The sequence below is a fragment of the Heloderma suspectum genome, chromosome W (assembly GCF_057233095.1).
Source record: "Heloderma suspectum isolate Gila_16-S chromosome W, 16-S_ref, whole genome shotgun sequence".
In the NCBI taxonomy this organism is placed as follows: Eukaryota; Metazoa; Chordata; class Lepidosauria; order Squamata; family Helodermatidae; genus Heloderma; species Heloderma suspectum.
In genome coordinates this window covers 48,975,255-49,043,217 of record NC_139475.1, presented here as the reverse complement: position 1 = coordinate 49,043,217, position 67,963 = coordinate 48,975,255, and the positions used below count along the sequence as shown (strand labels likewise).

The 67,963-nt window shown below is 54.7% G+C and overlaps 4 protein-coding genes across 6 annotated transcripts; 3 read left to right on the top strand and 1 right to left on the bottom strand.

Moving 5' to 3' along the window:
• Window positions 1-14,613: 14,613 nt before the first annotated feature.
• Window positions 14,614-24,091, bottom strand: LOC146334017 (trimeric intracellular cation channel type A-like). Of its 3 annotated transcripts, none has more exons than XM_084825369.1 (6): window positions 23,581-24,091; window positions 20,468-20,624; window positions 19,086-19,270; window positions 17,771-17,858; window positions 15,875-15,992; window positions 14,614-15,752 (listed from the first exon to the last, which is right to left on the bottom strand). In XM_084825369.1, the coding sequence occupies exons 1-6, from the start codon at window positions 23,702-23,704 to the stop codon at window positions 15,540-15,542; spliced, it is 885 nt and encodes a 294-aa protein (XP_084681495.1). In that variant the 5' UTR covers window positions 23,705-24,091; the 3' UTR covers window positions 14,614-15,539. The 3 variants fall into 3 exon arrangements, with proteins under 3 accessions (XP_084681495.1, XP_084681496.1, XP_084681494.1); XM_084825370.1 differs by lacking the exon at window positions 23,581-24,091 and adding an exon at window positions 22,477-22,920; XM_084825368.1 differs by lacking the exon at window positions 23,581-24,091 and having other exon boundaries at window positions 20,468-22,920.
• A 272-nt stretch (window positions 24,092-24,363) lies between these two features.
• On the top strand, window positions 24,364-31,083 carry LOC146334016 (small integral membrane protein 7-A). The gene is made up of 5 exons (XM_084825371.1): window positions 24,364-24,464; window positions 24,807-24,848; window positions 26,312-26,364; window positions 27,805-27,895; window positions 28,203-31,083. Exons 1-5 carry the CDS (start codon window positions 24,439-24,441, stop codon window positions 28,216-28,218), a joined length of 228 nt encoding a protein of 75 aa, XP_084681497.1. The 5' UTR covers window positions 24,364-24,438; the 3' UTR covers window positions 28,219-31,083.
• Window positions 31,084-44,464: 13,381 nt separating this feature from the next.
• Window positions 44,465-55,077, top strand: LOC146334015 (mediator of RNA polymerase II transcription subunit 26-like). Its single transcript, XM_084825339.1, has 3 exons — window positions 44,465-45,106; window positions 49,238-49,312; window positions 52,204-55,077. Exons 1-3 carry the CDS (start codon window positions 45,032-45,034, stop codon window positions 53,905-53,907), a joined length of 1,854 nt encoding a protein of 617 aa, XP_084681465.1. The 5' UTR covers window positions 44,465-45,031; the 3' UTR covers window positions 53,908-55,077.
• A 2,640-nt stretch (window positions 55,078-57,717) lies between these two features.
• On the top strand, window positions 57,718-67,719 carry LOC146334014 (solute carrier family 35 member E1-like). The gene is made up of 6 exons (XM_084825341.1): window positions 57,718-58,230; window positions 59,266-59,336; window positions 59,539-59,676; window positions 60,145-60,270; window positions 63,449-63,694; window positions 65,445-67,719. The coding sequence occupies exons 1-6, from the start codon at window positions 57,852-57,854 to the stop codon at window positions 65,667-65,669; spliced, it is 1,185 nt and encodes a 394-aa protein (XP_084681467.1). The 5' UTR covers window positions 57,718-57,851; the 3' UTR covers window positions 65,670-67,719.
• Window positions 67,720-67,963: the final 244 nt, after the last annotated feature.

The following is a 67,963-nucleotide window of genomic DNA, read 5'->3' as shown; positions in this document are numbered from 1 at the left end:
TGCTCTGACTTGGAGTCCTGCGTTGAGCAGGGGGTTGGACTAGATGGTCTTGTAGCCACCTTCCAACCCTACCTTTTGATGATTCTATAGGGATGCTCTGACTTGGAGTCCTGCGTTGAGCAGGGGGTTGGACTAGATGGTCTTGCAGGCCCCTTCCAACCCTACTTTTTGATTATTCTAAAGGGATGCCCTGACTTGGAGTCCTGCGTTGAGCAGGGGGTTGGACTAGATGGCCTTGCAGGCCACTTCCAGCCCTACTTTCAGATGATTCGATAAGGATGCTCTGACTTGGAGTCCTGCGTTGAGCACGGGGTTGGAATACATGGTCTTGCAGGTGCCTTCCAACCCTATTTTCGATCATTCTATAGGGATGCTCTGACTTGGAGTCCTTCATTGAGCAGGGGGCTGGACTAGATTGTCTTGCAGACCCCTCCCAACCCTATTTTCAATCATTCTATAGGGATGCTCTGACTCGGAGTCCTGCATTGAGCAGGGGGCTGGACTAGATGGTCTTGCAGGCCCCTTCCACCCCTATTTTAGATCATTCTATAGGGATGCTCTGACTTGGAGTCCTGCGTTGAGCAGGGGGCTGGACTAGATGGTCTTGCAGGCCCCTTCCACCCCTATTTTAGATCATTCTATAGGGATGCTCTGACTTGGAGTCCTGCGTTGAGCAGGGGGTTGGACTAGATGGTCTTGCAGGCCCCTTCCAACCCTATTTTCGATCATTCTATAGGGAAACTCTGACTTGGAGTCCTGCGTTGAGCAGGGGGTTGGACTAGATGGTCTTGCAGGCCCCTTCCAACCCTACTTTTTGATTATTCTATAGGGATGCTCTGACTTGGAGTCCTGCGTTGAGCAGGGGGTTGGACTAGATGGCCTTGCAGGCCACTTCCAGCCCTACTTTCAGATGATTCGATAAGGATGCTCTGACTTGGAGTCCTGCGTTGAGCACGGGGTTGGAATACATGGTCTTGCACGTGCCTTCCAACCCTATTTTCGATCATTCTATAGGGATGCTCTGACCTGGAGTCCTTCATTGAGCAGGGGGCTGGACTAGATTGTCTTGCAGACCCCTCCCAACCCTATTTTCAATCATTCTATAGGGATGCTCTGACTCGGAGTCCTGCATTGAGCAGGGGGCTGGACTAGATGGTCCTGCAGGCCCCTTCCAACCCTAACTTTTGATAATTCTATAGGGATGCTCTGACTTGGAGTCCTGCGTTGAGCAGGGGGCTGGACTAGATGGTCTTGCAGGCCACTTCCAACCCTACTTTCAGATGATTCGATAAGGATGCTCTGACTTGGAGTCCTGCGTTGAGTACGGGGTTGGAATACATGGTCTTGCAGGCGCCTTCCAACCCTATTTTCGATCATTCTATAGGGATGCTCTGACCTGGAGTCCTGCCTGGAGCAGGGGGCTGGACTAGATGGCCTTGCAGGCCCCCTCCAACCCTACTTTCCAATGATTCTATAGGGCTGCTCTGACTTGGAGTCCTGCGTTGAGGACGGGGTTGGAATACATGGTCTTGCAGGCGCCTTCCAACCCTATTTTCGATCATTCTATAGGGATGCTCTGACTTGGAGTCCTGCGTTGAGCAGGGGGCTGGACTAGATGGCCTTGCAGGCGCCTTCCAACTCTATTTTCGATCTTTCTATAGGGATGCTCTGACTTGGAGTCCTACGTTGAGCAGGGGGCTGGATTAGATAGTCTTGCAGGCCACTTCCAACCCTACTTTCAGATGATTCTATAGGGATGCTCTGACTTGGAGTCCTGCGTTGAGCAGGGGGTTGGACTAGATGGTCTTGCAGGTCCCTTCCAACTCTATTTTCGATGATTCTATAGGGATGCTCTGACTTGGAGTCCTGCGTTGAGCAGGGGGCTGGACTAGATGGTCTTGTAGCCGCCTTCCAACCCTACCTTTTGATGATTCTATAGGGATGCTCTGTCTTGTAGTCCTGCATTGAGCAGGGGGCTGGACTAGATGGTCTTGCAGGCCCCTTCCAACTCTATTTTCGATGATTCTAGAGGGATACTCTGACTTGGAGTCCTGCGTTGAGCAGGGGGTGCCCTGGATGGTCTTGGAGGACCCTTCCAACCCTATTTTCAATCATTCTATAGGGATGCTCTGACTTGGAGTCCTGCGTTGAGCAGGGGGCTGGACTAGATGGTCTTGCAGGCCACTTCCAACCCTACTTTCAGATGATTCGATAAGGATGCTCTGACTTGGAGTCCTGCGTTGAGCATGAGGTTGGAATACATGGTCTTGCAGGCGCCTTCCAACCCTATTTTCGATCATTCTATAGGGATGCTCTGATTTGGAGTCCTGCATTGAGCAAGGGGTTGGACTAGATGGTCTTGCAGGTTCCTTCCAACTCTATTCTCGATGTTTCTATAGGGATGCTCTGACTTGGAGTCCTACGTTGAGGAGGGGGCTGGATTAGATAGTCTTGCAGGCCACTTCCAACCCTACTTTCAGATGATTCCTTAGGGATGCTCTGACTAGGAGTCCTGCGTTGAGCAGGGGGTTGGACTAGATGGTCTTTTAGGCCCCTTCCAACCCTATTTTCGATGATTCTATAGGGAAACTCTGACTTGGAGTCCTGCGTTGAGCAGGGGGTTGGACTAGATGGTCTTGCAGGTCCCTTCCAACTCTACTTTTTGATTATTCTATAGGGATGCTCTGACTTGGAGTCCTGCGTTGAGCAGGGGGCTGGATTAGATAGTCTTGCAGGCCACTTCCAGCCCGACTTTCAGATGATTCTATAGGGATGCTCTGACTTGGACTCCTGCGTTGAGCACGGGGTTGGAATACATGGTCTTGCAGGAGCCTTCCAACCCTATTTTCCATCATTCTATAGGGATGCTCTGACCTGGAGCCCTGCCTGGAGCAGGGGGTTGGACTAGATGGCCTTGCAGACCCCTCCCAACCCTATTTTCAATCATTCTATAGGGATGCTCTGACTCGGAGTCCTGCATTGAGCAGGGGGCTGGACTAGATGGTCTTGCAGGCCCCTTCCACCCCTATTTTAGATCATTCTATAGGGATGCTCTGACTTGGAGTCCTGCGTTGAGCAGGGGGCTGGACTAGATGGTCTTGCAGCCGCCTTCCAACTCTATTTTCGCTGATTCTAGAGGGATACTCTGACTTGGAGTCCTGCGTTGAGCAGGGGGTGCACTGGATGGTCTTGCAGGACCCTTCCAACCCTATTTTCAATCATTCTATAGGGATGCTCTGACTTGGAGTCCTGCGTTGAGCAGGGCGCTGGAAGATGGTCCTGCAGGCGCCTTCCAACCCTAACTTTTGATAATTCTATAGGGATGCTCTGACTTGGAGTCCTGCGTTGAGCAGGGGGCTGGACTAGATGGTCTTGCAGGCCACTTCCAACCCTACTTTCAGATGATTCGATAAGGATGCTCTGACTTGGAGTCCTGCGTTGAGTACGGGGTTGGAATACATGGTCTTGCAGGCGCCTTCCAACCCTATTTTCGATCATTCTATAGGGATGCTCTGACCTGGAGTCCTGCCTGGAGCAGGGGGCTGGACTAGATGGCCTTGCAGGCCACTTCCAACCCTACTTTCAGATGATTCCTTAGGGATGCTCTGACTAGGAGTCCTGCGTTGAGCAGGGGGTTGGACTAGATGGTCTTTTAGGCCCCTTCCAACCCTATTTTCGATCATTCTATAGGGAAACTCTGACTTGGAGTCCTGCGTTGAGCAGGGGGCTGAACTAGATGGCCTTGCAGGCGCCTTCCAACTCTATTTTCGATCTTTCTATAGGGAAGCTCTGACTTGGAGTCCTACGTTGAGCAGGGGGCTGGATTAGATAGTCTTGCAGGCCACTTCCAACCCTACTTTCAGATGATTCTATAGGGATGCTCTGACTTGGAGTCCTGCGTTGAGCACGGGGTTGGAATACATGGTCTTGCAGGCCCCTTCCAACCCTATTTTCAATCATTCTATAGGGATGCTCTGACTTGGAGTCCTGCGTTGAGCAGGGGGCTGGAAGATGGTCCTGCAGGCGCCTTCCAACCCTAACTTTTGATAATTCTATAGGGATGCTCTGACTTGGAGTCCTGCTTTGAGCAGGGGGCTGGACTAGATGGTCTTGCAGGCCACTTCCAACCCTACTTTCAGATGATTCGATAAGGATGCTCTGACCTGGAGTCCTGCCTGGAGCAGGGGGCTGGACTAGATGGCCTTGCAGGCCCCCTCCAACCCTACTTTCCAATGATTCTATAGGGCTGCTCTGACTTGGAGTCCTGCGTTGAGCACGGGGTTGGAATACATGGTCTTGCAGGCGCCTTCCAACCCTATTTTCAATCATTCTATAGGGATGCTCTGACTTGGAGTCCAGCGTTGAGCAGGGGGCTGGACTAGATGGCCTTGCAGGCGCCTTCCAACTCTATTTTCGATCTTTCTATAGGGATGCTCTGACTTGGAGTCCTGCCTTGAGCAGGGGGCTGGACTAGATGGTCTTGCCGGACAGTCCAACCCTATTTTCAATATTTCTATAGGGATGCTCTGACTTGGGAGTCCTGCGTTGAGCAGGGCGTTGGACTAGATGGTCTTGCAGGCCCCTTCCAACTCTTATTTTCGAGGATTCTATATGGATGCACTGGCTTGGAGTCTTGCGTTGAGCAGGGTGGCTGGACTAGATGGTCTTGCGGGTCCCTTCCCACCCTACTTTCAGATGATTCTATAGGGATGCTCTGACGTGGGAGTCCTGCGTTGAGCAGGGGGCCGGACTAGATGGTCTTGTAGGCCCCTCCCAACCCTATTTTTCAATGATTGTATAGGAATGCGCTGACTTGGAGTCCTGCGTTGAGCAGGGGGCTGGACTAGATGGTCTTGCAGGACCCTTCCAACCCTACTTTCTGACCATGCCATAGGGATGCTCTGCCTTGGGAGTCCTGTGTTTAGCAGGGGGTTGGTCTAGGTGGTCTTGCAGGTCCCTTCCAACCCTACTTTCTGATGATGCTATAGGGGTGCCTTGACTTGGGAGTCCTGTGTTGAGCAGGGGGCTGGACTAGATGGTCTTGCCGGCCCCTCCCAACCCTACTTTTCGAGGATTCTGTAGTGCTGCTTTGACTTGGAGTCCTGCGTTGAGCAGGGGGCTGGACTAGATGGCCTTGCAGGCCCCTTCCAACCTTATTTTCGATCTTTCTCTAGGGATGCTCTGACTTGGAGTCCTGCGTTGAGCAGGGGGCTGAACTAGATGGCCTTGCAGGCCCCCTCCAACCCTACTTTCCAATGATTCTATAGGGCTGCTCTGACTTGGAGTCCTGCGTTGAGGACGGGGTTGGAATACATGGTCTTGCAGGCGCCTTCCAACCCTATTTTCAATCATTCTATAGGGATGCTCTGACTTGGAGTCCTGCGTTGAGCAGGGGGCTGAACTAGATGGCCTTGCAGGCGCCTTCCAACTCTATTTTCGATCTTTCTATAGGGAAGCTCTGACTTGGAGTCCTACGTTGAGCAGGGGGCTGGATTAGATAGTCTTGCAGGCCACTTCCAACCCTATTTTCGATCATTCTATAGGGAAACTATGACTTGGAGTCCTGCGTTGAGCAGGGGGTTGGACTAGATGGTCTTGTAGGCCCCTTCCAACCCTATTTTCAATCATTCTATAGGGATGCTCTGACTTGGAGTCCTGCGTTGAGCAGGGGGCTGGAAGATGGTCCTGCAGGCGCCTTCCAACCCTAACTTTTGATAATTCTATAGGGATGCTCTGACTTGGAGTCCTGCGTTGAGCAGGGGGCTGGACTAGATGGTCTTGCAGGCCACTTCCAACCCTACTTTCAGATGATTCGATAAGGATGCTCTGACTTGGAGTCCTGCGTTGAGTACGGGGTTGGAATACATGGTCTCACAGGCGCCTTCCAACCCTATTTTCGATCATTCTATAGGGATGCTCTGACTTGGAGTCCTACGTTGAGCAGGGGGCTGGATTAGATAGTCTTGCAGGCCACTTCCAACCCTATTTTCGATCATTCTATAGGGAAACTCTGACTTGGAGTCCTGCGTTGAGCAGGGGGTTGGACTAGATGGTCTTGTAGGCCCCTTCCAACCCTACTTTTTGATTATTCTATAGGGATGCTCTGACTTGGAGTCCTGCGTTGAGCAGGGGGCTGGATTAGATAGTCTTGCAGGCCACTTCCAACCCTACTTTCAGATGATTCTATAGGGATGCTCTGACTTGGAGTCCTGCGTTGAGCAGGGGGCTGGACTAGATGGTCTTGCAGGCGCCTTCCAACCCTATTTTCGATCATTCTATAGGGATGCTCTGACTTGGAGTCCTGCCTGGAGCAGGGGGTTGGACTAGATGGCCTTGCAGGCCCCCCCAACCCTACTTTCCAATGATTCTATAGGGCTGCTCTGACTTGGAGTCCTGCGTTGACCACGGGGTTGGAATACATGGTCTTGCAGGCTCCTTCCAACCCTATTTTCAATCATTCTATAGAGATGCTTTGACTTGGAGTCCTGCGTTGAGCAGGGGGCTGGAAGATGGTCCTGCCGGCCACTTCCAACCCTAACTTTTGATAATTCTATAGGGATGCTCTGACTTGGAGTCCTGCGTTAAGCACGGGGTTGGAATACATGGTCTTGCAGGCCCCTTCCAACCCTATTTTCAATCATTCTATAGAGATGCTCTGACTTGGAGTCCTTCGATAAGGATTCTCTGACTTGGAGTCCTGCGTTGAGCACGGGGTTGGAATACATGGTCTTGCAGGCGCCTTCCAACCCTATTTTCGATCATTCTATAGGGATGCTCTGACTTGGAGTCCTACGTTGAGGAGGGGGCTGGATTAGACAGTATTTCAGGCCACTTCCAACCCTACTTTCAGATGATTCCTTAGGGACGCTCTGACTTGGAGTCCTGCGTTGAGCAGGGGGTTGGACTAGATGGTCTTGCAGGCCCCTTCCAACCCTATTTTCGATCATTCTATAGGGAAACTCTGACTTGGAGTCCTGCGTTGAGCAGGGGGTTGGACTAGATGGTCTTGCAGGCCCCTTCCAACCCTACTTTTTGATTATTCTATAGGGATGCTCTGACTTGGAGTCCTGCGTTGAGCAGGGGGTTGGACTAGATGGCCTTGCAGGCCACTTCCAGCCCTACTTTCAGATGATTCGATAAGGATGCTCTGACTTGGAGTCCTGCGTTGAGCACGGGGTTGGAATACATGGTCTTGCAGGTGCCTTCCAACCCTATTTTCAATCATTCTATAGGGATGCTCTGACCTGGAGTCCTTCATTGAGCAGGGGGCTGGACTAGATTGTCTTGCAGACCCCTCCCAACCCTATTTTCAATCATTCTATAGGGATGCTCTGACTCGGAGTCCTGCATTGAGCAGGGGGCTGGACTAGGTGGTCTTTCAGGCGCCTTCCACCCCTATTTTAGATCATTCTATAGGGATGCTCTGACTTGGAGTCCTGCGTTGAGCAGGGGGCTGGACTAGATGGTCTTGCAGCCGCCTTCCAACTCTATTTTCGCTGATTCTAGAGGGATACTCTGACTTGGAGTACTGCGTTGAGCAGGGGGTGCACTGGATGGTCTTGCAGGACCCTTCCAACCCTATTTTCAATCATTCTATAGGGATGCTCTGACTTGCAGTCCTGCGTTGAGCAGGGGGCTGGAAGATGGTCCTGCAGGCGCCTTCCAACCCTAACTTTTGATAATTCTATAGGGATGCTCTGACTTGGAGTCCTGCGTTGAGCAGGGGGCTGGACTAGATGGTCTTGCAGGCCACTTCCAACCCTACTTTCATATGATTCGATAAGGATGCTCTGACTTGGAGTCCTGCGTTGAGTACGGGGTTGGAATACATGGTCTTGCAGGCGCCTTCCAACCCTATTTTCGATCATTCTATAGGGATGCTCTGACCTGGAGTCCTGCCTGGAGGAGGGGGCTGGACTAGATGGCCTTGCAGGCCCCCTCCAACCCTACTTTCCAATGATTCTATAGGGCTGCTCTGACTTGGAGTCCTGCGTTGAGGACGGGGTTGGAATACATGGTCTTGCAGGCGCCTTCCAACCCTATTTTCAATCATTCTATAGGGATGCTCTGACTTGGAGTCCTGCGTTGAGCAGGGGGCTGGAAGATGGTCCTGCAGGCGCCTTCCAACCCTAACTTTTGATAATTCTATAGGGATGCTCTGACTTGGAGTCCTGCGTTGAGCAGGGGGCTGGACTAGATGGTCTTGCAGGCCACTTCCAACCCTACTTTCAGATGATTCGATAAGGATGCTCTGACTTGGAGTCCTGCGTTGAGTACGGGGTTGGAATACATGGTCTTGCAGGCGCCTTCCAACCCTATTTTCGATCATTCTATAGGGATGCTCTGACCTGGAGTCCTGCCTGGAGCTGGGGGCTGGACTAGATGGCCTTGCATGCCCCCTCCAACCCTACTTTCCAATGATTCTATAGGGCTGCTCTGACTTGGAGTCCTGCGTTGAGGACGGGGTTGGAATACATGGTCTTGCAGGCGCCTTCCAACCCTATTTTCAATCATTCTATAGGGATGCTCTGACTTGGAGTCCTGCGTTGAGCAGGGGGCTGGACTAGATGGCCTTGCAGGCGCCTTCCAACTCTATTTTCGATCTTTCTATAGGGATGCTCTGACTTGGAGTCCTACGTTGAGCAGGGGGCTGGATTAGATAGTCTTGCAGGCCACTTCCAACCCGACTTTCAGATGATTCTATAGGGATGCTCTGACTTGGAGTCCTGCGTTGAGCAGGGGGTTGGACTAGATGGTCTTGCAGGTCCCTTCCAACTCTATTTTCGATGATTCTATAGGGATGCTCTGACTTGGAGTCCTGCGTTGAGCAGGGGGTTGGACTAGATGGTCTTGTAGCCACCTTCCAACCCTACCTTTTGATGATTCTATAGGGATGCTCTGACTTGGAGTCCTGCGTTGAGCAGGGGGTTGGACTAGATGGTCTTGCAGGCCCCTTCCAACCCTACTTTTTGATTATTCTAAAGGGATGCCCTGACTTGGAGTCCTGCGTTGAGCAGGGGGTTGGACTAGATGGCCTTGCAGGCCACTTCCAGCCCTACTTTCAGATGATTCGATAAGGATGCTCTGACTTGGAGTCCTGCGTTGAGCACGGGGTTGGAATACATGGTCTTGCAGGTGCCTTCCAACCCTATTTTCGATCATTCTATAGGGATGCTCTGACTTGGAGTCCTTCATTGAGCAGGGGGCTGGACTAGATTGTCTTGCAGACCCCTCCCAACCCTATTTTCAATCATTCTATAGGGATGCTCTGACTCGGAGTCCTGCATTGAGCAGGGGGCTGGACTAGATGGTCTTGCAGGCCCCTTCCACCCCTATTTTAGATCATTCTATAGGGATGCTCTGACTTGGAGTCCTGCGTTGAGCAGGGGGCTGGACTAGATGGTCTTGCAGGCCCCTTCCACCCCTATTTTAGATCATTCTATAGGGATGCTCTGACTTGGAGTCCTGCGTTGAGCAGGGGGTTGGACTAGATGGTCTTGCAGGCCCCTTCCAACCCTATTTTCGATCATTCTATAGGGAAACTCTGACTTGGAGTCCTGCGTTGAGCAGGGGGTTGGACTAGATGGTCTTGCAGGCCCCTTCCAACCCTACTTTTTGATTATTCTATAGGGATGCTCTGACTTGGAGTCCTGCGTTGAGCAGGGGGTTGGACTAGATGGCCTTGCAGGCCACTTCCAGCCCTACTTTCAGATGATTCGATAAGGATGCTCTGACTTGGAGTCCTGCGTTGAGCACGGGGTTGGAATACATGGTCTTGCACGTGCCTTCCAACCCTATTTTCGATCATTCTATAGGGATGCTCTGACCTGGAGTCCTTCATTGAGCAGGGGGCTGGACTAGATTGTCTTGCAGACCCCTCCCAACCCTATTTTCAATCATTCTATAGGGATGCTCTGACTCGGAGTCCTGCATTGAGCAGGGGGCTGGACTAGATGGTCCTGCAGGCCCCTTCCAACCCTAACTTTTGATAATTCTATAGGGATGCTCTGACTTGGAGTCCTGCGTTGAGCAGGGGGCTGGACTAGATGGTCTTGCAGGCCACTTCCAACCCTACTTTCAGATGATTCGATAAGGATGCTCTGACTTGGAGTCCTGCGTTGAGTACGGGGTTGGAATACATGGTCTTGCAGGCGCCTTCCAACCCTATTTTCGATCATTCTATAGGGATGCTCTGACCTGGAGTCCTGCCTGGAGCAGGGGGCTGGACTAGATGGCCTTGCAGGCCCCCTCCAACCCTACTTTCCAATGATTCTATAGGGCTGCTCTGACTTGGAGTCCTGCGTTGAGGACGGGGTTGGAATACATGGTCTTGCAGGCGCCTTCCAACCCTATTTTCGATCATTCTATAGGGATGCTCTGACTTGGAGTCCTGCGTTGAGCAGGGGGCTGGACTAGATGGCCTTGCAGGCGCCTTCCAACTCTATTTTCGATCTTTCTATAGGGATGCTCTGACTTGGAGTCCTACGTTGAGCAGGGGGCTGGATTAGATAGTCTTGCAGGCCACTTCCAACCCTACTTTCAGATGATTCTATAGGGATGCTCTGACTTGGAGTCCTGCGTTGAGCAGGGGGTTGGACTAGATGGTCTTGCAGGTCCCTTCCAACTCTATTTTCGATGATTCTATAGGGATGCTCTGACTTGGAGTCCTGCGTTGAGCAGGGGGCTGGACTAGATGGTCTTGTAGCCGCCTTCCAACCCTACCTTTTGATGATTCTATAGGGATGCTCTGTCTTGTAGTCCTGCATTGAGCAGGGGGCTGGACTAGATGGTCTTGCAGGCCCCTTCCAACTCTATTTTCGATGATTCTAGAGGGATACTCTGACTTGGAGTCCTGCGTTGAGCAGGGGGTGCCCTGGATGGTCTTGGAGGACCCTTCCAACCCTATTTTCAATCATTCTATAGGGATGCTCTGACTTGGAGTCCTGCGTTGAGCAGGGGGCTGGACTAGATGGTCTTGCAGGCCACTTCCAACCCTACTTTCAGATGATTCGATAAGGATGCTCTGACTTGGAGTCCTGCGTTGAGCATGAGGTTGGAATACATGGTCTTGCAGGCGCCTTCCAACCCTATTTTCGATCATTCTATAGGGATGCTCTGATTTGGAGTCCTGCATTGAGCAAGGGGTTGGACTAGATGGTCTTGCAGGTTCCTTCCAACTCTATTCTCGATGTTTCTATAGGGATGCTCTGACTTGGAGTCCTACGTTGAGGAGGGGGCTGGATTAGATAGTCTTGCAGGCCACTTCCAACCCTACTTTCAGATGATTCCTTAGGGATGCTCTGACTAGGAGTCCTGCGTTGAGCAGGGGGTTGGACTAGATGGTCTTTTAGGCCCCTTCCAACCCTATTTTCGATGATTCTATAGGGAAACTCTGACTTGGAGTCCTGCGTTGAGCAGGGGGTTGGACTAGATGGTCTTGCAGGCCCCTTCCAACTCTACTTTTTGATTATTCTATAGGGATGCTCTGACTTGGAGTCCTGCGTTGAGCAGGGGGCTGGATTAGATAGTCTTGCAGGCCACTTCCAGCCCGACTTTCAGATGATTCTATAGGGATGCTCTGACTTGGACTCCTGCGTTGAGCACGGGGTTGGAATACATGGTCTTGCAGGAGCCTTCCAACCCTATTTTCCATCATTCTATAGGGATGCTCTGACCTGGAGCCCTGCCTGGAGCAGGGGGTTGGACTAGATGGCCTTGCAGACCCCTCCCAACCCTATTTTCAATCATTCTATAGGGATGCTCTGACTCGGAGTCCTGCATTGAGCAGGGGGCTGGACTAGATGGTCTTGCAGGCCCCTTCCACCCCTATTTTAGATCATTCTATAGGGATGCTCTGACTTGGAGTCCTGCGTTGAGCAGGGGGCTGGACTAGATGGTCTTGCAGCCGCCTTCCAACTCTATTTTCGCTGATTCTAGAGGGATACTCTGACTTGGAGTCCTGCGTTGAGCAGGGGGTGCACTGGATGGTCTTGCAGGACCCTTCCAACCCTATTTTCAATCATTCTATAGGGATGCTCTGACTTGGAGTCCTGCGTTGAGCAGGGCGCTGGAAGATGGTCCTGCAGGCGCCTTCCAACCCTAACTTTTGATAATTCTATAGGGATGCTCTGACTTGGAGTCCTGCGTTGAGCAGGGGGCTGGACTAGATGGTCTTGCAGGCCACTTCCAACCCTACTTTCAGATGATTCGATAAGGATGCTCTGACTTGGAGTCCTGCGTTGAGTACGGGGTTGGAATACATGGTCTTGCAGGCGCCTTCCAACCCTATTTTCGATCATTCTATAGGGATGCTCTGACCTGGAGTCCTGCCTGGAGCAGGGGGCTGGACTAGATGGCCTTGCAGGCCACTTCCAACCCTACTTTCAGATGATTCCTTAGGGATGCTCTGACTAGGAGTCCTGCGTTGAGCAGGGGGTTGGACTAGATGGTCTTTTAGGCCCCTTCCAACCCTATTTTCGATCATTCTATAGGGAAACTCTGACTTGGAGTCCTGCGTTGAGCAGGGGGCTGAACTAGATGGCCTTGCAGGCGCCTTCCAACTCTATTTTCGATCTTTCTATAGGGAAGCTCTGACTTGGAGTCCTACGTTGAGCAGGGGGCTGGATTAGATAGTCTTGCAGGCCACTTCCAACCCTACTTTCAGATGATTCTATAGGGATGCTCTGACTTGGAGTCCTGCGTTGAGCACGGGGTTGGAATACATGGTCTTGCAGGCCCCTTCCAACCCTATTTTCAATCATTCTATAGGGATGCTCTGACTTGGAGTCCTGCGTTGAGCAGGGGGCTGGAAGATGGTCCTGCAGGCGCCTTCCAACCCTAACTTTTGATAATTCTATAGGGATGCTCTGACTTGGAGTCCTGCTTTGAGCAGGGGGCTGGACTAGATGGTCTTGCAGGCCACTTCCAACCCTACTTTCAGATGATTCGATAAGGATGCTCTGACCTGGAGTCCTGCCTGGAGCAGGGGGCTGGACTAGATGGCCTTGCAGGCCCCCTCCAACCCTACTTTCCAATGATTCTATAGGGCTGCTCTGACTTGGAGTCCTGCGTTGAGCACGGGGTTGGAATACATGGTCTTGCAGGCGCCTTCCAACCCTATTTTCAATCATTCTATAGGGATGCTCTGACTTGGAGTCCAGCGTTGAGCAGGGGGCTGGACTAGATGGCCTTGCAGGCGCCTTCCAACTCTATTTTCGATCTTTCTATAGGGATGCTCTGACTTGGAGTCCTGCCTTGAGCAGGGGGCTGGACTAGATGGTCTTGCCGGACAGTCCAACCCTATTTTCAATATTTCTATAGGGATGCTCTGACTTGGGAGTCCTGCGTTGAGCAGGGCGTTGGACTAGATGGTCTTGCAGGCCCCTTCCAACTCTTATTTTCGAGGATTCTATATGGATGCACTGGCTTGGAGTCTTGCGTTGAGCAGGGTGGCTGGACTAGATGGTCTTGCGGGTCCCTTCCCACCCTACTTTCAGATGATTCTATAGGGATGCTCTGACGTGGGAGTCCTGCGTTGAGCAGGGGGCCGGACTAGATGGTCTTGTAGGCCCCTCCCAACCCTATTTTTCAATGATTGTATAGGAATGCGCTGACTTGGAGTCCTGCGTTGAGCAGGGGGCTGGACTAGATGGTCTTGCAGGACCCTTCCAACCCTACTTTCTGACCATGCCATAGGGATGCTCTGCCTTGGGAGTCCTGTGTTTAGCAGGGGGTTGGTCTAGGTGGTCTTGCAGGTCCCTTCCAACCCTACTTTCTGATGATGCTATAGGGGTGCCTTGACTTGGGAGTCCTGTGTTGAGCAGGGGGCTGGACTAGATGGTCTTGCCGGCCCCTCCCAACCCTACTTTTCGAGGATTCTGTAGTGCTGCTTTGACTTGGAGTCCTGCGTTGAGCAGGGGGCTGGACTAGATGGCCTTGCAGGCCCCTTCCAACCTTATTTTCGATCTTTCTCTAGGGATGCTCTGACTTGGAGTCCTGCGTTGAGCAGGGGGCTGGACTAGATGGTCTTGCAGGACCCTTCCAACCTTATTTTCGATCTTTCTCTAGGGATGCTCTGACTTGGAGTCCTGCGTTGAGCACGGGGCTGGACTAGGTGGTCTTGCAGGCCCCTTCCAACTCTATTTTCAATGTTTCTAGAGGGATACTCTGACTTGGAGTCCTGCGTTGAGCAGGGGGCTGGACTGGATGGTCTTGCAGGCCCCTTCCAACCCGACTGTTCTAGGATTCTGTGAAAGAAACCATTTGCCAATTCATTTGCACCATGCAACAGAGCATCCCAAATCAACAGGGACTTAACTGCCCCGCCCTTTTCTCCCCCCGGGGGGGGGGGGGTTGCAGGAGGTGGGCATGGGAGAGTTAACCCTTCTCTCCCTCCCAGCTGTAGACCCTCTTGAAAACAGCCCCCTGGGGGCAATTAAGCTGAGAAAACAGCCTTCCCTTGACACCATGGGAGAACTTTGCTGCGCACGAGGCCCCTCCACTCTGGGGCGCCAACCGTAGAGACTCACAGGCACTGCTTGCATCTTTTGTGTGTGCCCCCCCCCCCGCCCCCGCGAGGCATTTGGGAGCGTGCACAAACCAGGCGTGGGACGCTCCACGCGTGTCACTCCACAGGCTCTTTCGTTCAAGGGTAGCTGGATCCACACACTCCTGGCTCCTTCTGCACTTTGCCCTGGTGAGGCGTGGCTAGCCTGTTTGGGGAGGAGCGGGGGAAGGGACCCCTAAAGCCTCACAGGGTTGGAAGGGGCCTACAAGGCCATTGAGTCCACCCCCTGCTCTTTCCTCTCCTGCCGATGGCTGCCCAGCAGAAGAGGGCCCGTCTCTCTCTCCACCGGGGAAGCTCACATGCGCCTCTTCTCTCGGGGGCAAGGGGGGCACTCTGCACGTGCTCAGAGGCGCTCCGCTTACTAGGGGGCTGCGTTTGCTTGGGGTTCCAAGCAGGTCTTCCAAATAAGCGCTCCTCACCCCCCCCATGCCCCCCGGCGCCCCAGGCGGGAGCGGGCCAGATCCCGGGGGGCTGGCGCGCACCCCATGCCTGCTCCACCTCCTCCATCGACGGGGCAACTAGGGAGAGCGGGCTACAGGGCCAGGGAACCTGGGCTGGCCAGCAGGGCAAAGCAGGCGTCAGCGCTGCACCGCAAAGGGGGGGGGGGAGGAATTTTATTCATTAATTAAATTTTTAAGCGCCCATCTGGCCGGTCACCCAGCCACTCTGGGCGATGTGCAACAGTGCCGTTGAAAACAGTCAAATTATACACTGTTCAAAAGCACCTGAGCACACCCCAAATGCCTGCCTGAACAGCCAAGCTTGCAACGCGTGGCGGGAGCTCCTCGCAGAGGGGGCACGGCGGAGTTCCCCAGGGAGGGAGTTCCACAGAGTGGGGGCCACCACGGAGAAGGCCCTCTCCCTCCGTCTCCCCAGCCCAGCTGTCCTGGCTGATGGGGCAGAGAGGCGGCCATCCCAGGAGGCCGATGTGGAGTGGCCGGTCTGGCATTGCCGGAGAAACGGGCCGGGGGTCTCACTCGGCCTTCTTGGCCCGCCGCTTGCGGGCGCCTTCGTTCAGCTCCTCCCTGGACTTGGCCGGCAGCTGGGGCAGCAAGGGAGGGGGTGGCTCGTGGGGCGGCTGCTGGTGGTCGTGGCCGGCAGGGGGGGCGCCGAAGAGGATCAGGCAGGCGGCACCTTCAAGCGGCGCGAACGGAGAGCCGTGCGAGTGCGTCGCTGTCAGGAAGACCTGCTGGGCGGGCGAGAGAGCACCGTCAGGGACCCCACCAGAGGCAGTGGCCCACCCCCCAGGAGCCCGAAGCGACCCTGGCCCTCGAGCCACGGGGACAGCCACAGCCCGGAGGCGCTCACCTTACAGGTGATCATGAAGAGCGTGAAGGAGAAGATGAGGGCGGCCTTGGAGACGGGCAGCCAGTGCGCCTGCTGGAGGGTGAAGAGCAGCGCCCCGTACAGGCTGGCTTTGGAGGGGCTGTGGGGGGAGCAGAGCTGTCACCAGAGCTGTCATCTCCCCCCCACCCCCCAGAATCCCCTGGGCAGAGCGAGTCTTTCCCCAGCAACAATATCGTCTCCTGTTGTAACGCAGCGTATTTGGGGGCGGTGGATGGGCAGGTAAAGCTGCTCCCCGCAGAGATGGAAAGGTCGAGAACGGAGGGATGGAGAGGGCCGACGGGCATTTGGGGGCTCTTGTCGTGGCGAGCGCCTGGGCCCCCAAGCACTAGAGCGCTGGACTGGGAGCCGGGAGATCCGGGTTCAGGTCCCACTGGGCAACTTTGGGCCAGCCACAGACTGGCAGCCCAGCCTGCCTCACAGGGTTGCTCTTGCGAGGCTAAAATGGGGGGGGATCATGCCGCCTTGGGGTCCGTGCAAGAGGAAAAAAGGTGGGGCGGAAATGCAATACTGAAATACATCCCTCCAAGCCCCTGGCGGTGACTCCCACGGCCGGAACGTCGCTTACTGCAGCTCACACCCCTGGGAAGGGGCACCGAGACCCCTGGCCCCGCTCCCCGGAGGGGGAAGGGGCCGTGGCACACACTGCGCAAGGGCGAGGAGCAGGCATGAAAAAGCCCCATGGCTTTCCCAAGATGGTTCCTCATCCCCGCTCAGCTCTCCGGCAGGACTGCCGTCTCATGGAAGCGAGTTCCATGGGTTAACAGCACGTGGCGTGGAGGAGGGCTGCCTTGGGGCTGTCCTGAATCGCCTGCAGCCCTTTTAAGGGGCGAGCCCGAGGAGCTCTAGTATGGGGAGGGAGGGAGGGAGGGAGGGAGGGAGGAAAACCTCTCTCCCCCCGCACATTTTCCCCACCACGCATGCGTTCGAAAGCCCCGTCATGCCCCCTTACTCGCCTCTCTGTCTCAACTAAAACCAACACCACCCTGAACGCTTCTGCCTGTTCCTTGCGAGAGAAATGCCTTCTCTTCTTCATGACAGGCTGGAGAGAAGAGACTGGATGGCTGGCCTGATCCCCCCTCTGCATCTCTCCTCTGAAGTCAGCCCTGCTGAGGACGCTCTGACTTGGATCCCTGCACTGGATGGCCTTGCAGGCCCCTTCCAACCCTACTGTTCTAGGAGGGCAAGCAAGCGTGGCCGGAATCAAGCCTGGTGGGGGGGTGGAGGCGGCTGGGGGGCACACCGCTCCTGCCTCTTGCAAGCCTCCATCTCAAATCCCTCCTGGATCTTCTCTCACTCCCTACAACACACCTGGCTGCTCCCAGACAAGCACCAACACCCCCTGCATGGCAATGAAGCTGAGAAAAAAACCCGGCCACTGGCGCCAATCGAAATTCAGGGGTCTGGGGGGGCCTTGGGAAGTACATCTGGGGGCCCTGGGAAGTACATTTGGAGCTGGGCCGCTGTGAACCCAGGCCCAACGATTGCCCCTGTGCGTCCCCCATCTGGAGGGGGCCTCATGCTCTCCACTCTGAGCGCAACAAAGCAAGCGGGGTGCTGCTGTCGGGTTATGGGGTGCTCAGCGGTGGCTCCAGCAGCCTGGGGGTGCTGCCAGGTGGAAGGAGGGCTCCCAGCGCTACCGATCAGAAGGCATGGGGCAACCCTTCTAGCTTTCCTCCTTTCTGCGGTAAGAAGACGACGGAAGCAGCAACGGGACACACGGAAGGGTGACAAGCAGAAGATGACGGTCGTCTCCAGCCCCCGTAAAATTCCAGGAAGGGGGCAGGGCGAAGGCATGAGAACAGCCACGTCTCAAGGGCCCCGTGGCCAGGGCTGTCTTCGTCCCCCCGCCCCGCTCACAAGGTCATGTGGAGAAGCTCATTCGTTTCCGGTTTCCAGATGCCACGCAGCAGCTGCTCAAAGTTGGACATCAAGGCGACGCCGGAACCTGGGAAACGAAAGGCTGGGGGTGACCCGGTTGCACCAGCGAGGGGGACCTCCCACCTCCCCAAACACAGTCTCCGTCTTTGCGGATCCGTTCTCAGCCACGAGGAGCTGCTCTTAGAGCCCAATGAAACGGCCTTGAAATCCCGCATAGCTGAGCTGGGCACGGCCGATTTATTCACTCCAGTGTAAGTACACATGGCCCAAATTTGGATTGGACCATAGCACTGTGGGTGGGGTTGTTTAAGCTTCCTCCCCCATCTGTTTTGGTCCTGAAATCCCCCCCCACATGGGGGGGGGAGTTAGAAAAGGAAAAATCGCCTCTATTGGTGCGATGGGAGGTGCAGGGAAGGCTTAAGAATTTGCAGATGACACAAAATTGGGCGGGAGAGCTAATATCCTGGAAGACAAAAACAGAATTCAACGTGATCTGGATAGACTGGAGCACTGGGCAGAAAACAACAGAATGACATTGAATAGTGAGAAATGCCAAGTTCTGCACCTAAGAAAAGAAACCAAATGCACAGTTACAAGATGGGGGATACGTGGCTCCACAACACTACAAGCGAGAAGGATCTTGGAATTGTTGTCGATCACAAGCTGAATATCAGCCAACCATGAGATGTGGCTGCAAAAAAGGCAAATGCTATTTTGGGCTGCATTCATAGAAGCATCGCTTCCAAATCCCGGGAAGTACTAATTCCCCTTTACTCAGCACTGGTTAGGCCTCATCTGGAGTACTGTGTCCAGTTCTGGGCACCACACTTTAAGAAGGACGCAGACAAACTGAAGAGGGTTCAGAGGAGGGCAACAAAGATGATCAGGGAACTGGAAACAAAGCCCTATGGGGAGAGATTGAAAGAACTGGGCATGTTTCGCCTTGAGAAGAGAAGACTGAGGGGAGATAGGATAGCACTCTTCAAGTCCTTGAAAGGGTGTCCCAGAGAGGAAGGCCAGGATCTCTTCTCGATCACCCCAGAGTGCAGGACACGGAATCACGGACTCCAGTGACAGGAAGCCAGATTGCAGCTGAACTTCAGGAAAAACTTCCTGAATGGTAGAGCAATGCGACAATGGAACCCATTACCTAGGGTGGTGGTGGGCACAAGACAAGGCTGGACAGCCATCTGTCAGGGATGCTGTGACTTGGATTCCTGCACTGAGCAGCGGGTTGGACTGGATGGCCTTACAGGCCCCTTCCAACCCTACAATTCTCCATGACGTGGCCTACCTTTGACAAAGCCGATGGCAACCATGACGAGCCAGCCATGGTGGTAGTGGTGGTGGGCGTGGTGGACGCCGGCAGCAATCTTTCGGACCCGGACCACCTCCTTCATGGCCACGAAGACGAGCTTGATGGGCAGGAAGGTGACACACTTGTAGAAGAGGTTCAAGGGGCAGTAGAAGGTCAGGTACCTGGAGGACCAGGCAGAGCTGCGGTTGGAGGGCTCCTCGCGGCCAGAAGGGGCGGCACGCAGCGGGGTCGGGCCGCTTCCGAAGGCGGAGGGAGGGGGAGGAGGGATGCACGGACAGCTCTCCATGCACCCAGGCTGCCTCCCTCTGAATATTCAGCCCTGGGTCCAGGATCTGCCTCCACAGGAGGAAAGGGAGGCCTGCCACCCAGTTTCGGGGGCCCCCACCCCATTCAGCAGGGCTCCTGATGCCCCGTGTAGCGTTTTCAAGGGGCTGGGGAGCCAAGGGGTCGTCTCACGAAGCGGACGGGTGGGAGATCCAGAACAGACCAAAGGGAGGCCTCCTTCACCCAGCGCAGAGTTAAACTCTGGAACTCCCTGCCACAGGATGTGGTGGTGGCCGCCAATCTGGGTGGCTTTAAAAGGGGGCTGGACAAAATCATGGAGGAGAAGGCGATCCATGGCTACTGGTCCTGATGGCTATGTGCTTCCTCCAGAGCCAGAGGCGGGGAGCCTCTGCACACTGCTTGCTGGGGAACATGGGCGGGAGGGTGCTGCTGAACTGTCCTGCTCGTGGGCTTCCCACAGACAGTTGGTTGGCCGCTGCGGGAACAGAGCGCTGGACGAGACGGGCCCTGGGCCAGACCCAGCGCGGCTCTCCGTTGCTCTGAAAGAGGGGGAGAGGCCAGCTGCGTTCGGCCTGCCCACTTGCGGGGCTCTCGGACCCCTCGTGGGTCGGAGCCAGCAGAACTGCTCGCCCATTCTGATCTGGGCTTGCTGCGGGAGGGCCGGAGGGCGGCCGTTGGTTCGACCAGCCTTCCCCTTCCAGGTGCCCTCCAATGGTCTGGACTACACCTACCATCGTCCCCCAGCCAGCTGGGGACGATGGGGGCTGCAGTCCGACACATCTTCCCAAAGATGACCTTAAGAAAGAAACTGAAAGACAAAGCGGGCGCCTGGGGGTCCAGGGGCCCATGCTGGAGACCTCTCCCCCTCCCTGCGTGTCTGCTGCCCCCCAATTAACTCTCACACAGGGGAGGGGGCTGCCGGGGGCTGCCAGAGCTCTCAACCTCGCTGGGCGCTTGTGCCACAACGCAGAAAGGGCGATGTGGAGCACGGGGCCGGGCCGCTGGCCACGGCAGCAGTCCACGGTGCCGCGAGGAGCCCCTTGGGCGCTCCCCCCGGGGCGGGGAAACCTTACCAGACAGCAGTGGCCAGCAGCACGCCGGCGTGGTCACTGAAGGTGTGGACGGGGGCTTCCCCGAGGAGCAGGTCGGCCAGGACGTAGCTGCCGAAGCAATACAGCATGGCACAGACCCAGGAGGCCAAAGGGCTCTGGCGGGACAGCTCCACGGCCCCTGCGAAGAGAGGAGGAGGGGAGCAGGGAGCGGATCCGCCCCCCTCTGGGTCACAGAGCGCAAGGGGCCGCTGCCCGGAGCCCCTCCGGCCCGGCTCGCCGACGGCCGCCTGATCCAAGTGGCTCTGGGGAAGCGGAGAGGGGAAGCAGCAACCCCTTCCTCCCCACTGGCCTGCGGGCCCCATCCCCGCCGAACCCCAGTGCCCCCCCGGCCGCTGACGCCGCTTCTCTGCCTCGCTCCCTCCTCGCGTCTCCTGGCACCTTTCCTGCCAGGCCCCTCCGTGGGCCTGAACCAGCCCAAGGGCCGGACTGCATCTCAGAGGGGTTCTGGGGGCTGCAAGCCAAAGTGGGCGGGGCCAATGGGAAGGGGCGGGGCCAACGGGAGCCAACACACCAGGGCTCTCACGCGGCCAGGCAGATCCTCGGGGGCCGGATTTGAGGTTCAGCACCCCTGCTCTAGGCCCGCCTGCCTGCTCCGTCCCCCGGCTCCCCCACCCGTCCCCGCGGCACCCGATCCCTGTGGCGCCACGAGGCCATCTGATGCCAAGGGGCTATAAATGTCCCCCACTCCTCTTGGCAGGCTCGGCGCCACCACCCGGCCAGCCCTGCGCACGCCAGAGCACCTGCTCTCCTCGCGCTGCGGGTCTCAGGAGGCGACCAGTCGAGCGCCCCCCTGCCCTGTGAAAACGGGCAGCCTTGCTGCTGCCTAGAAATAAAGCGGGTGCTGCCCAGCGTTTTGCAGACTGGGGCAGCACAAGGCCGAGGGAGAGTGTGGGCGCGCGGGGACTGGAGCCCAGGTCCTTCAGTCGAGGGGAGCGCCTCCCGGCTGCCTTCCCCTCCACACGCCCGTCCCCTCCTCCTTTGTTCGAGGTTGCACCATTTCCGGCTGTGCTGGGCAGGCTCCGCCACCAAGGGCCCAAAAAGCCCCCCCTGCGTCCCCCAGAGCAGCTGCACAGCCTCGCTTCTAATTCCGGAAAGGAATCAGCAGCGGGGACGGAGTGGGGTGTGAGGACACGTAACCGGAGCTCCTGCTGCCTACGGACCGCTGGTGGGCGGACATTTCGGGGGGGCCGGCCAGAGTGGCAGAGCAGAGCCTGCACTCCTCTGGCTGGGCTTTGGACTCCCACAGAAATGAAAAGGACGACTGAAAGAGAAATGCGTCTCGCTCCAGCACAGAAGGCTGAGCAGGGGAACCCATCCGGGTCTGTTCAGGCTGCTGTCCGGATGCTGTGAGCTGTGAGGGGCCACGCCAAGGGTGGCCATGCCCCCCGTCTCCCTCTTTCGGGTTCCTCTTTTGACTTCAAACCAGGCTTGGCCCGGGCAGCCCATCAGACAGAGGACACGTTCAAAGAGAGGACCAGGCCTCCGAGAGAGAGGACTCTCCTCTGGGAAGTACGGCCCCAGGCCACCCTAGATGCTGCTGGTCTTGATTATTTTCCAGATTCTATCATTAAAACACGGTTTGCCGTGTTCCTTCTCTCATTTGACTGGAAAGCGGTGCAGAGGTGGAGTATAAATGAATCCCCCAAAGAACAACGCAGGTCTTTGGATGGGCAAAGGGGGCCCCAGTGCGGTCAGCAGAGTCTCACACACACACGGCCCCCCCATGCGCCCCCCAAACACTTTCTGCACCAGGCCCAGCCGACTCCAGCAACCCGGGCTGCAGATCCTGCTGGCTCAGCCGTTTTCCACGCAGACACGTGCGAATGTTAAAACATCGTTTCAACGTTGCATTGCTATCGATGATAACATGTTATCGGCGGTCCGGATCATTTCATTGGCTTGCTGGGAGGGGGGCGGGGAAGGCCTTTCTCCAAGCACTGTAAATTATATCCCCCCCTCCCGACACTCACACAGAAAGGCTTGTGTGGGTTCACCACTGAGAATCTAGTGCCCGGGTTTGCTTTTTTCCTCCTCCCTCCCAATGCCCTTTCCTTTTGTGTCATGTCTTTTCAAGTGTCGTTCCTGAGGTTTGGAAGCCGAGCTGGGAGCCTTTTCAGCTGAAGCGTGGGTCAAAAGCGCTCTGAATGAATGAATGAATGAAAGAATGCTCTCGTTCAGGGAGGCTCAGAGCATGTCCTCCGGCAACAGGTGTGCTCTGGACCCATGGGTCTGCGGCGGTCCTGTCCTTGAGCAAGAGCAGGCTGCCAGTGCCCGGTCCCTCCTTCCACGGACACACACGCAGGCCTCCCTTAAGCCTGGCTGGGCACCCGGCCCATCCTTTCAAGGAAAACGACACCACCAACGGAATCCGGAATCCGTCCAACTTGGGGGCTCAAGTTTCTCTGAGCCCCCTGGTGCTTGGGAAGGAAGCCATCCCCACCCTGCGCCTCTTCTTTTAGGGAGTGCCGAACTCCCCTTTTTAGGGCGGAGGCCCTGAAATCCTCTCCTGCCCCCGCCGCAACACCGGACCCCCCCCCCGAGTCCCCATCTGTGGCCCCTGGCTCGGTGGCTCGGCTCTCTCCAACGGGCAATGCCTGGGGGGACAGGCAGTCACCCTTGGGGCTCGACAGAATGCCCTGGATGGGCGGTAGTTGCTCTGGATTAACTGACCCGGGCTAACGGGTGAACGACTGTGCCCCCCCCCCCCAGGGCTTTCTCTTGCGGAGAGGAGATTTTGTCTTCTCTCTCTGCCCCCCCCTTCTCATGCCTGGCCCCACACCGCGCCCTGGGCCTGCGATGGACCTCTCTGCCCCCCTTCCCTGGCAGAATCAGGCTGCAGAGGTGAGGGCTCACCTTTGGGAGGGGAAAACTGTGCGGGTGGGGGGCTGGACGGGGGGCTGCTGTGGGGCGGAGGAACATCGCCTCTTCGAGGCGAGGGGGCTCTTGCCCGCAGATCGGGATTAAAGGGGGCGCCGGAGGGAAAGAGCCCCCCGCCCCAGCCCGCGCGAAACGCGTGGGGCAGGGATGCGGCGGGGAGAGGGGTCCCCCCCGGCGGCCGCCCGCTCCCGGCTCACCTTTCTCGTGTCGGAGGTAGAGGATGGAGGCCACGAAGTAGCCCAGGTCGAAGACGGGGAAGACGGGCAGGCGGGCGAAAGCGGCGGCCAGGTCCGCCGCGTCCAGGGCGCCCGCCAGGTCCATGATCCCGGCAGGGGGAGGAGGAAGCGGCAGCGCAGCGCCGGCTCAGCGCTGCCCCCGGCGAGGGACGGAGGGACGGACGGAGGGAGGCAGCGGCCGCCCCACGATGGAGGGACGGAGGGCCGCCCCCGCCCCCCTCCGCCGCGGCTTCCCAGGAGGCGCCCCTGAGCGCGTGCAGAGCACAATCGCCGCCCCGCCGGGAGGGGCGCCGCCTCTGCCCCGCCGCCGCGAGCGGGGGTCTCCCCTTGCCCCCATGCCTGCGCCGCCCTCGAGCCCGCCGCCCCGGGGCTGGAGGTCGCGGGAGCGAGGCCTGCTAGGGAGGCTTCCCGGGGCTGCGATCCGGACTGAGCCCCCCGCCCGGAGGGCGCGGCCGGCTTCAGCCTCGCGGGCGTCCCGGGACGGCGCCGGCTGCCGCGACCGGGCGCAAGGCACCCGGGCGCCGTCCCGCGGCAGGGAGTTCCCCGGCTCCGCGGGCAGAGGGGGCGCTGCCCGGCCCCGCCCTCTCCTTCTTCCCTCGGCCCTTCTGCACCCGCGAGGGCAGCCGAGCCCGGCAACAGGCGCGGGCGGGCCAGCGGCTTCGCCGGCTGCGACTGGGCCTGCGCGAAGCCGGGGCGCACGCGCCGAGGGCCCCTCGCGCCGAGCCCTCGCCCCCTGGCGGCCGACGGGGGGCAGCTGCCGCTTCGCCTTCCGGCCCGCGGGGGCGCTTCCGCTTGGGGCGGGAGGCCGGAAGCGGCAGGATGTTGGGGGACTTGCTGCTGTTCGGGTACGGGGGGCGGCGGCGGGCAGTGTCATCAAGGGGGGGCGCCCCGCGGCGCCCTCAGGCGGGGCCTGCAGCCGCGGCGCGCCTGCGCGCGGTGGGGGCAGCTGCACCGGTGGGATTTCGGCTTGACGCGCGCCTGCAGCGGGCGGGCGGGGCCGTTGCGCCCGCGCTTCGTGCGGCGGGCTTGGGCCCCCGCTCCCAGCATCCCCGTCCAGCATGGCCTGGACTGGGGGATGCCGGGGGAGTAGGCCAGGACCTCTGGAGGGCCCCGGCTTGGGCGGGGCGGCGGGGAAAGCGGCCACGGCCTGCCGCCGGTTCCGATCTCGCCTGTCTCCTTCCTCGCAGGACTCTGCTGGTCAACGCAGGGGCGGTGCTGAACTTCCGGCTGTGAGTGCTGCAGAAAGCGGGGCGGCTCCGCTGGGCGGCGGCGGGCCCGGGGGTGCTGGGGCGGAGCTTGTCGGGGAAGCGCCCGGGAGAACCCGCAGTTCAGGATTGGGATCATACGGTTATTGATGGATTTGTCGCGCTTCCAGCCTGCCTTTTTTCCTCCTCGAGGAACCCAAGGCGGCGTGCGCAGTCCTTCTCGCGACGGCAGCCCTGCGAGGTGGGCTGGGCTGAGGGTCCGTGACTGGCCCAAAGCCACCCAGCGAGCTTCCGCGGCCGAGTGGGCACTCGAACCCGGATCTCCCGGCTCCCGGTCCAAGACTAGCCGCACTGGCTCTGGTTATGGGGGTACAGGAAGGCTCTGGGCGCCTTCAGTGAAAAGGATGGCCAGGGCAGAAGAACGTTCGAAGAATCCTGAGGCTGGAGCAGACCAAGGGCCCATCTCGTCCAGCGTTCCCTTCACCCAGCGGCCAGCCAGCTGCCCGCAGGAAACCCACAAGCGGGACAGGGGTGCAACAGCACCTTCCCGCCCATGTTCCCCCGCAACTGGTGTACGCAGGCATACTGCCTCTGAGACCGGAGGGAGCGTAGAACCGTCAGGCCTAGTAACCGTGGATGGCTTCTAGAGATGGACCACCCTGCTGCTCCTTGGAGCAGGTCACACAGGGCAGGGTTGGCACGCTGCAGCTTCCGCTGTTACCTGCGAGCCTCTTTGGAAACATCCGAGGTGCGTCGCTGTTCCCCTGGCCCCTCCTAGGGCTCTTGCCTCTGCAGATCTTGCGCTGGCCGAGCGTGAGCACTTGAAGAAGGCCCGCACTGCAAAACTCTCGGGCGGGAGGGCGGATGGTTCTGACACCAGGCAAGGTGGTTTCGTGTGTTCGTAAGAGTGCTTGCTGGATCGGGCCAAAGAGGGCCCATCTAGTCCAGCCTCCGGTTTCCTATGGTGCTGGAGCGTGTTCCAGATGCCCCAGTAAGCCCGCAAGCTGGGCATGAAAGTGATGGCTCTCCCCCACTGTTCTCCCACAGCTGGCACGCTTGGCATCATAAGATGATCCCTGCTGGGTCAGGCTGGGGTCCCATCTAGTCCCCCCATCTTGCTTCCCAAAGTGGCCAGTCAATTGGGGAATCCTGCAAGCAAGGGCCTGAATGGAACAGCCATTTGCTGACCTTTGCTCTCCAGGACTTGGTATTCGGATGTGTAGTAGTGCCTCTGAACATGGGTGCTCCATTAAACCAGACTTTGCCACCCCCAGACCTGTTGTTCTGCAACACCATCTTCCCCAGCCATGCTGGCCAGCAGTGGGAGTTGCAGCCCAACGCATCTGGAAGGCACCAGTTTTGGGAAGGCTGCATGGCTAGTAGCCGCCCATGAATGCATCTCATTCCCTTCTGAAGTGCTCCTGCTTGCCGTCGGGTGTGATGTGCTCCTGGGGCTTTGAGCAAATCCTTGTGTCTCTGCCCTTCAGGAAGAAGAAGGAGAGTCGGGGCTTTGGTGAAGACGTGAGAGAACCGACGACAGGTAAAAGCCCAGACAATAATGGGTGTCCTTGCTGAGGTCTCTGAACTGCCCTTCTCCATCTTGACACAGGCTGTGCACCTCCAGAATGGCCACAGTCTGCTTTGGGGTCCTTCGTCGGGTTTGTGAGAGCTGTGGGGGCGCCTACGCCAAGCCTTCTTTGCAGGAATAATCCTTTAAAAAAAGCAGGGATGTTGCAACCCCATCAGAAAAGTGTGCTGCTGCTGTTCCTGACTAGCATTCCAGACCGTTTGCCTCCGCATGGGTACCGTGATTGCCTTCTTCGACTCCTGAATGACAGCCTGGGTTACTAAATCCTTAGGATTCTGATCTATCCCCAGAGGCCGTTCCTCAGCTCATTCTTATGATCGTTCTTTTGATAAGCTCTCCTCCAGGGGAAGGATCTGTGGCTCAGTGGTAGGACGCACACTTCGCATGCGGGAGGTTCCTGGTTTGATCCTTGGCGTCTCTGGGTAGGGCTGGAAAAGCTCCGTCCCGAAACCCTGGAGAGCTGCTGCCGGTCAGTGTTGTTAGTACCGGGCTAGATAGACCTGGGGTCTGACTCGGTGTAAGGACGACTTGGCATAAGGCAGCTTGCTATGCTCCATTTCCCTTCGCAGTCCCTGATCCGTTTCCTGAGCTGGGCTCCGTGCAGCTCGACATTAAGCCTTCTTGACAGTGATTGCGTCACATCTTCTCTGTGCAGCGCTTTACACCTTGCTGCCTCTCTCGCTTTCATTCTGTAAAGCTTCGTTTTGTAGGGGAATTAATCCGGATTAGGCAGCTTGCGGATCTCTGGATGTTTTGGCCCACAGCACAGCCATGGTGAGGCACGTTGGGAAAGGGAGGCCCAAACACCTGGAGGTTGCCTGCCCCTGTTCTAGAACCTCGCAAAACAACACATCCTTTCAGTGGCCGGGGGCTTGCTCCCTGGCAAGAACATCCACGTGGGACAGCTGTGTATAGTCGCCTGACAATTTAAGCATGTCTTGCGCTGTTAGAATAACTTTCTAGAATTGAACTACAAGTACAGAAAAATGTCTTAATGGTACTGCTGGTTGTGTTTTCCTTGATACACAGGACAGCCACACCACCGCGGCATATAATAAGAGAGCTTCAGCTATTGGGCGGTATAGAAATGGAACAAAACACACAATTAATTCATTAATTGTCTGTTTGAGCTTTTCCTGCCCCTGCTAGCTTGCAGGTTTCATGCTTCTAATATTTTCCAAGATGCGCGAATCGTAAAGATTCATCCCCCTTCCATCTCTCGCCTTTGCTTTTTAAAGAAAGTGTAGAGTGCCTTGTTCACCGCTTTGGTACCAGAGAAAGAATTAGTTTCGGTTTTTCTTGCCAGTGCATTGAAAAGGGTGTGGATGAAAAGGGTGGGGTGGTGATGTTGGCATATGCCATTTTATTTTCTTTCTGGCATTTTGCTCCTAGGTGATAATATCCGGGAGTTTTTGTTGAGCCTGAGGTACTTCCGGATCTTCATTGCCCTGTGGAATATCTTCATGATGTTCTGCATGATTGTGTAAGTAAGCGGGTAAGGGGCACCAACTTCACAGCCTTCCCGCTGTGTGCTTGGTTGGGGCATTGATATGATATGGAGTGCTCTTTTAGCCATTCTAGTCTCTCAACATTTACACTGAGCAAGCGAAGCAAGACTAAGCAAACATGCTCGTATTAATACAATGATCTATGAAGCAAGAGCGTCAGGTTTCATCTTGGTCATCAACTCACCTCACTCCTCCTTTTTAATAGGGGGATGTTGGTCAGCCTTATAGGTAAAACCGAGGTAAAAGGGATGGTTATTAATTTTTCTTCTATTTTTCCACTAGGCTGTTTGGATCTTAAACATCTTTGGAGTAAGGTGGCAACTACATTCAGTTGGAAATACATCTTTACTATGAAGTAAAATATATTTGCTGTGTTTTTAGTATATTGGACTCTGGCCTGTTATTTCTTCTCGGGGTATTAAAGGGAAACTTCACCATTGTCCTCTGTAGTACGTGGCTTTGCGTCCTTTTAAAAAAAAAAAAGTAATCTAATCAGCTTTCGTGCTTAAGGTTGGTACTTTTCTTTCATGGTTAGTCGGCATATACAGATGCTTTTTCTGTGGAGGGGTATCTGGGCCTTGTTGGAAGGAGCGTGTGTGGTTTTATTTAGGAAAACATGTTCTTCAATGTATTTCTGCTCTCTGGGAGAATTGTGTTTCTACACCTTCCAAGCTGGTTCCTTGGAAAAGACCTTCTGCGCACAGCTCCTTTCAAAGCTGCACTTAGCCGCTGCCCAGCGTCACGCTTGAAACGGGAGACATGCTTTGGTCTTGGATCGCTACCTTTCATTTCGCGCTACTGGATAATCCTGCTTGCACAACATGAAGCACATGTTTTTCACAGATCCACCTCCCTACACCGTTGTCCACTGTGCCATATCCCAGCTGTTCCAGAGGACCCTTCAACCTTTGAGAACAGATTTTCCGGGGGTACAGAGGCACATCAATGGGTGGGTGAAGGGGTGGGGAATCATGAAAACCGGGAAGTTGGACTTGCTATGAAATGTTCTTCGGGTCGGAAGGGAGTGGAGCAGACAGCAATCGTGGTTGTATTGTTATATGGTGGTTTTAATGTTTTATATATTATATATTTTATTGTTGTGCTCTTTGGCTTTAATTTTTGTGAACCGCCCAGAGAGCTTCGGCTGTTGGGCGGCATAGAAATGAAATAAATAAATAGATAAACATAAGCAATAGGTTAGCTCCTCTCTTCCTGAGAAAGCAGAACCAAATGGAAAAGGGCTGTGTTCTGCCCAGAGAAGAGGAACCCCTCAGTCACAGGACTAGGTTCCAGCATAGAAAAATATATAAAATATCTAACTGTCAAATCCCATAGTACAATGTTGGAACAGTGAAAAGAGAGGTAGAAAACTGGTTAGAGGGACCCCAAAGGACAAATCCAACAAATCCCTGACAAGCTATGACTGGGTAACTGCAAATGTAACCCCCGCACACTAGAACCTCCCCCCCCCCATCAATTTAAGAGTAACATTATGTATCATGAGAGGGCCTTTCTGCTCCACTCCCTGCAGAGCAGAAGGACACTTCATGGCACTTCATAGTTTTCTGTTCTTGGCCAATGGGAGAACGGACCAGACAGTGGAGGGATGTCCAAATGGAGTATCCCAGGATGTGGGACAGCAGGTTGTCACTCTCTACAGGACCTCCTGTAAGACCCCTTGTCCAAGGGAGACCTTGGCTGGTAGGTGTTTGTCAATCTTGAAATGGAGAATAACAGTGGAGGGATTGGCCCTTGTGGCCTCACTGCATATGCCTTCGAATGGCTGTGCTGCCATCCAGAGCAGTTGAGTGATGTCTAGAGGAGGAGAGCGGCGGACGAAGGCAGTGTCCCTGTCTGAAACCTGTCTGCTGATGGAGCCTCTGGAGATATTCTTGCCTTGTGTGCCTGACTCATAGGACACAGACTGAACACCTGGGCTCATCCATTCTTCTGTTCTAAATCTAGAGGGCCCTACGGCTGTTGAACGTGTGCCATGTCTTTTCCCTGGGATGAGAGGGCACAGCAGAGGTCCCCCAGTGCAATCTCGTGAGCTTTGTGAAAAATTGAGTCCACTTTAGGGATGAAGGTTGGTTCCAGCCAAAGTACCGCTCTGGGTGGAATACACTGAGCTCTTATCTGAGAGGGACCCAGGGGTTTTTCCCCCCTCTTGGCGAGGTTAAAATAACCAGGAAAATGACTGCCAGGTGAGGTCCCCAAGGGAGATGGAGTGGAGGGACTCAGAGGGAGTGCTTGAAGGACCAGGGTGAGGCCCCAGCTGGGAAATCTGAGGACAGTGGGAAGGAAAAGGAGGGAAGCCTCTCTTAGAAAGCGCTTAACCTGGTGGTGACAGTAGAGAGAGGGGTACCCACCTCGAGCAGCCACCTGCATTTTAAGTTTGTGGGCGCCACATCCAGTTCAAGACCAGACTGCAAAGAAGGCAAATAAGCCTGGAAACTGGGGGGAAGGGATGATGCGTCAGCATCAGGACCACCTCTGGAATGGGACCGAGGTCATTTGTTCTACTTTGTTGGTGGGTGATCTTTGGGATGCCTGGAGAGTTTTAAACTACCCCTTGCATCGGACAAGACGAGCTACTGCTGCTGTTCAGCCTCGGGAGCAAGGCCGGAGCCGTTCTGGGTGCGGGAGGAGGACCAGGGCTACGCGACAAAGTCTAGCCAACATGGAACTTGCCATAGAGGCAGGTGCCGAGCTCCAAGGATGTTGTGGCCAAACTCGGGCCACCACTAGGACCTGAGCTTGAGCGTGGCGTTCTTGTCAGGGGGAAGGATGCAAGACGCAGAGCAATCATCCCCAGTTCTAAAACCTTGAGAATGTTTTGGGACCCAGTACGTTTTTACTAGAAAACACATGACGACTGTCTTGCGGGGTCGCCTGAGTGCGGTAACCCTGCATGAAGTGGCTAGGTAGATACAGATTAACGTGAACCCCTGTAGATTCAGGTGAGGCACTAGGGAGACCGCTGGCGTTGGGAAAACAAAATGCTCACAGCACCCGAAATTTAAAATGGAGACGCCCTACATACAGTCAGGGCCAGAAATATTGGAACAAGGATAACTGTTTTGGCAGTTGGCCTCTGCACACCACCACATTGAAGTTGAAAGGAAACACACCCAGATGGGAGCGAAGTCAGGACTTTCAGCTGTAATTCAAGGGGTTTGACAAAAGTGGGGCACTGACCATTCAGGAAGGACAGCCAGTGGCATACACACACACCCGTCGTTGGGGGCTCATAAGTAATGGAACAAACCAACATCATTTCAAACTTAAGGATCGCCTTTAATACTTGGATGAAAATCCTTTGCAGTCAATGACTGCCTGAAGTCTGGAACCCATGGACATGACCAAATGCTGCGTTTCCTCCCTCGAGATGCTTTGCCAGGCCTTCATTGCAGCTGCCTTCATCTGCTGCTTGTTTGTGGGTCTTTCTGCCTTCAGGCTTGTCTTCAGTAAGTGAAAAGCATACTCTATTGGGTGGAGATCAGGTGACTGACTCGGCCATTGAAGAACATCCCACTTTGCCTGGAGAAACTCTTAGGTAGCTTTTGCTGTATCTGTTGGGTCATTATCCATCTGCAATATGAAGCGGCGTCCTATCAGTTTGGCAGCATTCGGCTGAATCTGAGCAGAAAGTATAGCCCTATACGCTTCAGAATTCATCCTGCTGCTTTTATCAGCAGTCAGGTCATCAATAAACACCAGTGACCCGGTTCCATTGGCAGCCATACACGCCCATGCCATAACACTGCCTCCGCCATGTTTGACAGATGATGTGGTATGCTTTGGATCATGAGCTGTTCCTTTCCTTCTCCATACTTTCCTCTTCCCATCATTTTGGTTCAAGTTAATCTTGGTTTCATCAGTCCAAAGAATCTTAGTCCAAAGTTCCAGAACTGGGCAGGCTTTTTTAGGTGTTTGCTGGCAAAGGCTAATCTGGCCTGGCTGTCCTTGAGCGTTACCAGTGGTTTGCGCCTTGTTGTGAAGCCTCTGTATTTACAGTCATAAAGTCCTCTCTTAACTGTAGATGTTGACAATGACATGCCTACCTCCTCAAGAGCGTTCTTCACCTGGCTAGATGTTGTGAAAGGGTTGCTCTTCACCATGAGCAGAATTCTGTGGTCATCCACTTTAGTCATCTTCCATGGCCTTCCAGGCCTTTTGCTGTTGCTGAGCTTGCCAGTTCATTCCTTCTTTTTCAGGATGTTCCAAACTGTTGTGTTGGCCACTCCCACTGTTTCTGCGATCTCTCTGATGGGTTTATGTTACTTCCTCAGCCTAATGATGGCCTCCTTCACTCGCATGGACACCTCTTTGGACCTCATGTTGGGAGTTCCAGTGAACAGCTACCAAATGCAAATGTAACACTCAGAACCACCTCCAGGCCTTTTATCTGCTTGATTGGTCATGGGGTATCCAGGAAACAGGCCACACCTGGCCATGCAGCTGCTTGTCAGCCATTCGTTCCATTACTTATGAGCCCCCAACGACAGGTGTGTGTGTATGCCACTGGCTGTCCTTCCTGAATGGGTAGTGCCCCACTTTTGTCAAACCCCTTGAATTACAGCTGAAAGTCCTGACTTGGCTCCCATCTGGGCATGTTTCCTTCCAGCTTCGATGTGGTGGTGTGCAGAGGCCAACTGCCAAAACAGTTATCCTTGTTCCAATATTTCTGGCCCTGACTGTATTAGCTGCTTAATATTTGCTTCCCTAGGCACATCTGAAAAATGTCTATTTCTGCTTCATTGACTACACTAAAGCCTTTGATTGTGTGGATCACAACAAACTGTGGCAAATTCTTAAAGTGATGGGAGTACCAGACCACCTTACCTGTCTCCTGAGAAACTGTAGCAGCCATATCGGGGATCAGACTAAGTAGCCTCATGCAGTCTCATGCTTCATGTTCTTGCTGAGCTCTTTCTCCCTTGAATATATTGTTGTAAGCTGACGAGACACAGGAATTCCTTATCTTGTCAAAGGTCATACAATTGTATATCTTGTTCTCTGCTGTTCTCTTCTGTTCTCTCCTTATCATGGCTACCCTATAACCCAGTTCTTGTATTATAAACAATGGTGCTAGGAGGAAAAATGTTGAGGATTGCAACCCCATGCGGGAGGGGGAGGAGGAGCCGTTTCATATGTGTCACAAAGTCTATAAAACCAATGTACTAATGTAAATCGGGGCTTCTGGCTCTTTGGAAACGATTCCAGCCTTAAGCCCGCGCGTTAAATAAAGAATCTCTTTTTCCTTCACTCCGTGGTCTCTCTGACTCTGGGTTCTGCAACATAAATGGTGCCGTGACTCGGATGTGGCAGGCTGTGAGCCAGACAGGTGGCAGTTGCCTGCTCTTGATCGCCGCACCGGGAAGACGAGCTCGGCGCATGCCTCCCTTTCTTGGCGCCACCGACCTTTTTGTCGAGTGAATGGGAGAAAGCCTGCACCGGGATCGCCCAAACGGTAGTGAGCAGCAAGAGAACCTTGGGAAGCGGAGGAAGGAACTTGAGCCCTGCCTATATCGCAGCTGCAATTGAGTTGAAACCCACATTGGAAGCCTTCAGGAGAAAGGCAAGTATATGGGAAAAAGAGGGCCCCGCCTTTAGGGAGAAAGGCCACTGGGCAGAAAAAAAGAGGGCCCCGCCTTATGAAGAAGGTCAGTGTTGGTGGTATACGTATACAAAAGAACCTACTCCTTGCGGGTAGAAGGGGGGCCTGATCACACCCCCGAGTGGGCGCCAGTACCTAGCACGCCAGTACTCAGTAGGAAGCTGAGGAAGCTGGGGAAGCCGTTTTCCGCTCTGGTAAAAAGTGGGAAAAGTGGGTGGCAGGGACATATGGATGTAGTGGAGAGATTGATGATTGTGTGAGTGGCTACTGCGGTTTCTGAAGCATACCGTTGACCGTCCGGGTGCCCAGGCCAGTAGCAAAGTGCGTGGTGTGAAAAATCCTCTTGTGTCGGCCAGTGAGACCCCTTACTCACTGACCAATTCCCATTCCCTAATTGTGTCTGTCTTCAATTTAGGAGGGAGGCTATGGGTGGTGGGGGAAGCAAACCTTGCACCCCCTTGAGATGTATGTCAAACAAAGAAGGAAAAAGGTTTTTTTAAAAAGATTCAGAATAGAGAGAGAAAACAGCAAAAAGCTCAAGGTCGAGCTGAGAGGAAAAAAAACAAGATCTGAGGCTGTTAATTAGAAAAATGTTGCAGGACAGTCTGGCTTTTAACAAAGCGTGGGAGCGTGAGAGTGTAAGGCCAAAGAAGTAGCTGTTAGCCTAGCGCGCCGAGAGAGGGGGGGCAGGAAAATTGCCCACAACGTTCTGAGTTGTGCAACATCATCACCTCGCCTAATTGAGATAAAATCCCTAAGAAATGGAAACTGAAAATGAAGACCCAGAAGATGAAGGCAAAATAGAAAATAAAGGTGAAGAATCAGCCCCCAGAGCACAGGCTAGACCCCTCTTCGAGTGAAAAGTGTACCATAAGACTGTCCCAAAGCAGAATGAAGCGGAGAGACCATGTTGAAGATCTCTGTCAAGGTAACCGTGTTTAGCTTTGAACTGTGTTAAAATTGCATAGAGCCTGTAGCTACTGACCATCAGCTATATGATTTCTGAAGAGCGTAACCATTAAGCTTTTGCCGTGGGATTCCCTGCAATGAAGAAATCTCACTGATTCGAGTGTCCAGTGTTACACTGCCTAAGTGTGTGTGCTAAAGAGACCGAGAAACCAGACAGCATGTTCCTGGCCAAGCCAAAATCACGCTACTGCCATGCTCCTGAAAGCTGCAATAAACTGTGTAAGCTGAAAGACCCAACCTGATTGAGAAGAAAAGAGGATATTGGAGCAACTGTCTTAAAAAACAATGAGATCTGTGTAGCTGGCTGGCTGACGCTGTCAGTGATGTTACAACTTTAAATTAAGACTGTTTTCCTGTTTGAGACCCCAGCGAAGAAAGCTAACCCGAGTTATTTGTTGCCCGTGCCAAAGCAAGAATTTGGTGGCCCTGTACCTCATCGTGTCCTGTTTTGAGCTTGGGATTTACAAATACAAACAAACTGAGAAGCTTGCCTTTGAAGTCCTGCAAATCACCCCACCGCCTCCCCGAAGATTAATGGCTGCCTGAAAAATGCAAGTATAAGGCGATGCCCATCACCCCCCAGCGTCCTGAGTTTCGGCACTCAGTGTTTCAGTGCTTTCGTGTACCAGGTTAGAAAAGAAAAAAAAAAAAGAGTAAGTTTTTAAAATGTCTGTGAGAGAACCTGACAGAAGTAAAATAAAATTTACAGAGGAGTTGCCCAGGTTAAAGCATCATGGCTAGAGAGCTGAGCTGTGCCGCTCTGTTTAAACAGAAGCCTTGCTAAAAAGTTAAAGGCCCTTGTCTGTCAGAAGGGGTGTAGGGCCACACTTCCCCTTTTTAAACTGATGCAAAAGTAGAGAGCCTTTGCTGGAAACATCGCATCTTCATTGCCCAGAGCCTTCTCTGTTTGCCTCCATCATTGTCTGGGCTTTTTAGAGACACTCTGCACATGAACTAAAATTTTAAATTGTCAAAGACTTGCCATGAACAGTGCTATGAAGCTTTTGATAAACTTGAACTCTCATCGCTGTGGACCGTGTGTCTGTGTTTGTAGTCAGCTCAGTGTACAGCAGGCTGAGTTTGATCTATAACTTTTAGATTTCCTTCTGCCAGAACTCATGCAGCATAGAGTTGCCGATGCAAAAATGGTGACCTAGAACTCTGCGTGTGTGGGTATGCCCGTCCCTTGATTTTAATGAGCCCTGAGCTTTCAGCCAGAAGACCAGTATGATTGCTGGATCTGCTCCATCATGCCTTACCATGCAAGAAGTGTTTTCCATTCATTGTGTTAAATTGCAGAAAAAGTTTGTTGTATATATTTTATGATTTCTTAGATATCATAAAGTATATGTGATATTTGCAGATTAGTGTTAGTTGCAACTCCAAATGATACTAAGTGTGGTTCCCAATGGATGACGAAGAGAAAAGACAAAAGCAAGTAGAAAAGAAGGAATAGAGAAAGTAGAAGACAGATAGAGAAGAGAGAAAAAGAAAAGGCAAAAGGCAAAGAAAAAACATTTGTAAAAAAGAAGCGTGGCCATAGTTGCCCCCATGGTAAATTAAAAGCAGCTGATTGTGCCTGGAGCTTATTACCTGGGGTAAAGTAGCCACAATAATGTAATAGTTCTTTAAAATGAAGAAAATGTAACTAGAAGGAGAAGAAGAGCCTATCCCAAATGTGTGTCAGTGGGACTAGTGTAAGGCAGAAAAGTTTAAGTAAGTTTAACTTGAAAAAGACAAATAAAGAGACAAGGCTGGTGCATGGAGCAGAAAGTTTTATATAAAAAGTTTGAAACATGATCTGCAATACAGGCAGATCAGCAAAGAAAAAGAAAGCAAAAGAAAGAGAAAAAATTTGTCTTCCCATACTAATAAATAAAAAGTGTTATCAAGCACTTTGGGAAGCGAAGTTGTTTACAGGAAGCTGTGCCTGAGAACCAAACACTTCTAGCCTATGCTGAAAATGCTTGCTAGTGTTGTGCTGCCTCATGGGTAACATGTATGGTATAAAACCCATTTAGCCCAATAGCTCGTGGTTCAGAGAAGCTGTCTGATCCAACCATTAAGTACGCCTGTGTGCTGTAAGTTACCCAATAAAGCCTCCTTGTAAGTACCCCCCCCCCCCGCTGGAATCCCAAAACACAAGTGGGGCTAGAGCGCCTCACCCAGTATCAAACCCTGCTGTTAGAAGCCATGAAAGCAGGTATGAAGAAGTCAGTTAATATGACCAAAGTGTCTAAAGTGCTGCAAGGTGCCACCGAGGCCCCAGAGCGTACTTGGAGCGTCTTTCAAATGCCTATCGCCAGTATACCTCCCTCAACCCAGAGGCCCAAGAAGACATGGATGAAAGAAGAAAAGAAGACCCAGCAGAGGCAGAAGATTCTTAAAAAAGAACCAGTGTGCCCAGTGTGGACAAGATGGACATTAGTGGCATGAATGCCCAAATAAAATAAATCAAATACACAAAGGAGAAAACCAAAGGGGCCAGAATGGGCAAAGAGGGAGACAGCTTGAGAGGGGCCGTGACATTGACTGTGAGGGGCCGTGACATTGACTTCATGATTGACACTGGAGTGGCATCAAGAGCAAGCAAACCTTAGCCTTAAACAAGAAGTCCAAACACTGAGCAAAGGTCTTCAAGCCCAGCGTCGCTTTGTCTTAAAAAAATAAGCCATTCCCATCACAGAAGTTCATCCTTTCCAACCAAGAGTTAAAGTATGAGTTAAAGAGGGAAAAATAACCCTTTGACTCCCAGATGGAAAGAACTCAGAACTGTCATACTTTCCACCCCCGCAGCTATGAAAGCAGCTAGAGTTAAACCCTAGATACATTGGACACGAGTCAAGAGAGCGAGAGGGGGAGAGTAGACTGTAAACAGAAATCCTGAAAATCCTTTAAAAATCATTCTGAAAAAGCAGTAAGAAGACTCAGGCTAGACCTTACTGTGGACACACCGGGAAACTGTCCCCCTGCGTACGGTCAGACCTGCAACTGGAGAATTGAAGAAGGGGACTAGACCCTACTGCAGCTTGCCAGGTGAATAGCTGCCCAGCGTACGGTCAGATCCCAAAGAAGATCAAACATGCGTATTGTAGTGTTGTAGTGTTAGTAGTGTTGCATTGTGTCTCCTTAATAAGGTGCAAAAAGGGGGGTCTGCCCCTGGAAAAAGAAGTTTGTCCCAGTGATTTGCTGATAATTACTGGCTTCACCTGGCTAACATCACGAGAGTAAAACATTTTTGTTTGCCAAGAGGTATACCTGCAAACAGGCTTATTAGCTCTTGCCTAATACCTGTCTGTAGACATCCTGGGAACATTCAAAAAGATCCCATGTTAAGAGTTTATGGTGTAAGTTTAACTTATTCCCAAAATGCTAATTGGGGCGTGGTTGCAAAGATCCTACCCCCTACAGAGTTCACTCTACGCACCCCCATCATTGCTGAAACAAATGCTACGTGTGCACAAATGCTTAATTGTCAAAAATTTTTCCAGAAAATACAAAGCTATCCCTGGCCCCCTTCCACTGTAATAAAATTCAAAACATATCTTTTAATGATGCCCACATACTTTTGCCTCATGGATGGTTTTAGACATGTAATTCCTGCACTTGGTCATTCATTCCTGCCAACTTGTCTAATAACCACCCATGTTGCCTCAGCCGCCAATTGAACTGGTGCCAATTCTTCCCCTGTAGCCTGAAAAAATCCGTCAACGGCAGCCTCGAGCACTCCAACTAACTAAAAATTGTAATAGTCATGTGCAGTTATATTCTGACTCAGAAAAATTGGCCTTAGCAATGTCACTGGTTAAGGTTCCAGGTTTAGCCTTGGCTGATGGTCTGGAAATCAACCGGTTAGCTTGCAGCTTAGCCAAAAGCATAAATGCCACCTCACGAGCATTGTCATTGTTAAATAAAGAGTTGCGTGATCTAAGAGGTGCAGTTCTAGAAAATAGAGCTGGTATAGATTACCTCTTCCTTCTTCATCATTTAAGTTGTGAGACACACCAAAAGCTCTGTTGTTTTAACTTAACTGATAATGGCAATGCTGTAGATGAACAGATCAACAAGCTGCACAATATAGTAGCTAACAAAACAATAAGACAAAACAATTAGCTCAATTAGTTAACCCCTTGGCTTCCAGATCTTAGCTGGCTTAAAAGCATTGTTCATCCTAATTCTACCAGTATTGTTCATAAAAGTTCTGTTATGTCTCTGCGTTCCTTGTCTTATGCGCTGTTTAACCAATCTGTTTTATGTCTCAGCTAGTAAAACTGCTGCCCTCTATGCTCTAATAGCCCAACAAGAGGCTAAGTAATATGTATGTCACAAAAAGCTTTGTATAGTTATCAGAAATGCTATAATTGTAATGAAATTATGCATTTAAGGGGGGAATGTAGCAGCCATATCGGGGATCAGACTAAGTAGCCTCATGCAGTCTCATGCTTCATGTTCTTGCTGAGCTCTTTCTCCCTTGAATATATTGTTGTAAGCTGACGAGACACAGGAATTCCTTATCTTGTCAAAGGTCATACAATTGTATATCTTGTTCTCTGCTGTTCTCTTCTGTTCTCTCCTTATCATGGCTACCCTATAACCCAGTTCTTGTATTATAAACAATGGTGCTAGGAGGAAAAATGTTGAGGATTGCAACCCCATGCGGGAGGGGGAGGAGGAGCCGTTTCATATGTGTCACAAAGTCTATAAAACCAATGTACTAATGTAAATCGGGGCTTCTGGCTCTTTGGAAACGATTCCAGCCTTAAGCCCGCGCGTTAAATAAAGAATCTCTTTTTCCTTCACTCCGTGGTCTCTCTGACTCTGGGTTCTGCAACAAAACCTGTACAAGGATCAAGAAGCAACAGTAAGAACCAGACATGGAACAACCGAGTGGTTCCAAATTGGGAAAGGAGTACAACAAGGCTGCATATTGTCACCCTGCTTATTTAACTTATATGCAGAGTACATCATGAGAAACGCTGGGTTGGATGAATCACAGGTCGGAATTAAGATTGCCGGGAGAATTATCAACAACCTCCGATATGCAGACGATACCACCCTAATGGCAGAAAGCGAAGAGGATCTCAAGAGCCTCTTGTTGAGGGTGAAAGAGGAGAGTGCAAAAGCTGGTTTGAAACTCAACATTAAAAAACGAAGATCATGTCATCTGGCCCCATCACTTCCTGGCATATAGAAGGGGAAGAAATGGAAGCAGTGACAGATTTTACTTTCTTGGGCTCCAAGATCACAGCAGACGGTGACTGTAGCCATGAAATTAAAAGACGCTTGCTCCTTGGGAGGAAAGCTATGGCAAACCTAGACGGCGTAGTAAGAAGCAGAGACATCACCTTGCCGACAAAGGTCCGTCTAATCAAAGCTATGGTTTTCCCAGTAGTAATGTATGGCTGTGAGAGCTGGACTATAAGGAAGGCTGAGCGCCGAAGAATTGATGCTTTCGAACTGTGGTGCTGGAGAAGACTCTTACGAGTCCCCTGGACTGCAAGGAGGTCAATCAGTCCATCCTAAAGGAAATCAACCCTGAGTGCTCATTGGAAGGACAGATACTGAAGCTGAAATATTTTGGCCACCTAACGCAAAGAGAAAACTCTCTGGAAAAGACCCTGATGCTGGGAAAGACTGAAGGCAAAAGGAGAAGGGGATGACAGAGGATGAGATGGCTAGATAGCATCACCGATGCAATGAATATGAACTTGAGCACACTCCGGGAGAGAGCGCAGGACAGGAAGGCCTGGCGTGCTCTGGTCCATGGGGTCACGAAGAGTCGGACATGACTGAACGACTGAACAACAACAAGGCACATCTGAGATATCTCTGGAGAAGGGGGACATGACTGTTTCCTTGAGATCTAGTGAAGCTAGAGAGTTCTCTTGATGGCCAGCCTCCACCATTGTCCTGAGAATTTCCATGGCTTTTAAAAGGGGAAAAATGGATTGAATGTCTGAGAACATGTCTGAGAACATTCACTGGAGGCGTTCAAGACGAGGCGGGACAGCCATCTGTCAGGGATGCTCTGACCTGGTTTCCTGCATTGAGCAGGGGGTTGGGCTCGATGGCCTTGTCGGCCCCTTCCAACCCTACTATTCCATCTTTTCCTCCTTAATGGATTTTTTTTCTGGTAAGAAAAAAGACGGAAGAAGTTGTGAGAAAATATGGAAGGTTTACAAATGGTAGATATCCACTCACCCCTATAAAATCCCGTGTTTAAGATGGAATAAAAATCCTGTTTGGCAACACCCCAGTTTAAAAGAGCGTAAGAAGCTAAAAGAGGGCTTTGCAGAAGGAACAGAGGGAGATGTTTCTGCTTGTCCTTTTGATTCTATGAAAACATATCTAATAGATGGCTCAAGGGCCATCTTCCACCAATTACCCTGCGGGAAGATTCCTGACTTTTTTGAAAAATGTTAACATTGTTTGTTGTGAATTTATTATTTTTATGTTACTTGTAAGTTGCCTTGGTTGGATTTGTATCCCAAAAGGTGGTGTGAAATATGGATATCAATTTGCCCAGGACCACTCAGTTGATCAGGCTGAGAGGTTTGGGATCTTATGAGGTGGAGAAGAACACGCACACAACCAATGTAGATGAAAGAAAAGGAGATTTATTGAAATAAAAAGAAATGAGCAAAAATAGATCCTCCCCAGAGAGTTGCATGCTCTCTGAGGCTGAAGAGGTTGCGCCCCTCTCAGGCACAAACTTAATTACAAAGAAATCTCAGAGTTTCAGGCTCTCTGAAGCTCCAGACTGAAGAGGTTACACGCCTCTTAGGTACAAACTTAATTACAAAGAAATCTCAGACTTTCAAGCCCTCTGAATCTCAAGAGGTTGCACACCTCTTAGATAAGAGCCCCAAACCAACAGTCCTCAAGAAGTTGCACCCTTCTCTGAGGCTTAAGAGGTTGCGTGCCTCTTAGGTAGAAACTGAGTTACCCAAATGTGGTGCATTAAATGATGAAGTATACAGTTAGCCCCCGTTTGTTGCTCAGCTCTAGATTGGTCCACGCCGCAAAAGGCAACAGTGATACAGTGTCCAAGCCTAAGCCTGCTGTCTTATATCCTAAACCCAAATGGTTAAGTAGGACAGAACAAAGATAACGGCCTTATCTAAGCCCCAGACAGTAAAATCCTTTCCCTGAATTTTACCCAACACATCCTCCCCACAATGCTATCAAGTACTTGGCCAGAGCACTTCATACGTGTCCCGTGGATCGAGGGTACTGTTGGCATGCGCACATGCGAACGATCCAGATGCCCCCACGCCCCACTGGCAGATTCGGGGGTTTTATACTCTTTTTCCCTCGTTGGGGCTGATGAGATCAAAGAGGGGTTCAGCATGTGCTTTGCTGATAATACATCATGTTCCCGATTCCCAAGACTGACATCTGTTGCAGCCAGCCAGGCACCTCCTTCCAACTCCCCAACGTCTCTATAATCACAAAGCGCCGTTCTTGGTATCAGAACATCTGTAGATACCCCTCTTTTATTGGCCCCTGGCCATACTAGAGCACCTCATCTGGCCCTCCTGTAATAAAGCCATTTATTCTACATTCACACCTCCCCTCCCCGATCTGGGCTGTTCACATGACATGGGACCGGTTTAGAAAGTTGACCTTTTCACATTTCATCACATTCTCAATTCCCACTCAGATATCATGGGTCACAGATTACATGTCAGGATGTTTACAATTCAGGCTTGAATTCAGGGTCAGACTTCGCATTCTGTTTCTGTTCACATTTGTAACAGTGCAAAAGGAAACAAGAGTCTACAAGATTATGTTCTACGAGCGGGGGGGAGTTATAGCGGGAAGCAATTTTCATTAACAAAAATCAAGTAAAGGTGGATTTGAGAAATGAGAGTAATACAATATTAGAAGAAAACATTTAAGGGGAATATAAGTGTATATGAGGAGACATTGAAAAGATAACGTGAAGAAAAGTAGGGGAAGTAAAATCACTCTGTGTCAGTGGCATATAAATAGTGGTCATAAATAAATGATATTAAAAGCAGCTCTCCAAAAAGATTCCCAGCCAAAGAAAAGAGTAAAACGCAGCGCTTCTTTGGAAGAGTGGGCATACTGCGCCTGCGTTCCCTTTTCCAGCTGCCGGCCAGAGGAATTGTCCCCTGGTAGAGTTTGCCTCACTTGTGGGAGAATCTTCCCCTTTAGAGGAACAACTTGCTCGTTTTTCACGGAAGTTGATGGCGGAGGTGCTGGCATCCGCTCCCACTGGGATCGTGAACAGGAGGAAGAGGAATACGTCTGGAAAACTTCTTTGTCAGGCTCATTTGTTACAGAGAGGAGCTGACTGTGGCGATTCCACAGCAAATGTTTCCTCATTCACAGCATCATAGAAGCATAGAATAGTAGAGTTGGAAGGGGCCTACAAGTCCATCCAGTCCAAACCCCTGCTCAGTGCAGGACTCCGAGTCAGAGCATCCCTATAGAATCATAGAACAGTAGGGTGGGAAGGGGCCTGGGAGACCATCCAGTCCAACCCCCTGCTCAGTGCAGGAATCCGAGTCGGAGCATCCCTATAGAATCATAGAACAGTAGGGTGGGAAGGGGTCTGGGAGACCATCCAGTCCAACCCCCTGCTCAGTGCAGGACTCCGAGTCGGAGCATCCCTATAGAATCATAGAACAGTAGGGTGGGAAGGGGCCTGGGAGACCATCCAGTCCAACCCCCTGCTCAGTGCAGGAATCTGAGTCGGAGCATCCCTATAGAATCATAGAACAGTAGGGTGGGAAGGGGCTTTGGAGACCATCCAGTCCAACCCCCTGCTCACTGCAGGACTCTGAGTCAACTCCCAGCACAGAACCATAGAACAGTAGGGTTGGAAGGGGCCTACAAGGCCACCATTGGCTATGCTGGCTAGGGCTGATGGGATTTGTCAGCCAAAACATTGGGAGGCCTGCAGGTTGCCTGTTCCGGCGAAGACCAAGGGCCCTTCTCTGCCTCCTTTATCAGCCACAGCTGGCAAGAACACCTTTCCCCTCAAGCCGAGCTTGACCTGTGTCTCGCCTCGCCGTTGAAAGCTTACAAAAAACACATGCCTTGTAAATCTATCCATCCATCCCATATTAAGCCTTCCAGTACTTTTGGGGGATTTACTGACAGGTTTTCCCCTGTCAGATATCGTTCCTAATGGACATGTGCATATATTTTAGTCCATCCTGCTTAACTGATCGAAACAGGATGCACGGAAGCCGGGAAAGCGGCTTCGGTCACTGCAGTGCTGAGAGCACGAACGCACTCTCCGCGTGCCCAGAAACACTCTTGTTCCCTCAGCAGACTCAAGTATTACCGTGGGGGACTCCCTGCAGGCTTCCCCGCTTTTAAAAATAGTTTCTGGTGGATGTGAATGGGCGTTTTCTCCTCGGCCCTGCTTTTATCCGTGAAAGAAGGGGCTGTGACATATGCCTGGCCACTTCAGGGCAGAGGCCTGGCTTTGGCCACCTCAGAAGCGCGCGTGAGGAAGAGCTGGTAAACCAGCTTTTCCACAGGCCCGTCTAATAACCTGCGGATCTATGTGTACCCCCGCCTCATCTCTCTCTCTCCCTGTCTTCACGATCGCTAGTTTGCAACCACGAAGGCCCAAACGAGCCGAGATTCGAATTACGACGACGGGGGCCATACTCCGTTCAGGAATATGAATACGTACTACAACACATATGAATCAGAGACACGTTTAAAAGCGGGGAGCAAGTAACGGAGGCCGCCCTCCGCCGGCCCGAGAGAAAGCTGGACTACAACTCCCAGCAGCCCTAGCCACGGCTGGCGGGGAGGTTGGGAATTGCGTCCCACGCCTCGCGAGGGCTGCACTGCCGCGACTGAAACTGCCGGCGGGGGAGGAGCTAGCGGCGCGCCTCCCTTTTCCCGCCTTTTTCTCCCCTCCCCGCCTCGAGCCTCTCCTCCCCGCGTCCTCCCTCCCTCGGGGAGGGCGGTGCTGCCTTGCGCAGGCGCCCGCGGCGCGGCTCCCCCCGCGCGTGCGCGCACAAACATTCCCCTCGGCTCTCCCCGCCGTTTTCCTTGGCTCGGCCCCGCGGGTGGGGAACGCGCCGCGGCGTGAGGTCACAGACGCGCCGTGCTGCGTGCGTGCGTCGGGCGTGCCCCATCATGCAGCGCGCGGGGCTGGCTCCTGCCCACAGTTGAGCTCGGCCTCTGCCGCCGCCTCGCCTCCTCCGGTAGAGCCGACCGAAGCGCAGGCGCGACCCGCGCGGGACTGGGCCGAAGGCGAGCCAGGCTCGCGCAGGCCGCGTGCCCCGTTGCTCCCTCGCCTTCCCTGCGGCGCGGCGGAACATGCGGCTCCGGTTGCCCCGCGGCGAGGCCGGCGGGTGAGGCGGCGGGTGAGGCGAGGGGGGAAGGCGGCAGGGGGAGGGGGAGGGGGAGGAGGAGGAGGAGGAGGGGGGTCCTCGTCTGCCTCCGCCGCCTCCTCTCCCTCTCGCCCCCCGCCGCGCCCGGGGCTCCTCCTCCCGCCCCCCACCCCGAGCCCCTTCCCAGGGAGGCAATGACAGCGGCTCCGGGACCGTCCCCGCAGCAGATCAGGGACCGACTGCTGCAGGCCATCGACCCCCACAGCAACGTGAGTGGGGCGAGGGCAGGGGAGGGGGCTGGCGGTGACAGCAGTCGTAGTCCAGCCACGCGGGCCAGGGACCTCGCTCTTCTGCACTGCCGGGGCGGGCGGCGCTTCCTTTCTCGTGTGGCGGCATATACTTGCATGCACTTCATCCCCCCACACACACCCCGCCTTCGCCCCCCCCAGCTGGGGCTGATGGGCGTTGCGGCCTGACCCGGGTGGGGGCTCGTGAGAGAGGGAGGCCACCCTCCCCTGCTCTAGGAAGATGCCCCGGTGTGCTGCTGTATTTGTGTACACACCACCACAGACACCGTCTCAGCCGCCCCTGACTGGGCGCCTTCGAGATGTTCTGGACTGCAGCTCCCAGTATCCCTCTGGCTGCTGGCCATGCTGGCTGATGGAAGTTGGGCCCAAACATCTGGAGACTACCAGGTGGGCAAAGGCTGCGCTGTCCGCTTACTGTGGGGTGGGGTCCAGCGCCTCACCTGCAAATGCCCCTTCATGGTTTTCTTGTCTACCTTCTCTTTCCCTTCTTCCACCTGTCTTCCCAGTGGGACAGACTTCAGGCTTGCGGAGATCTACTTCTGTTTTTGCTCTCACCACTCTGAGGCCCACCAGCAGGAGCCTGGTGCAAACTAGCAGTGGGGCTGAGGTGGGTGGGCGCATGCATAGAGTTAAAAGACCATACGCCTTTGAGCACATGCTCAGCCCAGGAATTTGTTTTCAGGAGCAGAACTGAGCTCCTGTCTTGTCACATAAAAATCTTGTCACATGAAATCCCAACTGCCCCCTGCTTTCTGCATCTCAGCAGCCTAACGTAGAAGAAAGGGAGTGCGGGAGCCCTTTTTCTCATTGCTGTTGTTAAAGAATTGGGAGTCGGAAACCTTTGCTGACCAGCTGCAGGCTACCCCAAGATCTACCAGTAGGTTGTGACCCACTTCGAGGGGGCCGCAGTGGGGCAGTTCAGCCCCTCTGCCCAAGAAATGGGCCTTACAAAAAAGGAAGCAGGAAGGATTGGCCATGATTCCTCCCTGTGGCCCCCTCCACAAAGCACCCCTTGATTCCTTCTTAGGCTTCTCCCCCGCTCTTATCTCCTTCCCTCCCCAAGAATAAGCTTCGCAGGAAATCCCCTGTCCAGTGTGAAGCCTTTTCCTTATCTAGTTCTTGGTCAGCTGTGCTGCTTTTCCCTTCTCTCTCCTGAACCTCAGAGATGGGGAAATGGGGGTGGGGAGGAGGGAAACCCCCAAATAGGCATGCCCACCCACCTTCAACAGCTTCTGCCCCTTATCTGCCTCTTGCAATGTCCACCTGCCAATCTCCCCCCCCCCCCCCCGGCCGCCACCCATCTGCACACCCAGCAAGTGCCTTCTTTTCCTCAGGCCCTTGCCAGTTATTTCCTTTTCTCTTCCTGTAGTCCCCAATATGCACCCAGTGGCCTCTCCTGTCTAACTCTGCTACACTTCCTCCCCTAGTTCTTAGGGGCAGCACCACCACCTTGGCTATATGAGTCAGAGCTGGGCAAGGCTGGTCTGGGGACAGAGGCTTTAGCATGTTGTTGGGGCCGAGGCGGGAGGGCTTGCGGTGCTTTCTGGGCCATTTCTCTTGCTCACTCGCGCTCTCCTTCAAGGGCCCACGTTTGTCTTGTAATGCTGCCACCACCCCCAAGCTCTCCCCTCCCAGTGCAGCCAGCACCTGTTCCTTGCCCTGGGGGATGCGTGTGTCCCTAACCACTTCGGGGCACTTGTTGTGGGGAAGTCCTACTTCAGGCTTCGTTCTCAGTGGGGTTGGGGATGCAAGGTTTCCCGACTCCGTATCTCCCCAGGATGCTCATGCAGCATCTCCTCTCCCCAGCACCAATACTGTTTCATTGTGGAGCGTCTGAGTGAGTCTCTTTCAGGCTTCATGAAATTACTCATCTCCTTTACTCAACTGCATCTCTTGTACTTTCTCCCAGCTGAGAGGCTTCCTACATCACAAGTCCTGTCCCCTTCCACTCCTGTACTGCCCTTCTGTGTGGTGAAATCATGTAAGGTGGTCCTGTCCCACCTTGTAGGGTGGGGGTAGGCATTTTTGAATCTAGGAAAAGGAGCCTAGATAATCTAACCGTTTGGACTTCGTCCTCATTGGTGCCAAAGAGCTTGATTCCCTGTTTTGTTGGTTCTTTTATTTATTACACTTCTAGACTGAATAACTAAAGTCTTGCGCGTGCTCTCTCCAAACCTAATTAACACCTTGAGCTCTGGGTGAGTGGGTGGCTGTCTTGCATAGATCTCTTTGCATTGCTGTGCTGGTCAGCATTAAGGATGAAGTCCAACTGCAGCACTTGCAAAGAAAATGAGCTGCAAAAGTTCCTATTCCCATGATCCAGAGTGAGGACTCTGGTTGGGCCTGCTGAGCAAAGGAAAGAGTAGGGACTGCGGGGAGGGGGTGCTTAGAACTACGCTCAGTACATCGACCCTCATGGTATTAGTTCCCAGGCGGAAAGCAACTGTGATTATGACAGCTAATGGCGGTAAAGGGATTGCAGGTTTAGGGTAGGCACTAGAAGATCCAGAACATGAGAACCGGCAGATGCATTGAACCGAGCTCGTTCAGTGCAGCAGGCCCTTGTCCTTTGGAAGTCCGCTGTTTGTAATCCTGCAAGTTATTCATTTTTCTTTGGCAGTTCTGAGCATGTTTTGGCCTTGTGAGTCCCTGCCTGGGCTTTCCCGGGATCCCTGGTGCTATAAGCAGGGGCTGCAAAGACCCATCACTGTTTTCTGGTAGCAAGGTGCTTCTAAGTACTCAGAATAAAATGGAGGCTGGGGAAGTCCAGATGGGCTATCCCCTCACCTGACTCCCAGTGTGCTGTGACCAGGGAAGTCTTTACTTTACCCTGAAGCAAGTGGTTGGCTCTGTTGGCTCTTCCAGGTTTCAGTCCAGCTTTCATCCCCTTTAGAAGTGCTGGAGTGTGCATGCCTTTCCCTCTGTTGCTTGAGCTATCCACAGCTGGGCCCTACAGACAAGGTCTACAAACGTTGCTGGCTCGGGGCACACAGATCCCCTCTGATGTTAATAGCAGTAAAGCATTTATTACTGCATTTATGTGGCCCATTTCAAGTGTTCAGAGCACACCAGAAATCCTTACGACAACTTAATGCATGAGGAGATGGGATTTGATCCTCTTCCAACCCTAGGAAGCATGGTGATGACCGAGGAACTAGCAAGCAAAGCATGTTTGAGGGATGAACTCGGCTTCCCTGTTGTCATTCCCCCCCCCCCCCCCCGCCCCCGGCATATACATATCAGGAAGATTTGGCATGGACTTTTTATTCGTGTGGCCCTGCTCATCCATTCACAGACCATTGAGAGCTTTTCCACCTGGGCTGGTATGATTTTAATACTGCCTTTTGGCAAAGTTAGGTCTGTCCAGATGCCCTCACTTTGTGTCTGTGCCCTGCAACTTTTTTCTCCAGGTGATCTGAGGTGAGGTCTTGCCATTCTAACTAAGCAGCAGCGTTTTGTTAACGGAAGTTCGGTTCTTTGTCTTTTGTCTGCCCAGCTAAAAACCTCTTTACACGCGCACGTGCGCGCGCACACACACGGCTTCCCCAGTGTAGGGTAGGGGCTGACTTTCTTTGCCTGAGCACCACGGCGATGGAAGGTTTTCCAAGGACCACAGGAGGACTTCTGAGTGGTCTGGGATCAGGTCCAGTCCTCTGGTGTGATCCTCCCAGGGAGCGTCAAAAATTGCAGGTAGCTCTGTTGGTCCACTGGAGAAGTCCAGAGCGAGCAGGTGTAAGGTGCTTGTGTGTGTGACACAAATCCAGGTCTCGGCTAAAGGCTGTGGCCAAGGTTTCCAGCCTAGCAAGAGGCAGGAGCATCCAGGCTAAGCCTGTTCTAGGTCCTCTCCCTTGAGGGGTTTTGCCACCCACGGTCTGACTTTGAGTGGGGGGGGGGGTGAAAGCACCTCCGCCTGGTGGCGGATTGGGGTCTCCTTCTCCAACCCAACTGTGAGTGTCCTGTCATGGGCTTATGGGTGCCATCTCCCAAGCATTAGAACTGCTCCCCTGCGTAACTCGGCATAATGAATGTACTTGCCCTGCTCCAGTCCCCAGCGGCACTGACATTTCCTGTCTCTGTTCCTTTTCCCTCCAGATCCATAACATGGTGGCGGTCATGGAAGTCATCTCCAGCCTGGAGAAGTACCCCATCACCAAGGAGGCACTCGAGGTGTGTTCCACAGCCAGCATCCTCTCCTTGGGAGAAAACCATGGGCACATCAGCTTAGAAGTGTTGCCACAGGTGGACAGGAGGCTGAAGGTTTGCAGGGTTGGGCGCAAGTGTGGTGCAGCCCTTCCCAGTCTGTGGTTTCTTGCTGGCCTTGCTATTGAAACCGAGCCTGGTGATGGCCAGGCCCTGGCCCCGGCTGTGCCGTGTGGCCCCGGGAGTCACCCTGCAGCAGAGAGAGGTGGGGAGCTGGCTGCTTTGGCCCTGTGTGCCTGGGGTGGGGACTCTCCATGGTTTCAGGCAGGAGTTTTCCTGGCCCTAACTGAGACGGTGCTGGGGATCAAGCCCAAGACACTCTGAATGCAAAGCAGGGGCTCTGCCACTGAGCCACAGCCCCTCCCTAGAAGATGGGGGTCCCTTGGGCTCGCCCATTAGCAGCAGCAGACTCGCCATGGTGAGCACAGATGCGGAAGCCTGCCTCCCAGGCCCTGTGGGGTACCTCTGGGGGAGCACAGTGCGGGATGCGTGCGCAGATGTAGGCCCTCGTTTTTGGGAGCTTTGCTGCAGTCACTCCCCCACCCCCCTCCAGCTCTCCAATGGCGGCAGGGCAGTGGGAGTGAATGCTCCAAATCGCGGACTTCGACAGTGTGGTTAAGATCACTCTGCTCTGAGGCAGAGCTGCGGTGGCTGCAACATCTTATGTGGAACTCTGGGCTGGGGATGGGCAACTTTTGGCCCGCTGGGTGTTTTAGCCTACAGCTCCCATCAGCCCTTGCCAGTATAGCCAATGGTGAGGGCTGATGGGATTTATGGGCCAGAATATCTGGAGGGCCATGAGTTGCCCACCCTCTGCAGGCTGGGTCTTGTCTTGTTTGCTTATTTAATTTAAATATTTATATCCTGCCTTTGATAATGCAAGGCCAGCACAGGAAGGATCCAACCAGGGAGGCTGAAGAATATTCATAGTTCTTTTCTTCCCCGAGTAGTGAAGTTGCTTCAGTGTGCTTCGTATTCTACAGTTTTAAGCCGCAATGGTGGACCATGTGAACTGCCTTGGGTTTCACGCAACAGAGAAAAGGCAGGATCTAAATGTAATAGTCGCTGTTGCTGCGTTATAATATCCCATGACACTGGACTTGCACATGCCTTGCTGCCTAAGGAGTGACGTGTCTCCTCGGTTCTCCTGACCTTTTTTCATGTAGCTCCCCGATTCTGGAGCACCCTCATGGCTCTGCAATTACGGGAGTCCTTCTGAGAGAACAGTTAGCTCCTGTTGTGGGCTGCATCGCGACACTCTGAAGCTGCTGGGAGCCTTGCTGGCTTGCCTAGACATGCTGTTACAGCCTGCTCTAAATTGGAGAATTCCAGGGAAACTGCCCATGCCCTCTGCCAGCAGTAGCCAGAGACAGGGAGGTTAACTTCACTTTTGGCTCATTCTGCCATTTCTACTCCCTGCTGAGCTGAACCTCCACAGCCCCATTTCTTCTCTGAAATGCCGCTTGCCCTTCTGAAACATCACTGGCTTGTAACTACACCGGCCCGCTTTGCTCCACTGCCGTAACTTCGGTTCCGGAGCAGTTGGCTAATCTCGCCGAGCAGGTTGCGTGGAGAGTTGAAGAGGTGCGTGCATGAGTAACTGGGGTGGATGGGGAAAAAACCAATTGGGGAACTTTCTACTGTCCTAAATCGATTGATCTGATTTAGTATGCTTATCTGACATATATTTCATCTGTCAGGGATGCTCTGACTTGGATTCCTGCCTTGAGCAGGGGGCTGGACTCGATGGTCTTGTAGGCCCCTTCCAACCCTACTGTTCTATGATTCTGTGATTCATAAACAGAACAAACAGTTTGGCATGTTCTATAGAATCGTTCAATTTTCCCCAGCGTCCAGAAGTTGTTGAACTGAAATATTTGGGGGGAAGGCAACAAAGCGCACTTGGGACACAATGCTCTGTGTGTTCAGGCTGAGAACTTCCCACATGCCCCCGCCAGCTGTGCTGGGAGCTGTAGGACTGTTTTCTTCCTGAGCAGGCAGAGGATCATGCTGTTGGTGTGGCTTTAATGTGAATCGAGTTCAAAGCTTGACTTGGAAATTACTTCTGTTTTAAAACTTGTATATATTTTAAGATGTGACCAGAGCATACATCTTCTTTATTGTTTAGATCTTTGAAAGAAAGATGGAGCACAGAAAACTGTTTAGCATTCTAATCTTAGCATGCCTGATGAACTGTGTGCATAAACATATGCGCTTTCTTGGGACAGTCACCTGGAGAAAAGTTAATTGCCGAGTTTGGCTGGAATTGTGTCAACAGCAATTGCTCTGTTTGACTTGTACCAAAGCCATTCATTATGTTGAGAGTAGGCAACCAGGGGCCATCCACATGTTTTGGACTACAGCTCCCATGATCTGGCTATTGGCCATGTTGGCTGGGGTTTATGAGATGTGTAGTCCAAAACACCCAGAGGGCACCAAGTTGCCTACCCCTGCATTATGTTATAAATTTTGTGTACATATCTAAAAGCGGACAAATAGAGCGCTAGGAAGTTTATTTGGCCAAGTTTCTGCCTCTCATCGCTCCTGCGTACATCTGCACACGTGCTCTGCTCCTTGCTCTTGGACGTCTTCTGGCACTGTTGTATTTTTCACCCTGACTGGGACTGCGGGGGGTGCGGGGAACTCAGCGGCACAAGCCTCCAGGACTGGCCGGTCCTCCTCCTGCTCTGCGAGGCCTCGGGGGGGGGGGGGGCAGGGCGCAAGAATGACCAGGGGACGCCCCTTCCACAGCCTCGACAGGCGGTGGGATGTAAAAGGTATGTCCCAACGCTGCTTTGTCAAGAATCTTATAAAATCACCTTTTCTCCCCTTTTCTTGGTTGTTGTTTGAACAACTAGGAGACTCGGCTGGGGAAGCTCATCAATGACGTGAGAAAGAACACCAAGAACGAGGAGCTGGCCAAGCGGGCCAAGAAGCTGCTGCGGACCTGGCAGAAGCTCATCGAGCCGGCCACGCCCAACGAGGCCACTGTGCGGGGGCCGCCGAGCCTGCCCGGGTCAGCCAACGGCGGGGCTCACAATTGCCGGGTGGAAGCTCCGCCGGGCGCCCCGCTCGGATCGAAGCCCGTCCAAGACGTGAAGAATCGGAGCGATGTCCAGAAGCTGCACTCTCCAAAGCCGGGGAACCGGAAGAGGAAAGGCGAGCCCAGGGACGGCCCCCCAGGCCCCCCGCTGCTGCTGCCCAAGGTCCCCAAAGACAGCTATGAAGTATTACAGAACTCCTCTCCGCCCCCCACAAACGGGATCGGGGGCAGCCTGGAGAGTTTCCCCAGCCCTCCGGACGCGAGCCTTGTCCCGGGGCCCAAAGGCAGCCGGCTGGAGCCCAGCGAGAATGACAAGCCCAGCAAGATCCCCATCAACGCGGTCAGGCCTCACACCAGCTCCCCAGGACTCTTCAAGGCGTCTGGCGCTGCCTCGTTGCTCAAGATGGCCGTGCTCCAGCAGCATGAGAAAGCGGAGGAGTCAGCTGGGGCTGCCCCCAGCCAGCCCAGGAGCCCCCGCTGCCCCTCCTTCAGCCCCAGGAGCGTCCGGCTGGAAACTTTCTCTTGGCAGCATGCCACGCACTCCCCCAAGGGTGTGACGCCCGCCCCGTCTCTGAGGCCCCCTAACTCGGAGGCGCTGGCAGCCGCACCCTTGTCACCGCTGCCTCCCCTGCCTGTTGCGCAGCTGTCTCTGCCACTGCTCCCCGCGCTGACAAAGAGGCTGGAGGCAGGCCTGGAGGCCTCCCTGCTGCACAGCCAAGAGCCCAAGGCGGCCACCGAGAGCCAGCTGCAGCTCGCTGCAGCCGAGGCCTCTCCCGGAAGCGGGGCAGAGCCCTTGGCCCCCTCAGCTGGCTTTTCCCCAGACGCCTCGAAGCCGGACAGCGACAGCGCCGCCTCGGGCTCCGACAGCAAGAAGAAGAAAAAGTACCGGCCCAAGGACTACATGGTCAACCTGGACGGGCAGGTGCTCGAAGGGGGAGTCAAGCCCGTGCGGTTAAAAAAGGAGCGGCGGCTGACCTTCGACCCCATGACGGGAGAGATCAAGCCTGTGGCGGTGGCGGGGGCAGCGCAGCGGGACTCCTTGCTGGGGGCCCTCCCCGCACTGGCTGAGCCCCACAGGACAGGCGCTGACAAGCTGCTGGAGCTCAAGCCCCCGCTGCAGAGCCCCTTCGAGCAAACGAATTGGAAGGAGCTGTCCTGCAACGAGATCATCCAGTCCTATCTGAATCGGCAGAGCAGCCTGCTCTCCTCTTCAGGGGCGCAGACTCCGGGGGCCCACTACTTCATGTCAGAGTACCTGAAGCAGGAGGAGAGCATGAGGCGCGAGGCCCGCAAGAGCCACGTGCTGGCCCCGCACAGCAGCAGGCCCTCGGACTTGCCTGGGGTGACGCGGGAAGTCACATGCGGCGACCTGGACAGGATGTGCGGCCACTGCTGGCCGGGCGTGAATGGCTGTTACGACACACAGGGTAACTGGTATGATTGGACGCAGTGCATATCGCTCGACCCGCACGGGGACGATGGGCGCCTGAACCTCCTGCCTTACGTCTGCCTAGACTGAGCACAGTTTTGCTAGGAGGCTTTTCGACACTTTGGGCAGTTTAGTTGAAGGGGCAGGTGTTTGGCCACCCTCCCCCCCCCCGGTCACGCTGAAAGAGGCTCGCCTAGAGAGGAGGGTGTGTAGGCAAGATGGACCCCTGGCCGTTTCTCCTTCCCCGTTTAACACCGAGAAAAACACATTTTATTTTTGTTTCGTTGAAGTGCTGCTACCAGCCTACTTAACAGAATTGCAACAGGAGGCGTGGCAAAGGTTTGGAGTAAAAAACCAGAGTTCCCAAACTCTCCAGCAAGCCAGCTGTTGAAAGCAAAACAGGTGTTAGTTTTCGAAAGGGTGAAAGCCGTTTCCCGGAACTTGTGGATGCCGGGATCCGAGGGCAGGCTGGTATAGGTGGGGGGAGCTGTGCAAGTGGAATGTTCCGACAGAGTAGCGGAGTCTATTTATTTGTCTTTGATTTGATTTTTTCAACCGTGATTCAAGGAGGTTGTGGCATTGAGGTGCTTCAAGATGAACTGTGCAGAACTGTAGCTAGTTCTCCTTTGCGTTGCATCTCGTCTCCAAGAGCCCCCCTGACGCAGAGAGGTGGCTTGTGTGCACTGCAGTGCTGCTGGGGTGGGGAGGGCAGGTGGGGGAGACCCCCCCAGTTCGGCTCAGCATTCCATAGACTTTCACAGGGCAGGTTGGTTTCAGTTTCAACTTAATCTAAGAAATGCTGCAAAAACTCCACGATTCTCCCGGCGGCGGCGGCGAGAGCAGCCTGAGCGTGTCCTCCCCCTTGGGCAGATTTTCGGGGTGGGGGGGGTGGGAAGGCAGGGAGAGTCGTGTTTTTTTTGTTCTGTTGAAGGAAAATCCAAACCATACCGAGGGTGCTACTAGTTTGTCGATGTCCTGTGAAGGGGGAGGCGGAAGCCCATTTGTGTGCTGGAAAATATACTTGTTCCCATTCCTCTAGATATTGTTTGCCTTATGGATATCCATCACAAAAGCGACTTGCAAAAACAGCCTTAGTGAATGTACAGTAACTAGACTTCTGTGTTTCTGGGACGCAGAAGGGAACAACTTTGCTATTGGTCCTTTCAGCGGACACATTGTGATATAAATGTGGAAATAAAAAAAATTTGCACAAAAGATGCTGCCGTTTCCCTGGTATTTGGAAGAGCGGCGCACGGAGTTGGAGCAGGGGAAGAGGATAGAATGGGGCTGCTGCTGGAAGCTCAGCTTCCTGAAGGCGGTTGGGCCACTTGGTGACCCGAGCAGTCTGAGGTCTTCCCCACCTGCCCCTGGTAGTCTGTGGGCTGTGCTTGGAAAGGAGGGGAGAGAGAGAGAAAGGCCCTTTGAAATTCCCTGAGGAAGTGTGGAAGGAACAGGGACATTCCTGTGGCGACATCCACGTATGCCAACTGAGTCGGGGGTGGGGGGAACCTTGTAGCCCTGCAGAGGGCGGACTACCCCCCCTGACCATGGGCAGTGCTGGCTGGGGCAGATGAGACTTGGAGTCCCGCCTCTAGAGGGCCACAGATTCCCACCCCAATGGGAATCCTCTTGCCTTTCTGACTCAAACTGTGTGGGTTGACCCGCTGCTTAAATCAGCTGATGGCCCGGGATGTGTTCATTATCGTGGCCAGAGTAGTCGGTGCAGCTCTAAAACAGCCTCTGGCAGGCAGGCAGGGTTTCAGCCCTGGCCAGCCTGGCCCATGGTGCTACTGTCCCACACAGCGGGAGGGCACCAGGTTGGGGAAGGCGCTCCAATGCACACTGCGGCCTTTGGGCTGCTTGTCAGGGAAAAGGGGAGCCAGCCTGTCCCAAGCTGGTCAGACCAAGCTGTCAGCCTCTGCCAAGCCGGTCTGGATCCTCAGCTGCCTGAGATAAAAACGTCTTCTTGCAGAGATGGAAGATTCTTCGGTCAGAATTTCTGCCAGCGCAGACTTGCAGCAGATGTCTTGGCTGCCCGCTCGCCCTGAGGTCTGTGAGGAGGCCTACTGCTGCTCCCTCCACAGCTGGGTATGGAATCAGCCTGTTTTCTCCAGCTTGCTGAAGGAGAAATGCAAGGGAGGGCATGCTTCTGCTATGGGAGGGCTCTCTGCCCATGCTTGGAGGCATTCCAATCATGTGAAGGGGGAGTAGCCGCAGGCCGCATTGTTTTGGTTCCTCCCCCACACCCTTTCTGCACAGAAATCAGCGAAGCTTTTCTACCTCATTTTTGCTTCCAGGCCACAAAGCACAACCTGTTGAATTTCTGCATGACAGCCAGTGTTGCCCCCTGTAGCAAGGCCAGAAAGGCAGAGGAGATGCCTTCAGCCTCAGCACACGCAGCTCTGGCTCCCAAGCGGAATACCAGGGTGATGCCCAGTTCCTACAATGCTCTTCGCTGATTTTATTTTAATATTGTTTGCTTTAGTCCATGATTGGATTCTAGTTGCTAACAGACATGGAAACTTGTAAAGTGGGAAAGCGGGATACAAATTGCTTCACGGCGCAGTCTTGTATCTGTCTAGTTAGAGGCAAGCCCAGTTAAGTTCAGTGGGGCTTACTCCCAGGTAAGGGAGCATAGGATTACAGCCTAAATCAGTGCACAGATGGCGGGGAAGGGGCGTGTTCACAAGGAAGCCAGGCTGGAAGCCTTGAGCGTGGGAGCATCATCTTTAAGTGTTGGTAGCTGGTGCTTTCTTGGCCAGCCTGGCCCAATCTGGTGCCCGCCAGGCGCCCAGCACAACACATCTGGAGGGTGCCAAGTTGGGGAAGAGACTGCGGCAGGTTAGTTGCAGAGGCGGCTAGCTGTGGAAGTCTGCTGCAGCAAAAGCAAACAAGACGTCCAGTTTTGTGTCCAGTTCTGGGCACCGCACTTTAAGAAGGATGCAGACAAGCTGGAGAGGGTTCAGAGGAGGGCAACAAAGATGATCAGGGGACTGGAAACAAAGCCCTATGAAGTGAGACTGAAAGAACTGGGCATGTTTAGCCTTGAGGAGACTGAGGGGAGTTACGATAGCGCTTTTCAAGTACTTGAAAGGTTGTCCCAGAGAGGAAGGCCAGGCTCTCTTCTCCATCATCCCAGAATGCAGGACATGGAATCATGGGCTGAAGTGACAGGAAGCCAGATTCCAGCAGAACATCAGGAAAAGCTTCCTGACTGTCAGAGCAAGATGACAATGGAACCAATTCCCTAGGGAGGTGGGGGGCTCTCTCACCCTGGAGGCCTTCAAGGCGAGGCTGGACAGCCATCTGCCAGGGATGCTCTGGCCTGGAGTCCTGCATTGAGCAGGGGGTTGGACTCGATGGCCTTGTAGGGCCCTCCCACCTCTCCTGTTCCATGATTTTAAGATCCCCGAGGCGCCAGAAAGACGGTCAGATTCTAGGGAAGACCAGAACAAATGAGCAGACGGGGGCCGCATTCCAGGGAGGGGGGGCGCCGGCCAGACCAGGGGCGCTGAGTCTCCGAGCCGGAGGGCCGCAGTCCAGTCTCCAGCCGCTCTGCCCGTGGTGGGAGAAGGCGCGGGCCGGAACACAAGAGCTCCCGCCGCGGAGGGGGGCGCGCCTGGGCAGCCGCCTGTCGGGACGCTCTGGCGGGGAGCCCTGCGCGGGCCTCACAGGCCGGCCCGGGTTCCGCGGCCCTGCGGAGCCGCACGTCGGCCTGCCGGGGGCGGCCGGTGCCCGGCGGGGAGCTGGGGCGCGAGGAGCCCGGCTGTTCCAGGCCGGCCTGCGCGGCGGCCTCGGGGAAGGCTCCGCACCGAGCCCCCGCCCTGGCGCAGCGGGCGGGGGCGGGGGGCTGCCGCGGAGGGCGGCTGGCGGCGGCGGTGCCGCGGCCGCGCGGAGGCCGCCGGGGCCCGCGCGGAGCCTTCTGGGGCGGCAGGCCCCGCCCGCCGGCTTCCGTAGCGCCCGGCTTCCGGAGCGCCCGGCTTCCGGCGGCAGTGACGCGGCGGCGAGGCCCGGCCCGGCCCTCCCGGCCCAGCATGGCGTCGCCTCAGCACCTGCGCCCTCCCGCGCCGCCTGGCCTGCCGCTGCCGCCCGGCGCGGCGCGCGGCGCGGCGCTGCGCGTGCCCGCGCTGTGCGTGGCGTGGTACGCGCTGAGCGCGGGCGGGAACGTGGTGAACAAGGTGCTGCTGGGCGCGTTCCCGCGGCCCGTGACCGTGTCGCTGTGCCACGTGCTGGGGCTGGTGGCGCTGCTGCCCCCGCTGCTGCGCGCCTGGCGCGTGCCCGCCGCCAGCCCCGCCCAGCTGCCCCCGCGCGCGTACCCGCGCCTCATCCTCCCGCTCGCCTTCGGCAAGTACCTGGCCTCCGTCTCCGCCCACGTCTCCCTCTGGCGCGTGCCCGTCTCCTACGCCCACACCGGTGAGAGGCCTCTGGGACCCCGCGGGGCGCACGCGCAGAGGCTCGCGGGAGGAGGGCGCCTCTGTGCCACGTGCAGAGTGCTGCGGGGGGGAGGGACGCGTGGCAGGAGGAGGGGGCGCCTTTGAGCCCCAGGCAGAGGGAGGGAGGAGCCTGTGGGGGGCTGGACTCGATGGCCTTGCAGGCCCCTTCCAGCCCTACTATTCTGTGAGGTGGGCACCTCTGAGCCACGTGCAGAGTGCCCGCGGAGCATTTCCGTGCCAGTTGCGGAGTCTGTGTGGAGCAAAAGAGGGCGAGGAGGAACATCCTGCTCTTCCTGTAGCCCACAAGGGGGTGACGGGGAACGTAAGAGGTGTATCGGACAAGAGTGCTTCGGTGTGACATACAGAGCATCTGCTGAGCAGAAGACATTAGGGAGGAAGTCCTCTGCCTGCTCCCCAGAGATCCGCTTTCTGTATCCCACAAAGGGCAGAAGCGATTCTTGCCAGTAGAAGGCCGGGCGGGCCTCTGTGCCACGTGCAGAGTGCATGCAGAGCAAGTGCTGCGTGGGCTCTCGGGGACGCTCTCCTTCTGTGTTCACAACGCAGGGCGGGGGGCAGCACGCTTCTTTCAGGGAGCCTCTTTCAGGGGAAGGGGGGGCGTCTCCCACCTGTCGAGGACAGTGCCCCCGGGCCACATGCAAAGTGCCTGTGGAGGGGAGGTGACAGTCAGGGGGAGAGCCAGTGTGGGGTCGCTGTGGAGCCTGTCAGCTGGGCTGTGGCGAGCCAGAGCTCCTGTTCAGGCGTGTGCCATCTGGATGACATGCGCTATTGCGATTGCTGCTAATACTGACAGGAACGGGGGGGGGGGGGCGGCGCCACCCGTCTCCCTGCGCTGGTGACCATGGGGCCTTCCTGTTGGGCGCAAGGGCAGGCGTGCGCACTTAGTCTGTTGTGTCCTGCATCTGCACCACGGATCAGTTTCCTGTTGCCCCCCGCCCGGGACTTTCCTCTGCCCCGCTGCCCTGGCCCTCACCCTCTCGCCCTCCTCTCCTTTCAGTGAAGGCAACCATGCCGATATGGGTGGTCCTGCTGTCCAGAATCATCATGAAGGAGAAGCAGACGACCAAGGTCAGCAGAGGAGGAGGAGGAAGAAGGGTTCGGTTTCTCCCGCCCTTCTTGCACACGCTGCTGCTTCTTCCGGGGCGGGGCGGCGGGAAGAGCTGCCTGAGCATGGAGGGATGAGGGTTCGGGTGCCATGAAGCGTGAGGCTTCCCCCCCCCCCCCCCCGGAAGCTGAGCCTGTGCCGTCGCACTTCCTCCCTTCCCCACAGGTGTATCTGTCCCTCATCCCCATCATCGGCGGAGTCTTGCTGGCCACGGTGACGGAGCTCTCCTTTGACACGTGGGGACTCGTCAGTGCTCTCGCGGCCACCCTCTGCTTCTCGCTCCAGAACATCTTCTCCAAAAAGGTGCCCCCTTTGCCTTGGCTCCCCTCCAGCTGCACGCCGCGCCCCGGCCGTCCATGCGACCCCGCCGCTGTTCGCAACGGGCGCGGGACGAGGGTTTGAACTCGGGCCTTTGGCCGTTCCGAGCATGCAGCCATCCCTTCGGCTCGCCTGCCCTGGTGCTTGGTGTGGACGTGATGTCTGCTGGGGGTGGGGTGGTGAGCTTCCCGAGGGGGGTCGTTTTGTCGAAAGGGAACCAGAGTGAAGCTCGGGGCGGGGGAGCGGAGCCAAAAGGAAGAGCTGCCTTCTTCCCGAGCCCCCCCCCCCCCCGAGTTCATGGCCAGACGGGGGGCCCCCGCAGGCATCTCAGGCTTCTTTCACTGGTGAATCCATCCTGTTCTGCTCTTCTCTGTGCAAGTAAGAGAAACGGGGCATTTGGGGGCACCTCCTTGGAGGTGGAGCTGCTTCTGAAACCAGTACTCCTTCTTCCAGGTGCTGAGAGATTCACGGATCCACCATCTCCGGCTGTTGAACATCCTTGGGTGCCATGCCGTGTTTTTCATGATCCCCACTTGGGTTCTGGTCGACCTCTCTTCCTTTCTTGTGGAGAATGACTTGGTAAGCCTGAGGCCAGCTCTGCCGTGGGAGGCCTTCCTTCCGCCTGTTCTACATGTCTGGAGTGGGGCTGGGTTGTGGGAGGCCCGCTTTGGCACTTATTCCGTAGCGTGGCCCAGGGTAGCCCTTTTCTGCTCTGCGGTTCTGGTTAGACCCAATCCACCCCATCCAGACTGTATCCGTTCGAGAGTTCTTAAAGAACTGGTGCTGATCTTCTTACAGAAATATGCCAGGTTTGCCTAAGACTAGCCTCTAGAGGTCTGGAGAGTGGCCATCAGAACAAAAGAAGAGCCCTGCTGGATCAGACCAAGGGTCCATCTAGTCTAGCACTCTGTTCCCACAGTGGCCAGCCAGCTGCTCACAGGAAACCCACGAGCACGACCTGTGTGCAACACAGCCATGTTCCCCAGCTCCTGGCATAGATAGACATACTGCTTCTGATACTGGAGGTAGCGTAGAGCCATCCAGACTAGTAGCCATTGAGAGCCTTCTCTTCCAGAGCATACACATCCTCCAGAGTAATGCAGGTTTATACTGTTTGGCTTATCTGTTCTGGGCAAATTGGTGGAAAGAGTTGTTAAAGATCAACTCACCAGTCATATAGAAGGACAAGTCTCGCTGAAGAAGAATCAGCATGGCTTCTGAAAAAGTAAGCAAGCCCTGTCTCACTAACCTTTTAGAGTTCTTTGAGAGTGTCAGGAAATATGTAGACAGGGGTGATCCGGTAGACATTGTTTTCTTGGACCTAGAATTGTAGGGTTGGGAGGGGCCTACAAGACCATCGAGTCCAACCCCCTGCTCAATGCAGGAGTCCAAGTTAGAGCATCCTGACTTCCGAAAGGCTTTTGACAAAGTCCCTCATGAAAGGCTTCTGAGCAAACTTAGCAGTCATGGAATAAGAGGAGGGGTCCTCTTATGGATCAGTAACTGGGTAAAGAACAGAAAGCAGAGAGCAGGAATGAATGGTAAATTCTCCCAAGGGAGGGATGTGACTAGCGGAGCCCCACAGGAATCTGTATTGGGACCAGTGCTTTTGAACTTGTTCATAAAAGATCTGCAATTAAGAGTGAGCAGGGAAGTGGGCAAGTTTGCCAATAACACCAAATTATTTAGGGTGCTTCAAACAGAAAGGGACAGTGAAGAGCTCCAGACGTCTCTCTCCAGAATAGGAGAATGGGGTTTAAAATGCCAATTGCAGTTCAGCGTCAGCACGTGAACAGTGATGCATGTTGGGGCAAAAAATCGTAACTTTCCCTATACACCGATGGGGCCTGAGCTGGCAGTGACTGACTGACCTTGTCCATTTTCTGAAACTCAGAAACACTCAGAAGCTGGGGACCTTTCAGACGTCTGCAGAGCTTGGGCTAGACTGCAGTGGCAAGAAAAAGTTTGTGAACCCTGTAAGATGGTCATGTGTTTCCATCCTAAAGTCTTATTAGATCTGAATCTAACCCCATAATCCTAGATAAAGGACAACAGATGACCTGAGTAAACTAAGGACGCATGGACATGATGCTGTTTCAACCTCTGTGCATCCACATCTGATTCAACATTCAGTATCTGTGTGCAAAAAAGTATGCGAACCTTTCGGGTCAGTCCCCGGTGGCCCCCCCTTGAGCAGGAATGACCTCAAGTAAGCGTTTCCTGAAACTGTTGGTCCCTCACATCAGTTTTGAGGGATCGGGGCCCCTTCCTCCCTACAGAACTGCTTCACCTCAGCGACATTTGAGGGCTTCCTTGCCTGAACAGCTCCCTCCAGGTCCTGCCACAACACTGGATGGGGTTTAGGTCTGGACTTTGACTGGGCCGCTCTGAAACACGGGATTTCTTCTTCCGCAGCCATTCTTTGGTAGATCTGCTTGTATGTGTAGGGTCGTTGCCTTGTGGCATGACCCGCTTTTGGTTCAGCTTCAGCTGATGGATGGATGGCCTGACATCCTCCTCAAGAATCTCCTGATACGCTGCAGAATTCATGGACGTGTCCAAGATGGCAAGCCGTCCAGGTCCGGAGGCAGCAAAGCAGGCCCGCACCATCCCATTCCCACCGCTCTGCTTGATGGCCGGGATGAGGGTCTTCCGTTCAGACTCAGTGTTTGTTTTTCGCCAACGTAACGTTTCTCATTGAGGCCAGAAAGTCCTACCTTCGACTCGTCTGTCCAGAGAACATGCTTCCAGAAGGCTTGGGGATCGTCTGTGTGATCTTTAGTGAACTTCAGACAGGCAGCGGTGTTCTCTTTAGAAAGCAGTGGTTCCCTCCTGGCTCTCCTCCCAAGAGCACCCTTCTTGTTTGGTCTTTTCCTGGTCGTTGATCACGAACACTCACGTTAGCCAAGGCGAGAGTGGCCTGCAGATCCGTGGGTGTTGCTCACGGCGCTTTTTGACTTCCTGGATGATGTGCCGGCATGTCCTTGGAGAGATTTTGGTAGGACGGCCGCTCCTGGGCAGAGGGACTGTGGTCTGGAAGCATCTCCATTTGTGGACTGCCTGTCTGACAGTGGATTGCTGGAGCCCCGAATCCTTAGAAATGGTCTTGTGACCCATTGTAGGCTGATGAGCAGCAATACCTGCTTTCCTAGGGTCCTCGGAGATGTCTTTTGAGCATGGTGTGATGTGTTTCCAGACAACCGAACGGCGAAGACCAAACTCAGCCAGCTTCTTTTATAGGGTGGGGCCTCCCAAACTCACCCCTGCAGATCCACCCCATTACTTAAACACACTACCCCCTTTAATTGAGGGGATGCAACCAGGGGTTTGCAGACTTTGGCACATACCCTGAGGCTGAAGTTTGCGTTGTTTGCCTAATTTATGCATCGTTTCCTTTCCCAACACTGGGAACTGGCTAATATCAACCCTCCTGGATATTTAGAAAAGAGCGGGTTTTGATTCACAAAGGCTGTCACGGTGCGGCTGCAGATGTTCCGCAGTTGTCGCTAGGGTTCACCAACTTTTCCTCGCCACTGTAGTATTTTCAAGGCTAGACTACTCGTTCGGACGGACAGGAAGGCAAATAAAGGCCGCTTCAGGAACGCGAACTCTCTCTCGACAGCAGGGGTGGGCTGCTTCTCTTGCCGAGTGTCGGCTCCCGTGATTCCTCACCGTTGGCTCTGCCGGCTGGGGCTGATGGAAACTGTAGGCCAAAACATCTGAAGGGCCTGCTTGCTTCCCTCTGTGCCCCCACCAGAGTTCGGTGGCTCACTGGCCCTGGACCATCCTGCTCTTGGCCATCAGCGGCTTCTGTAACTTCGCCCAGAACGTCATTGCCTTCAGCATCCTGAGCCTCATCAGCCCGCTGAGCTACTCGGTGGCCAACGCCACCAAACGCATCACGGTCATCAGCGTCTCCTTGGTCATGCTGCGCAACCCGGTCACTGCCACCAACGTGCTGGGCATGATGACGGCCATCCTGGGTGTGTTCCTGTACAACAAGGTGCGTGTACAAGCTGCCCTCCAGGTGTGGCTGTGGGAAGTGCGGGAGGTGGTTACCCATCGCCATTGCCACTGGTATTTCTCTGGAGTGTTCCCCCCCCCCCCGCCCCTCAGCCAGAAGGGCTCCCGGAGGGGCTTAGGAGAAATCAACACAACAGTAAGAAAGGGGGGAGGAGGAGGGAAAACGGGAAGTAGACAGCCAGCAGGGCTGTTGCAGCCCATCACACCTGCAGGGGCCAAACTGGGGAAAGCCTTGCTCCAACTCTGGTGGCTTGTGGGTTTCCCCGGACAAATGGGCTGGGGGGTGTAGAGGATCTCTGGCGGGGAGGGCTGAGGAGAGCCTTTCCTGGGCGTTGGGCATTCAGGCATCGCTGGGTCTGTGCTGAGCTTGCGCGGTGCAAGGCGCATTCTGTCGTGTGTCGTCCCCCACCCCCCTGAGCGCAACAGAGCAGCTGTGTTCCCGTGTGGCTTTCAGCGGTGAGGCTGGGGGCGGGGCTTGTGGCTTCCTCTGCCACGCCCTCCTCTCCTGACTTGAAAGCTGAGCCCCGTGACCTTGAGCCACGCGAGGGCCCCTCTGATCTCAAGGGAGGCATCCGTGGGAAGCCACCGGCCCCAAGAAGTCGCCTGGCCATCTCCTGCTCTCCCCGCTCCCTTTGCCAAGGATGTGCTTGTCTCATGCGCCTGTTCCACCCAGTTTTGGCCATGTGGGCCTCCTCCCGCCCTCGAAGGGCCAGCTAGGGAAGGCGGGGTGCAAGCAGCCGGACCCTGCTCACGCCCCCGACCCTCCCCCCAGGCCCGCTCGCTGCCTCGGGGGTCCCTCTCTCCCAGGACTGCCTTCTTGGAGTGGCAGCAGAGACCCTTTGAAGTGGAGATGCTGGGGCAGAACCCAAGGCCTTTGGCAGGGAAAGGAAGAGTGACGGCCGTCCCCTGTACCCAGGGTGCAGAACCCCAGGCCCGTGGGCCGTGCCCGGCTCTCTGGAGCTCCCCAGGTGGCCATGCCCCCATCCCCCCGCTGGTCTTTTGGCAGTTTCCTGGCTTTTGCGCACTGAAATGCCTCTCTGAAGGCCAAGTTGCAGGCGGGGAGGGCGTCCCAGTACAGCGTTTTTGATAGTTTGGCCCCACCCCTCCTCCTTCCCCCTCCTTCCTCCCTCCCTTCATTTCTACACTTCCCAATAGCTGAAGCTTTCTGGGCGGTTCACAAAAATCAAAACCGAAAAGTGCCGGGTAAAACCGGATAAAATACAAATACACGATATAACAATGCAACCAGAAGAAAACCTAGCAGCAGTGCAGTGCAGAAGGAATACAATGTAGGTGCCAGGCGAACCTCTCTAGGGAACTCATTCCACAGCCGGGGTGCCACAGCAGAAAAGGCCCTCCTCCTGGTAGCCCCCGCCTCACTTCCTTTGGCAGGGGCTCCTGGAGAAGGAACGGTGAAGATGATCTTAGGGGCTGGGCAGGTACATACGGGAGGAGGCCATCCTTCATCCTTGTCCTGCAGCGCTGGCAGGCCCCACCCGGCCCTCCTCTTCCGTCCTGTGGTGACCCCTTAGCGCTGCCCGTCGGAGCCAGTGCGCAGTCAGGGCTCACCTCCTCGTAGGAGCGAGGGGCAAAAGACACGATGCTGCTTCTAGGCAGCGGGAGGCCGCCCCATCCCCGTGGTACACAGGCCGAGCGTGCTTTGGCAGATCTGTGCGCCGCAGGGCCCCCTGGGGCGGAAGGGGGGCTGACACAGTGCGGTTGTTTTGCAGACCAAGCACGATGCCAGCCAGGAAGCCAAGAAGCAGCTCCTGCCCATCTCGACGGGGGATCTGGCCTGCCTGGAGCTGCACTGGAGCGCCGCGGACAAGTCTCGGAACGGACTCGCCTCCTTTGCGCACCATTACGGGGGCCAGGGCAGCGCAGGCGTGGACCCCTGCCAGCACGGCCGGCAGAACTACCCTGCCCTGTACAGTGCCAGCCGCTACGACATCTAGGGGCATGGGGGCCGTTCTTGTCCGGCCAGCATGGGCTGCTGGTATGGGCTGCCCCCCACCCGTGGCATGTCTGCCGAGACTCCCGAGGAACAGCCGGGTTGCATCAGCCCCCGTGGAGGGGAGGCGCCGGTCTTCAAAGGAGGGCCACTCAAGGGGGGGGCCCTGGGCGTGCTGAGCGGCACCTTGCCTGTGGAAATGACTGCTGCGGTGGGCTGCCTGGCCCAGCGGAAGCCCCGACTCCAGCTCAGGCCTCTGTGGCGGCCGGTTGCCCATGGCCAGTATTTTCTCTCCCCCCCCCGTCCCCCCTTTAGAGCTTTGGTTTGCACTCTCCCTTACCCTTTTTCGTTCAGCTCAGCCATGTCAAGGTGCAACCCAGAGTGGCATTTTCTCTGCCCCCCTCCATTTCCTTGGGAGGAGGAGTTGGAGGAGGGAGGAGCTTGTCACATTCCCTGGCACTTGTGAGCTGTCACATGTGCGAGTTGCGGCTTGTCTCTCGCTCGGGCTCGTAACTCTCGGTGTTGTCCGCAGCTTGGGCCTGAGCATTCACTCGTCTAAAACCCCCCAATAATCATGTCCCAGAAGGGGTTTGCTGCCAGCAAAGTGTGGCAAATCTGGATCTTAAATGCCCCCCCCCCCCATTTTAATCATGAGGACTAGAAACCTTTTTAGGGACTCCTCCCCCACAGGCAGTAAGATACTTGTGGTCGAGGGGTTCACTCGGAGTAGCGCTTCCTTCCTGCAGCAGAGTCTACTCGCAACGTTGAGACTCGGAGGAGACCTCCGAAGCCGGGCCCCCCTTTGGTTTTCTCCCCCCCCCCCCCATTTTGCAAGGAGCTTCTTTAACATCGAAAGTGCACTCCCCGCAGGGCCTCGACTTCTCCTGACCTCAAACCTGGGCCTGCTCGTTTCACGATGGGCTGGTACAGAGTGGGGCGTTTTGCCACCGCACTCTCCCGCGCACCCTTTTGGGGTGCTGGGCCAGAAACGAACTCCTGCGGTGAGCGTTTGCCCTGCGGGTTCTCCTGAGCCGCTTCCGTTGGCTTGCGGTTTGTCTTGGCGGCGGCGCTTGCCGTCCCGCACACATCGCCGCTGAGAGGGCAGGGTGCTGGGGGTGCTGGAGGTCGTTCGGAGGGGCGCCTCGCTCCGACTTGGGCTCTGGCGGCCGAGCGAGGCCTGGTGGGATGAGGGCACTCCCAGAACGGCTTGGCTGGCTGTGGAGGTAGTTCTGCCCTGACACCATGCGCAGAACCCTTGGTGTGTGCATGGTCCAGGATGAAGCGGCTGCAGAGCCCTCTGGGGAAATGTCGCGTGTCCTGCCTGCTCCGGGCTGCTTCCTCATGCCCATATGTCTTGGGGGGGGGGGGGGCTGTGAGCCGCTTCCTCATACCCATATGTCCGGGGGGCGGGCTGTGTGCGTGTAAGTTGTGGGGGGAAGCACCAGTGTGCCTGTACATACGTAACTGGGAGTCCTGCGTGTCTTGCTGTGTTCTTGGCTCGTGAGCGTGTTGTGAAACGTCTGTCACTCTCCGGAGAAGCAAAACGGACAAGAGCCGACATTGCGCAACCACGGCTGTCGGCCGTCGCTTCAACGGAGCCATTTCCTTTTGTGCGTTACCAGGCTTCTCCCCCCCCTCGTTTGAAGCCCCCAGCAAATTCCGGCGTGGAGGTGTGCGACTTCTCGGCCGCTGCGGACGTCTTGCCTACCCACGGGCTCGTCGCAGCGTGGCCAGTCGCTTCCCGCCTGGGCCTGCCGCCCTCCTCGGGAGGAGCTTTCCCAACACGGCGGCGGCGTTGGGGTTGCAGCCGGCTAGGGGGCAATGGCACGCGGCGCAACCCACAGCAGGCGTGGATGTACAGGTTACGTAGAAGTGCGGTTGCCCCTGTCCCGAGTCCGGGGAGCTTCTGTCTCAAGTTTTATTTGTGGTGTACAGGAACCGTGGGGGATTTTTTACGCCTGCGCACGCAGAGAGCGGGGCAAACGGGAGTGTGGTGTAATTACGGTTTTTAAACATTCAAAATGTAAATAAAGCTGGATTCTGCTGAGCTGAAATGGTCCTGGGGGAGTCCTTTCAAAGGCAGCGGTGCTGGTGTGGTGGCCCCCAGCTGGCTCGGTGCCTGCCCCGCCCGCCAAGGCACTGAAGCTGGGATCGCAGCCCTCTTGGGTGGGCCGAAGCACTGCATCCCGCTCTCGTGGCCCCTCCGGGGTCCTCCTGGGTGACTGGGGGGCCTCCAGTCCTCCTGTGACTCTCCCGCTTGACCCCAGCCAGAGGTCTGCACTGCAGGCAGCCGCTTCT

Bases quoted from the DNA above. Each gene is read 5' to 3' on its own strand.
- LOC146334017 (XM_084825368.1), bottom strand. From the start codon at position 20,808: ATGGGGCCCGCAGGCCAGTGGGGAGGAAGGGGTTGCTGCTTCCCCTCT. The intron at 17,859-19,085 runs GTAGGCCACGTC...TTCGTTTCCCAG, and splicing joins TGCCATCGGCTTTGTCAAAG to GTTCCGGCGTCGCCTTGATG. The intron at 15,753-15,874 runs GTGAGCGCCTCC...CCCGCCCAGCAG, and splicing joins TCTTCATGATCACCTGTAAG to GTCTTCCTGACAGCGACGCA.
- LOC146334016 (XM_084825371.1), top strand. From the start codon at position 24,439: ATGTTGGGGGACTTGCTGCTGTTCGG. The intron at 24,849-26,311 runs GTGAGTGCTGCA...TCTGCCCTTCAG, and splicing joins GCGGTGCTGAACTTCCGGCT to GAAGAAGAAGGAGAGTCGGG. The intron at 26,365-27,804 runs GTAAAAGCCCAG...TTTTGCTCCTAG, and splicing joins CGTGAGAGAACCGACGACAG to GTGATAATATCCGGGAGTTT.
- LOC146334015 (XM_084825339.1), top strand. From the start codon at position 45,032: ATGACAGCGGCTCCGGGACCGTCCCCGCAGCAGATCAGGGACCGACTG. The intron at 45,107-49,237 runs GTGAGTGGGGCG...TTTTCCCTCCAG, and splicing joins CCATCGACCCCCACAGCAAC to ATCCATAACATGGTGGCGGT. The intron at 49,313-52,203 runs GTGTGTTCCACA...TTGAACAACTAG, and splicing joins TCACCAAGGAGGCACTCGAG to GAGACTCGGCTGGGGAAGCT.
- LOC146334014 (XM_084825341.1), top strand. From the start codon at position 57,852: ATGGCGTCGCCTCAGCACCTGCGCCCTCCCGCGCCGCCTGGCCTGCCG. The intron at 59,337-59,538 runs GTCAGCAGAGGA...CCTTCCCCACAG, and splicing joins AGGAGAAGCAGACGACCAAG to GTGTATCTGTCCCTCATCCC. The intron at 59,677-60,144 runs GTGCCCCCTTTG...TCCTTCTTCCAG, and splicing joins AGAACATCTTCTCCAAAAAG to GTGCTGAGAGATTCACGGAT.